The sequence below is a fragment of the Amblyomma maculatum genome, chromosome 2, assembly GCF_055883805.1.
Source record: "Amblyomma maculatum isolate TAMU_Amacu chromosome 2, ASM5588380v1, whole genome shotgun sequence".
In the NCBI taxonomy this organism is placed as follows: domain Eukaryota; kingdom Metazoa; phylum Arthropoda; class Arachnida; order Ixodida; family Ixodidae; genus Amblyomma; species Amblyomma maculatum.
The window spans coordinates 113,870,683-113,942,771 of NC_139345.1; the positions used below are offsets into that span (position 1 = coordinate 113,870,683).

Sequence of the window (72,089 nt, forward strand, 5' to 3'; positions counted from 1 at the left end):
GCCGGCGTATTCAGATGAGGAGGAGATGTGTCAAGGGCTCTGTCGCACATACAGAAAGAGCACCGAGGGCATCAAGCAAACAGTCGTTTTGTGGTGCGCACCACAGGAGGAAGCTTGATAATGGGAAGCAAAGTTGCGAATGGGAAACAAACATGCGCATATATACCGGTATCCTCTTTCTGACACAACCCTTACGTTCACTCAAAGTGGACCAGTATTACGTCACAGCGCGCACCAAAAGTGCGTGTCGCAGAGCACTCGCTGGCCAACTTATCTGGCGCCCAGAAGAGGCCCCAATTATCTTCGCGGTGCAATGCCAGGAGGGCATTCCCTTTCCTGGGACTCTCGGATCGAAGTGCCGTCGCCCATCAAGTGCCGGAGACGTCGGCGTCAAGCAGCCTTAATTGTGCTCGCATCCACACTATCGGCTGCTGCCCTCCAAGAGACGCGAAGCTCATCAGATAGATTGCGGAGATCAGCAGGCGCAGCGTTCTCTCATCGTGGACGGACCGAGAGAGCTCTCTCTCTCCCCCTCTCTTTGTTCTGTTCGCTTCCAAACGCTACTTAATATTCATGGTGGCCGCGTATCACGCGAGGGGGTTTACTGACCGCTTGAGAGTGCGCTCTATCGCGTGCAGAGAAGGATCGGTTTATTTGGGCGCCACATGTCGATGCACGTGACCCACTGCGTACCTATATACTGCGGTCCTATGTCAAAAGCGGGGCGCGAACAACTACATAGAGGGCGTTGTTTGCAGCGACACGGGCGCAATAAAAATCCGATCAGAGCGCGATGGGGCGAAAGTTTTTGGTCCCTGTGCGCGCGTGAACTGGGCGTTTCAAATTATTCGCACGCTTCATCCTGCAATCGATCTCCTCAAACCTTACCGGCGTATCTCTCCCGGTCTTTGGAAGCAAAATCTGCATTGATTATATAAAACACTCGCGTATGGCCGTGTCGAATTCAAACGCGAATACTGATGATCGTTCCCCCATTTTGCAGCTCGACTTAGTGTGTGACGTTTCGCTTCATGAAGGGGCACCACGCAAGAGCCATTGACAGTCGTGCCTCGTTAATACGACTCCCGTTAATATGGAGTACTGGAATTATGGACAGTTTTTCTGGAGACCACAAACTTTCGATGTATTTGCGCCTCGTTAATAAGGAAACTCACTGCCCGAAACATGGACAAGGGTTTGTAAAAGCATAGCGCCAACTGGGGCCTATGTATTTTTGTCGCGTTAATATGGATAGCAATGACAGCAAATCTCTACAGCGTCACTCAGATTTTTCATTTTTGCACTTTGAGTGCAGACCATTTGAGGAACGTAATTAAAAAGTATAAGTGACAAGCGATAACTAGGAGAAATCCCTTTTTTATGGTTCCATGATTTAGAGTACGAAGTTGACAATACAAAGCACCTTACCATTTTTCGCATTACCTGAATGACTGCAAAGGAAACCCTCTGCAGCTTGTGCTGAGTAGAAACCTAAATTTAGTCGCTTTCAACCCACTGATGGCTGATGTCATGTATGTGGACAGTTGCTGTAGATGTTAACTCCCCGATAGGCCATTAAGCTATCATAGACCTCTGCACACGTTTAAAAATTAACACCACATTATTTCAATCATAATATTGTCTTTAGTAATGGGCTTCCTAGATGGTGTATCTAAACATCACGGGCAGAAAAGCAGAGCTAAATCATGGCGTGTTTTTTTTTTACATTTTTTATTGGCGAATCGTTATAACAGACAACTCGCTTTATGGGCAACTTTTCTCGAGAACCAAAGTGTCTGCATTGACAAAGAATGGCTGTCAAGTTTATGAGTCACATTTTAAGCATAAGATGCTTTTAGCTCCCGCTGATGGCGACCTTGAGAGGAAGTAGAAACAACCGAGAGCCAACATCCGGGCGCCGATTCTTCTCCATCCGGGCACTGTTTCTCCGTCATCCGAGCACTGAACGAGATTTCACGAGACGAGATCCCTCGCTTAGGCTTCCGCGCCCCGCCCAAGGATGGCGCCACAGTGCCACACTCTCGCGCGTATACGTAGAACGTTGGCGGTCAGGTGGCAGTGGCTCGAAGAGCGTTCGGGTATTTGAAATCGAGTCTGTTACTGTGCTGCGTCGTTATCCCCATGGCGTTTATATCTTTAGCAGACCGTAGCATACACGCTCGGAGAGCACTCGAACGCTCTGCTTCTCCTACGTTCGTCTCAGGCTGCAGTGTATCGTCATGGCCGCGTATGCATCTGCACCATTCTTCATTTCACTGCCGCCATCAGCCTGATGAGAGGAGGGTACGGAGCGTCTTGCGGGAAACGCCATAGCAGAAGACTGCTCGGCCTCGCCGACAACGCCATGATTATCCGGCGGTTCACGAGTGTGGCAAGGCCTCCGCAGATCCCAACTTCTACGCGAGAAGAAATACCTGCGAGAACGACTGAGCGCGCTGTCCTGTTGGAAGGAAGAAAGCTCGTGGTGGGGTCCATTTTACCCCAATTTTAAGATTGAGGCTAGTGCCATCTACAACCAACGTGCTCTGATAGTAACCATTTCGTGCTTATATAAGTTTCTCGATTACGGGAGAGGCAGCATTTTTTTTTTTTACATGCTGTACCGTGTGGAGCAGCAGGGCCTGCAGGGTCACGTTGCCGCCGGCCGACCTCTCCGCATTTCGTTTCATTAAACTTTACTTTTCTATGTCTTTTTTTTTTCACAGGGCTGTCAATAAACATGTGTTTCAATCATTCAATATCTTTCTTGTCGCGCCGAAAGTGAAAAGGCTAAATAGATGAATCATGGTCTCGGAGAGTGCACAATATACACTCAGAACAACTGTATCAGTGTTTTAAACTTAGTAAAGATCAGTTAGCAAAAAATAGTATGGCGCTTTGTGGTTGTGCTGATGTCTTTCCGGACGCAAAACACGTGTCTATTGGTAAAAGAATAAGTTTTATAAATTCAATATTTTGTTCTCTGCCACAAACCTGGTCACAACCGTCAAAGGGCTCCGTCACCAGTGTTTGGAAGCTCTGGCTGCTTGTCACGACCCTTGAAATCCGCGCCAACAAATATCCCTGATGTCATCCATGCTTGCTTATGATGTCTATTCTCAAATCATTGCCTTCTTAAACTCCACAAATTTTTTTTCATCCTTCACATCATGGTTTCGAGAGAGGGTTCTCTGCGAAACTAAGCTGGCACTTTTCGTAAGAAGCACGTCGTAATTCTCCTTCTCGAGCATGATGATGGTAGTAGCGATGACAGTTACGCTGCAGTTGATAAGTAGAGATGATAATGACAACGCATTTAGTTGATAATGATAACGAGAGTAAACGCGATGCACCGTGTGCACTAGCAACGCCCAGGCTTTCGCATTTCTGCAGTGTAGATTCCACACTGCTCTCAGAATTTTTTGTCTCGTTAAAGTCTCTAAGTAACACCTGCTATTAAGACTTTGGCTGCTAAACATGGACCCTAACGTTCAAATTTGCGCTGAGGAATTTCTAACAAATCGTTCGCAAATGGTACTTGTCAATAATAACTTGTTTAAACCCCTACCAGTAACTTCTGGCCTCCCCCAAGGGTCTGTTCTTGGTTCGTATTTTTTAAAATATATATTAACGATTTACCTCACATTGTTTCTTGTAATATGAGCACGTTTGCAGATGACTGCCTTCTTTTCTGTACTATCAATAACACGTCAAACCGCTCCACACAGCGATTTTAACAGTGTTCTAGAATTGTGCAGCAATTCAATAATGACCTTAAAGGAAAACTGAAGAGATTTTAGAATTCAACTAAATTAAAGGAGTCGAATGTGTGGAGGCTAAAGTTAATTCATGCCAAGCCGTTTCGCGTTAACATATAGATTGACAACGTAATCGCTAAATAAAACTATTTCGGCATCCAGGCTTCTCCGTAGTACACGGGGGCAAGTGGGGATCACCTGTGATGACGTCATCTCTAAATATGATGAATTTCCAACGCGGAAACATTTGCTCTGAGGAAGAAGACCAATGCCAACGAAGGTAAAAGTCGCGAGGCTTCGTTTGGTGGCATCGGGTGACTCGCAGAAAGAATTGTGCGAAAAATGTTGAAACACTAAATGTCACCCATAGTAATGTCATTGTCTAGTTTCTCCACACTGTTGCAATGCTATGAGAAGAAGCCTGAAAATTGTCGAAAATTTAATAGTAGATTACGTCATAATCTTACATGGTAGCGCGAAACCATTTCGTGAGCCTAATCTACAACTATCATATGTTTTAATGCGCGCATCTCGGGGAATTGTCAAGAAGCATTTCAGCTTCCCTTTAAATTCCACTAAATGTACATGTCCTTCTCTCGCCGTAACAACCCGTTTCTCCTTCCTTACGTTATCTCTAACACACCACTAGAGCTAGTCCAATCTTTTAAGTACCTATGTGCAACCTTGTCATATGATCTGTCTTGTCGCATATATTACTAATATATCATCTCGGCATCTAATAAAACATTAAGCTTTCTGAAACGTCATCTGCGCAGCGCTTCACCACATGTAAAATTAGTTGCATGCAAAACACTTGGCAAGCCCAAGCTTGAATATTTGCTGCATATTTGGAACCCGCATCAATCTTATCTAGACTAATTAGAATTGGTTGAAAATCGCAGTCAGATTCATTCACTCTCTACACTCATATGGCGTCAGCGTTTCGTCTTAAAACTGAAATCTGGCCTGTCAACGCTCTTCAGTCGACGCCGCACCACCAGCCTGTGCTTGTGTCACAAATTATTCTTTTCTTCCCTTCGTCAAGCACCATACATAAAAGCAGCAACCCGCATATATCCCATCACACCAGCCATCCATTACAAGTTGCGCGTCCATACGCTGGAACCACAACCTGCGCTGCATCCTTTTTTCTTCCGGACCGCTGCATGCAGACTGGAACGGCCTTCACCATGGCATCACTGCTACCACGTGCCCATAGACATATGAGCACTTTTAACTGACCGTTTATTTTTTTTTTTTTCAATGGTTGTTTGCCACGGGATATTTGCATTTTGTCATAATCCCACCATTTATGTAATGCCCTCTTACATGGGACACTTAAGGTAATAAACTGAAATAAAACTGAACTCAGTTGAACTGAAAAAAGCCGCTGGTGACGACAATCAAACTTTTTTCTTTTTCTTTCAAAAGCACCATTCTAATAATTATTCTCTCTGTGTCTGCGATAACGTATTAAGTCGACGCAGGTCGACTTAATACGTTATAAATAACTTCAACTTCAATAAATAACTTCAACCAATCCTCAGCGCTACTTCAAGCAGTAAAGAACTGAACATGCGAGAGCCCACAAGATGCAGAACGTCCGCTAGTTGCCTGATTGCTACACTGCTGTAATTACTCTATGTAATGCACTTTGGTGCACTGAAAGTATTATAAATAAATAAACAAATAAATAATGACAGTAAAACGTTCTGAGATTTATCCCCGGAGATTCCATATTTAATAGTGATTCAATTGGGCTATTAGGGAGGTCATTCACGTCAAGGAGCAGTATATATACGGATGCGTATATTACCTCTAGAGATAGCGAACGCACAGAGAATCATGTTCTTCTCAGTCACTATAAAAACAAGACACAAAAAAAAATACTTCAGCACTCGATGCCTATTTCTATCACAATCGATCTATACAGGCTTCTTTTCCTGCACGAACAATAGCCGCACCCATATAGGTTATAACTTACAACAGGGGACGATCGTTTTACGCACACTGCATATATTTCTCGGAATTTACATGCACCCCCGTTTCTAGGGAGCTGTTCGAGATGAGGTAAGTGAGCAGGCTTGCTCCCGGCAACAGCTGCTCGTTTATGCTTTTTTTCTCGGCGAAGAACAGTGCTGGGCATGTCGCTATTTGCAGATAGAGCGAGCGCAGAAAGAGAAATGGCTCCGTATCGTCGGCCACCTGTGTGCGTAAGCGCTAACCCGCGGCGTTGTTCTCCCTCATCGGTATCATCGGCAGCGATTGCTTAAGTGCTGATTCCTTGTTGCCGTCGACTTTCCCCTTCCCTGCGTAAGACTCGCGCCTTTTGTTTGGACCTGCATACCGCGGCTGCACGCCACGCACAAATTGCGTTAGAAATGGACAGCCCGCGGCTTCGAACTCAAAGTATCCTGACCTTTGGAATTTAAGAGAAATCGGCGAAAGCTTCGGAGGTCAACCGCAAAAAAAGTTCCGAGAGTACTGCAGAATCTTCAGTGGAGGAATGCGAAAGACAAATCTGAATGCCCTGTTTGTGGGGCTCCGAGAGCGAACTTTGACCACATTTTATATCACTGCGGAGAATTCCAACTACCATCTCGCGGGAACCTCGCGGACAAAGAGGGTTGGGAGATCGCGGTCTCTAGCTCCGAAGCAGTCTCACAAAGCCGGCTGATAGAGTTGGCTGGACAGGTCGCCTCAGGTCATGGACTGTTCGCCACAACCCGGGATCAAGAGCTGGACCAACCCTATAGGATGTAACTCCTTTTAAGGTTCCCTGAGCGTTGCTGCTACACAAGGCACATCGTGGGCCCCTTGTCGAACACAACCAGCGTTCCGTTCAACGCATTAAATTTCACCGCCGTTCTAAAATTGGTTTAGAGGAAAGGAAACGCGGCGCAGTATCTGCCACTCGCGTAATCTCGTTGACGTATCTCGCGGAAAATCTCGCCGACGCGAGATTTTCACCATGCGTTTAAAAAGGCTTTCGCCTTATAATTGTTTCGCAGGAAGGGAATTAGGCGCAGTATCTGTTACACTTGTTTCTGTGGGCAATTGAAGTCTTTTTGGGGTGCTATCAAGTCCACACGTCGGCAACCTGATTTTTGCGCAATGGGACTAGTAAAGATTTAGCCTTAAAAAAAAAAATTACCTAAACACCGGATCAGTACGCACTTTCCATTATTCGTTTTGCCTCGACGCTTAAAGTTACGGTGGGAATTCTGAACTTTTACTAAACCTAATCGATAGTCGATGGCCGTCAAAGTAATGGAGCGTGCTCAAGAGCCACCTTAACATTTCGGAGCGCTTATAGAAAGAGCAATTGGCTTGACCATCAACTTGCTCGCGCAGCATTTCTCCTCGGTTCGCAAGTTGGCTTCTCTCCAAAGCGTCTTGCTCAACTGTAGTGAAACAGGCACCTTTCCGAGCAGCCAATATATACGTAGTTCGCTCGCTTTTGGACACGTTTATAGACCAAGTAATTTGAAGCCACAACGACATATCCTGCATTGAAAAGTGGAATGGCTGCTCTTATATATTTCTTATTGGAAAATACTTCTCCTCTACCAATTTGACATCATTTAGGGGAAAGTGTACCTGAGAACAGAGAGAAACCTCTATTTGTTTGTTTATTCTATTTATTGAGTTAGTGTTCGCTACTCACGAGCAACATGTGGCGATATACATGATTATGTATATTAGGAAGCATGCCGTATCCGCAGTCATTTCTTTCCGGTGACGCCAGCTTGATTTTGGTAGTGCAATACATTCGTGAGGCGAACCAGGCTTGCGAAAGGAAACAGCGATAAGGTCGCCCATGCATTGCGATGTTTATACAAGGCTACCGTGTACTCCATTCGCGTTCTCTTGCCAAGTAAAGACATATATAGAGCTGAAGAGACTTCGCACAGTTTGTTGCGCAGTGACGACTGTGAAGCTCAATCTTAAGGGTTCCGCCTATCGCTACCCTGCCTAACAAACTCGTGAAAGCAATTTTATTCCAAAGAGAATCAGAACATGGATCTGAGAAAAAAAAATAATTTAATTTTGATTTGCTCATTAGCTGTGGGCTGCACTCCGTTCTTAGTTTATCTGCCAAACCTCGGGATTAGAGCGAACTTTTCTCGTTCTGTATGTGTATTGTGTATATATCCTACATGTCCTCAAGCCTCAAGTCCTGCTGTTTAAGCATGTGGTGAACTTAGGTCGACTAAATGAAACTATGTATAAACCACACACACACACACACACACACACACACACACACACACACACACACACACACACACACACACACACACACACACACACACACACACACACACACACACACACACACACACACACACACACACACACACACACACACACACACACACACACACACACACACACACACACACACACACACACACACACACACACACACACACACACACACACACACACACACACACACACACACACACACACACACACGCACACACGCACGCACGCACACACACACACACACACACACACACACACACACACACACACACACACACACACACGTACGCCTTTAATGAGCGCTGAGCGCCCCGCCAGGGTGGTGCATGCAGTGGTAAGACGCCCGACTACTGTGCTGTAGTACCCGGGTTCGAACCCGAACGCAGCGGCTGCATTTCGATGGAAGCGAAACAAAGAGGCGTCCGTGTGCTGCAGTGTGATGTCAGTGCACGTTAAAGATCCCCAGGTGGTCGAAATTTCCGGAGTCCTCCACTACGGCGTCTCTCATAGCCTGAGTCGGTTTGAGACGTTAAACCCCACAAACCAAACCAAAGAGAGAAAGGTATTCTCGAACGTTCTGCTCGACGTCCAAAGAGATTTTGATCTTCACGGCTACCTTAGATGCCTCACATGCAAGCCTCAAGATCAGGTCATGTAACCTGAATACTTTTGGCCAATGCTGCACGTTCTTGGCGCTGAATAGCTTATCGTTTGTTTCCGTCACTTTTGCAGTAGCGGTAATACTGTATAACTCGGACCCACGAGTTGTGGGAGGGGCTTTCTTGGTTATTTTGTTATACTTGTTTGTTTGTTTTTTTAGAAGGAGACAGATAAGGAAGACATAAGCTACATTTATATGTATTGCAGTATAGATTTAATTGCTATGCTATTTAGCTGTAACTCTGGGGCGATAAAAAGAAATGTGAGCCGGGCAGCGCTTGCGCACTTCGCAGTTAGAATTTTTCGCGTCCCGTTTGTACCTGGGAAGTAAAGAAAATATGCTAAAGTCATTCCTGATAGAGTCGTGGGCAGCTCCAGTGTTTAGTTACCACGCAGCTACAAGTGCGACAGCAAAAAATTTTAACTGCGGACCGCCTGAGCGCCAAGCTGTTTGCATTTACGCGAGGCGTATACACAGCTGGTTTGGTCCAAAAGCGAAAAGGAACCGACGACTTATGTGCACATTATATAGATACATACCTAAATTCGGATCACATTGGGTTTACATTTTGCAAGGTAGCCGCACAGCAGAAAATTAGACAAAATTTTGACTGCACACATATATTGCAAATATCAGTTAAGCTACGTCAGCAAAGTAAGCAGTGTTTTCGCATAAATATACGCACACAAGCTAGTATGGGGAATCTGTAAATATATTTAAAAGAATGATGGAAATTCAGGGTAAAGTTGGGTTACACTTTTACGCAGAGAAAATCGTGGTAAAATGCGCTATGTTTGCTTTTCGGTACAGTCGATCCCGAAGAATGTGTAGTTCCGTTTGACGTAACAGGAATTTGACGTCATATCTTTACTGACCAGGCTTTTATCTGGAGGCATCCTTTCTACATTATATGCATTGTGTGCAGCGTGGCGCATTGTCGGCATACCGCAAATTTCTTGCTGCATACGTCCACTGCGCCGCAGAAGTTTTCTTAACTATTCCTAACTTTGAGGTGAAAATAGTAGAATACCGAATAATAATAATAATAAAAAAAGAGATAAGCGTGCTAAATATCTAAACTCTTAATATATAATTTTCGATGCGCTAGCGAGGTTGAAATACCTTAATTTGATTGGGCACCTTTCAACGGCATCTGATGTCATTTAGTTTGAATTTTCTTCATTTGTTGAATGAAGTAAATGAAACAGCAAAATCCCGCACCATTTCATACGATACGACATTGAGGGGCACTCGTCAAGATCTCGCGTTCTTTAGGTTGCATATTTGATTCATCTCAGTCTCCTCGTGAAAAAAACAACAACAAAAAAACAAAAGAAACGTTGTAAATAATACCTATAATTTTCCCATGCATTCTTCAGAGAAAAAGAAAAGATTACACTTTGTTCGTGAATTTTTACTTGTAAAATACTGACATTATTAGGTCACTGAAAAGTTTTCAAGCTTTCTCAAACACAAATTGCCATTGAAAATCTGTTTGATAGCCCGGTGTTAACCCACGCCCTCATCGCGTCAACATTATTTACCATCCCCTTACAGTCCATTTCGTAATATACGTCTCCGGGTATATATTTCTTTAATGTGTCGGCATTCAGCTCCTTAGTGGCTCAAATTGCTAAATTTTGAAATGGCAAATTGTAATGATATTGCGAAACAATAGTTTCTTTGGAATTGAGGGACACAGCAGTCTATTTCGCCATATGAATAAGTCTTTCTCTCATTGTGATGAATACAATTACTCTCAGATTTTTTGGTGTCCGTGCGCGAGTCAGCGATACACCAAGCATGCCTGTTAGCCGACTACGCAGGCCGTGGTCGCAGACTCACAGACACACACGCACGCACGCACGCAAGCACACAAACACACGCACGCACACACATGTGCGCAGGCATACACACACGCACACACACAGAGAGACTCTGCATTCCATAAAGCGACGATACGGCCACGCTAAGATGCACCAAGAGAAATTCAACCGGTCTGTGTTCCGGCTTCGATAACCTGCATGCCTTTTTCTCCCTTGCGACTTTTTTTCTTCACGCTCCACCCAACTTGTTCTTCTCAAGCGTCGCGCTGAATTTCCCTCGCCAAAAGCAGATCGTGCCTCCAAGTGCATGATTACTTCGCCCAATTCCTTCCTTGTTTCTTTCATTAAGTCTTTTTTCTCACGCTATCTCATACCGCGCACCCTCCTGTTGTCTTGTATACAGGGCGTGAGAATAAGACGTAGCCAGTGGGGGCTTCCGCTCACGAACGCCCAAAATCTGGTGTCTCGGGAATGAAAACGTGTTCTCCGCACAGCGCAGAAACAAAACAAGCCCCCCCAATTCCGTTTTCAGCTGGGACGCGTGCTTGTGCGTATATACACGTATGGGCGTTATACGGCTACTGAGCGTTCCAGATTTCTCAACGGCGCGGTATATCCACTCCATACGACACTCGACCGTTCGTCTCGTTCTCCTTCCTCGTGATCTTTCTTTTCCGCGCTGATAACCATTTATTCTCATCTTCTTCGAAGGAGGGAAGGGGGGGGGGGGGGGGGTCATAGATTAACAAAACGTGTATACGAGCACAAACGAGTCCCCGTTCCCACTGGGACGCTCTTTCCTATATAGACGCACCATGAGACTCCTCTCAATTTTCTTCGCAGTTTGTGCACCTCGTTGCATCTCTCTGCTTTTAAGTTTTACGCTCTTTTTGTTTCTTCAAATCCATATAGCGAGCTCCTCATCTGCGGCTTATTGAAACATGGTGGCGCCTTGGCGAAGAGCGTCGATGATATCATATCAATATTTCATACACACGCAGAACGCCCGAGGAAAAATCTGCTCCAGTGTGTATACGCGAGAGCTGCGATAAACAAATAAAGAAGCGGTGCCGAGATTGGGAGTATAGGAAGAGAGTATATGGGGGGGGGGGGGGGGGGGGGGGGGCATCGCTGTCTCGAGCCCGTTTTGAATGTTAATGCCGCGGAGCTCCGCGCCCGCTGCAGCCTTCAGCGCTCTGCGCGGCGCGATCCCCGACAATCGGCGGGATTGTTAAGCGACGCGTCGCCGATTCTCCCAGGGTACACAAACAGTATATATAGAGCGCGGCCCCGTTATAAATCAAACGCGAGCTGAGGAAAGGTATACGGAACATAGGCAGTGGGGGCATGCGTTAAGCATACATAAACTGCTTCCTTGGCCACGTGCACATCCACTCGCGCGCACGCACCTCTAGCCGTGCATCCGTGAAGTGGAAAGGTGACGAGTGGTGATGGTAGTGCAGAAAATAAAAAAGAACACAAGCTGACAGGGAGGTTCATCGCGTTTTCGCCTCCGACCTTAACGATATAGAAATTGAGGGTAACGAGTAGAAGGTTCCACGTGTTCGCATGCATGGGATATGTTTTCACAGCCACTGCAGCGAAGCGGGAAGAGAGGGGTCTGTCTGATTTGCTGACGCTTGTTGTGCATGCGCGGCTATATTTCGAAACTTGCAGCTGGCTGGCGGTTCGGTTTATATTGCTCGTAAACGTAGTTGCATCGATATAGACTGCTCGGATAAGAGAAAGCCACTGTTTCCACATCACATGAGGGCTGCGAGAACTTCAGTGTACGATCCCAGCAAACTCACAAGCGAAGGTAAACAAACGTGGTGAGGGCATTACACCGGGTATATATATTTCAAAATCATTCCGTCACTTGGAAAAAAATGCTCCTTTATATCCGGAAGGGACGCAGCCCTAAATGGTGAGAGTTGTTGTGAGAGGAATATCAATTGCATTTCAGTTTGGATTATTGGAAAAAAAAGAAAAAAGTGGTTGTCAACAGCAGGGCATAAATCTGCGAAAGTGTCCATAAACCCAATGCAATGAAAGGTTTAACAGCTAACCGACTGCATATGGGGTCGTTGCATGGCAGACAGCGCGATGTTGTCATGGCTCGATCACAGGTGTGGTATATAAACGATGTACGTCTTATATGTTCGAGGGCACACACTGCGAAGCACGAAAGGCGTTTCAGTTTGTAATTAGATGCGGGATGACGCTGAGATATAGTTTAATGGACGTTTAAAAAGCCCCGCCGAGGTGGTGCAGTGGTAAGACGCCCGGCTACTGTGCTGGAGCTCCCGGACTCGAACCCGACCACGGCGGCTGTGTCTCGATGGAGGCGAAACGAAGTGGCGTCCGTGTGCTGTGCGATGTCAGCGCACGTTAAAGATTTCCAGGTGGTCGAAATTACTCTGTAGCCCTCCACTATGGCTTCCCTCTCTCTCTTTCCACTTTCACTCCCACCTTCCTCCCTTCCCTTACGGCGCGGGTCAGGTGTCCACAGAACAAGCGTGACTGATACTATGCCTTTCCCTTCCTGTGAATCATTTATTATTATTATTATTATTATTATTACGTTTAAAAAACGAAAAAGAAACTGCAGGTGCAGAACGATGTATTGGCAGCCTTACCTCCTCCTTCTAGACAATAGTGTATTAAAGTGGGTGCAACGGATTTATATACAATCAGCCGCGAAGGCTTTTTTTAAACTTCGCACGTCAACTTTATACCTGTCAAAACGTGGCTTCGTGCGAAAGGAACTTTTGGGCCATGGTTAGTGGACTGTCACCTGTGTCAGCAGCCAGAAACTATAGATAATTGCTTTCTGTATTGCCGCGATGTAGTGTTTTTTGGGGACATTCTTCAACGCACTTTAAAAAAAAAGGACATTAGTATTACGCCCTATACTATAAGATCTTTGCCTACAATGGAAGCTTCTAAGGTTCCATATGTGGTCTTTTTTGTGCTCATGGGACTCTTTAGCCTGTGGAAAAGCGCTGTTTATTTATTTAATATTTATTTATTTTATTTATTCAGGTACCTGCAGCGCCTTAGTGTAGGGGGGAAACAGTGCAAAGTCGTACAGGTGGTACAATTCAGTACGAGAAGGCATAACATACGTCGTTATTAAAACAAAGACATTGCAAGCCCATTCTCACCAAACGTGGGCATACAGAAACCGGTAATAGAGAACAGTACATGAAAAAGCGGATACATATAACACCTAATTAAACAAAAACTCAGCAAGATCATCGTCAAACGAAGAGGGCAACGCGGTGACAACAATCTCCTCCGGAAGACCATTGCAATCGCAGACCTATTTGTGATTCGGCATTGGTATTCGAATCTTTAAGGTGTGATCAAATCGGGTAGACCTGTAAGTTGGATCCAGTAGATATGTTCATTTCCTTAAACCTGTTTCACCTGTACAGATTGTGTGAAATAATTTAAGGCGCATGTATTTGCGTCTTTCTTGTAAGAGGGGCCATCCGAGATTAAGTTTTATGTCAGAGGAGCTTTGGGTGAAGTTAATTTTGAGGTGGACAAATCGTGCTGTGCTTTAGGACGCGTTCTAATTCGGCAATGCATTTTTCTGTTGCGGGGTCCCAAGCGGAGAATCCATATTCTATAGGATAGTGCGCACGTTTGCAAAGTGAGGTATTTCTTTAACTTGGCAGGGGCTTGATTGAAATTACGTTTCAGGAAGTTAAGAACACCGCCGGCTTTAGCTGCTATGTAGTCTATATGGTCATTCCAAGAAAAGTCATTTCTAAATAGAACGCCTAAGTACTTATATGTTGACACTACAGACAGATTTTCTTCATTTAGAGAGTAGGTCGTATGCAGGATATGGCGTTTGTTTGTAAAGTGGACACAATTCCATTTAGAAAAATTCAGTGTCATATTCCACCTTTCGCACCAGAGTGTCAAGGTCACTTTGTAATTGGGCACCATCATTTAAATCAATAATGTCACGGTACAGACAACAATCATCGGCGTACAATCTTAGATGACTTGAGACGTGTTTACCTATATCCCTGATAAATGTCGAAAAAGAAGTAGTCCCAAGACAGATCCTTGGGGAGGGGGCACCTGACAGGACATTTTTATGCGATGACCTCCTTCCGTTAAGCACAACGCATTCTTTTCGGTCATAAAGGTATGCCTCAATCCATCGTAAAAGCACAGCAGAATTATTCAGTGAAGACAGTTTTATCATTAACTAGTTATGTGCTACAGAATCTAACGCCTTCTGGAAAGCTAAAAAAATACAATCAACCTGTTTGCCATCAATAATCGAAATAGCTATATCATGAGAACACTCAATTAATTGGGTGTCGCAAGAAGGCCCCTTTCTAAAACCATGTTGTGATAGGCAGAACAAATTGTTTTCTTGGAGGTGGGTCACCAGGTTGGAGTAAATAATGTGCTCTGGTGCCTTGCGTGAAACACTGGTGAGGGATATACGTCGGTAGTTCTTTTTCTTTTTTTTTTCTTTTTTGGCGCCGCTTTTGTAAACGGGAACTAGATTAGCAGTTTTCCAGTCATCTGGTAAGGCTCCTAGTTCAAATGATTTCCGTAAAAGAATCTTCAAGAATGGGGCAATTGACGTAGCAATATTTTTCATAATATGGTTTGAAATATGATCTGGACCGAGGGCAGAGCTTACGTTCACTTTTTGCAGTAATTTTATTATTCCTTTCTCTGAAAAGGCTATCTCACTAATTTGTGTAAAATCCCCCATAGTTTGTACGCCACAAGCCTGAGGTTTGAATACAGATTCAAAATAACTATTAAACTGTTCAGCTTTACCTGTCAAGTCTTCTGTATAATTATTGTATAATATCTGGAATAACATCCTTAGCGCCTTGTTTGCTTCTGACGTATTTCCATACTTCATTCGGGTTCTTTTTTAATTTTTCACCCAGATCACCAAGATACGTACTTTCTGCCTTGCGCATTTCATTGGCTATCTCTTTATTGAGCACTTTCATCAGGCAATGCATTTCAGGTTTAGGCAATTTGCAGTATCAGCGATACAAGCGGTGTCTTCTGTTTATCAATGATTTAATCTTTCTGCTCATATACGGCTTAGTTGCTTGAAAGAAATTGTGCAGGACGGGACAAATGATTGTGTTAGTGATAAAAGTTTGGTTTTTAGCAGCTGCCACGCAGAATTTAAATCAAGGGTAATGGCATGTTGTCTGAAATCAGGTAGGAAAACATCAATGTCGCGTGATAGCGAAGTGTAATTTGCGCGATCGTATAGCTGAATGACAGATCGCCACGCAGAGCCACCACACCACGGTCATCGATTTTAGGTGATTTTAGGTGAATAATTAGAAGACTATGAGCAGATTCTCCTCCGCAGCTCAAAGTTCGTTCCTGCAAATATTTTCGTCTATATTGAACTAATTATATTCTCCAGAATTTTTGAGAGTGCGCTGAAACACTCGGTATGTACGCACATCCTCAAAGTGCACACGCTTGATGACACAACCTGAGGGCCATTACTGCGCCTGTCGTTAGCATATGTGACGTGACGGCATTTATAGTATGCGAGTTGTGGCCCCTCACCTCATCCAATGTCTTTCTAACCTCATATAGAAATGCAAGTCCCTTCCAAAATATGACGCTACCCACTTGCGACCTTACTGTCTCCTTCTTTTTCTGCTCTTCAATGTAAACTAACAAACCCTTCAACAAAAAATGCAAAGCGGGTTCCAAGTATACGTTCAGACAACACGAAATGACTAGTAGACGTTTACAGAAGTATATTATACGTGTCCTGAATTTGAACCGCCGACCTCATGACCGTAGCGGCCGCGGTGCCTCATGCTGATACACCAAGAGAAGCACATAGGGATACAGCGCAGAAACCGACCGTGGAGTACAAGCAACCACCCCGGCGGGCATCATTTTTACAGCTGTCCTCGAATCCCTCAAGCTCCGCCAGCCCCCTGCTTGTCCTCCGCCCCTGGACGTATATGATAAGCATCGGCGGAAAACAAGACACCGGCAGCAGCTCGCGAAAACAAGTGCGACGCTCGGGTCGATGAGCAAGGGCCACGCAGAGCAGCGCGTGCACCCGCTCCTGTGGGGTGCATGCAACGTTTCATTTGGAAAAGACCCGCATCAATCTCCTTCTTGGGAGACACGGTGTAACAGCGGTTATTGTAATGGCGTCGATAGCAATCGGGCACTGTGGTGCGTATTTACGCCATGCGCAAGCCGTCGGTACCAAAGAGGGAGCTGGAGAATGTGGGAGGGGGGATGAGGAGGGTGGGGTGCCACAGGCCACACGCTGCAGCGGCCATCTCAGCCGTGGTGAGAGCGCAGCCGCGAAGAAAAGCCGCAGCAAGACAGAGAGAAAGAGAGCTGATGGGAAGGTGGGTGTGGTATGAGGGCGGCTCATAAAGGAGTGGACGTTGCCCGCTTGTCACTTCAGTGTTCGAAGCGGATCGCGTTCGGTGTCTGCGGGTTACGTGTTCGCCACCTGGCTGGCAGAAAGTGAACTATATCCCTCGATTCTGTTCTTAACACGCAGTATTTCGCACTCGCTCTTTCAGTTCACGTCTGTGCCTGTTGCTCAAATCGACATAAACAAAAAGAGGCAAAAAAAGGTAAAAGCAGAAAATTACAGTGATTACGACACAGCACACATTGTTCACGTCACAAAAAAGAAAGAGCTCCGACAAAAGGTCGAGGTCATAAAAAGTTACGTGTTATGCTTCCACGTGAAAATGTGAGGAAGCCTTTCTAACGGCTTACGTGTTGAAACGAAACGTCTGAATTTTTTTTTTTCCAGAAACTTTTGGTCGGCGCTCTTTTTCGTGTTACATAAGTTTACAGCCCCGCCAGAGAATATATTGTCGAACTTTAGATTGCAGACTCTGTTATCTCACATCACGCCTCCAGTCAAACAACTTTGCACACTGCAGAACGTATCGTTCCCTATTAAGTCGAGGCTCACCAGCATGGGCTTAGGAGAGCACATGCAGCTTCAATTTGACCATGCAGTCGAAGCTGGCTTCCCGATTAACGGTGTATATTCAATGCCGTAGAACGCGACGATGGTGACGTCAGCCACATCTGTATTTCGCTTCTTCACGAAACTTCCCGCAAGCCTATAGCAAAAAAAATAATAATAATAATAAGAAGAAGAAGAAGAAGAAGAAAGAAAAAGATATAGAAAAGGAACCACGACAGGAAAGGAAAGAAAGAAAACAAAGCACCAATCGAGTCATATCTCACAGATATCCGGACGGACGGCCGACTCGCATGTCGCCCGCACCACGACTGACGAGCAAAGGAGTGACAGGACAATTGACGGGACAACTTTCACCGTAAGCCACGTGAAGCCGCACGCCTAATCGAATCTCGACGAGACGGGGAGATCCCTTCGCGGTCTCTCCGCTTGCGGACCCGCGCTCACATCCGTGCTCGTATGGACGAGCGGAGGAATTCGGAAGGTGAGGGTATCGAGTAGTTCGGCGGGAGGGGAGACGCTGGCGTAGACGTGGCACGCGGACACCGCAGCAACAGCAGCAGCAGCCATCTCCACCGAGGAACGGAACAGGAGGAGAGGATATCTGCGTCGTCCTCGTCGTCCAGCCCTGGCAGGCTATAATTTGGGATGTGAAAAATGGCGTCTTTGTTTCCCTAAAATTGCGCCTCGCGCACGGAGAAGGAGGTGTCGGAGAGGCCAATGAAGAGAGCCATTGGCACTTGCCCCAGGACGCATGTAAGCGGCGCGCGCGTTTGCTCTCGCCCTCCTCTGGCAAGACGCCGCCGCTAGATTTCTTCTCTCAGCTCCTCTTTCTTCGCCCGCCGAACTCGGAACCGTCGTTCGCTTCTCCATTTTCTTCTCGGTCCGTCTGTCGAGGGCGAGCGGACACAATGCACGCGCCTGCGCCGAACTGCCGCCGCGGAAAGCGTTTTGAAAGAAAAATGCAGTAAACCACACATATAATGCATGGGACGAAAGAAAACCAAACTACAAGATGAAAGAGACTTGACGCCGAGCGCGGCTAATGGTTCGTCTTTTAGGGTGAAAGAATCTCGCTTGTTCCCGGAATCGGCGAGACTGAGAGCTCTGGCCTCGCTTTCTTTCACTTTTCTCTCTCTTTGAATTTACCATTTTCGTCATTTATATTGGCTCTACTGGCGCGCGCGCGGTCATTGTTCTACACAGTCGGCCACTGGTCTGTACTGTTCCACTCAGCGACCGGCGCCAGACCTGCTACGCAGAGAAGCCGATATTTGGTGTATAGTTCAACGCTTTATAAAGAAGCGGTATATAACGAAATATCCGGTACGACCGACAAAACGTATGTCGTTCCCCTCGAAACGTCACTCGTTGTAACGCAAGCAGAAACTCATTCACTTTTAACCCGGTTTACAATTCACCGTTTCACTAAAGTTCTTGCTGCTGACCACTGGCCACACTGAGGGACTTCCCATCTTACCAATAAACCCTTTAGTCCAAAAAATCTACACAAATTTTTTCAAATGTATGCATGTACGTATGTATGTATATGTATGTATGTATGTATGTATGTATGTATGTATGTATGTATGTATGTATGTATGTATGTATGTATGTATGTATGTATGTATGTATGTATGTATGTATGTATGTATGTATGTATGTATGTATGTATGTATGTATGTATGTATGTATGTATGTATGTATGCATGTATGTATGTATGTATGTATGTATGTATGTATGTATGTATGTATGTATGTATGTATGTATGTATGTATGTATGTATGTATGTATGTATGTATGTATGTATGTATGTATGTATGTATGTATGTATCAATGACTGACTCACTCCTCATACACAAAACGGCATCGGCATTCTTCAGGTGAGACACGGTACACGGTCAAATTACTGCCAATCCGCTCGCACAGCGGGCCTTTCTTCACGTAGCATATGACATGGCATGATTCCGTGCATATATCACGAGGTAACTGCAGAAATAGGCGCCGTTATTGACTGTAGCAAACTAATGGTTGCTAGTCATTATCGGCGCTATTTCTTCTTCCCGATTGTCTCCGCAATAAACCCCTCCCGTTGTAATAAAATATCACGTAATGCTCAACATATGATATCAGCTGTGTAAATGTGAATAGTTTTCATGTATGCTCCTATGAGATGTGTTCATCGTTGCGGGAACGATTTTTTACGGCATATTTCAAAATGACATTGTCCAGAGAGGCAGGAGGCCTGCTGGAAAATAACTCACCGCAGAAGTTGGCTGTGTCCTATAGATAAAGAAAGCGCAAAATGTTTAATGTTGTTATTGAAAAGCCTTGGAATGACCTTAAGTTTTTGATACTGCTTTACTGATTGCGCGTCAGTTTTTTGTAGGAAGATTTATCATGCAGTCGCTTAATGAGTGAAAAATAATTGGTAGAGGAAAGAAGAACACCATTCTGCCTTTGGGATCCGAACCTATGACCTCCGAACGTCGCGTCTAGTAACCGACCAGCTGAAATACAGTGATGGTTGCTCAATTTGGACAATCCTATGCATTTTCGTTTTACCTAAACGTGATGTTGGTTAACAGCACCACCATCGTTCACAGCGGCGGACTTAGCACGTCTTCTATCACTGTGACGTGACGCAACGGGAAGGAGGGGAACTGTGCGATAATCCTTTTGGGCTGCAAACGGCAACAAGGACTGCCAGAATCGATGCTCTCGTTGAGCTATTCAGCTCACAAATATAGGGAAATTAGTGTCTAGTTATGAGATATCCATACGAAGAGAGCTAACATCCATTGACAACAAGGAAAACAATGAAAATTTTTTGTGCGTTTTGAACTTTCGATCAATGCAGAATTGTTAATGCGATCCTTAATTCGTTCATTGAGGGAAAGATGTTTGATTATAAAAAAATAACACGCAATTATATATAAAAAGATCTAATATTTATGTAACGTTTGCAGCAAATATTAACTAAACGCCGAAAGTTAGTGGTTTTGCTGCTATTTTTTTTTTTTTTTTTACTGGTGAATGGCTTTTTTTTTTTTTTCTTGTTTACGCTCGGTATTCCCGTACAGTCAAGCGCTTCTTAGATTAAAGTTTGTCCTTTTTGTCATCACGAACAGAGGGCAGTTGGAACCACTGAGCACGCGAGATGGTCAAAAAGGAAAACAGCCTTTGCAGTATGATCAGTTGACTGGGGATGACAATGAACAGGACTATGCGATAGCAGACGATGGTAGGCGATGTATGGATTCTATAATGACGGTTTGCATGCAGAGGCTCGTGTAATGTTGCGGTGCAGCGCCTGAAAGCGCAGTCTTTTTATGCCATGAATAAAATGTAATACCGCATCCCTGGTTTCAACACCTATTATTTCATCTTTTCGCGGAGTACAGTTTGTGCTGAACGGGCAGCAACCTGTAAAATGTATGTCAGAGATGCTGGCTTTTTTGGTTAAGACCGAACTGTTCTACTGTTTTTGAAGCAATTGGATAGTACGGTAGCAGCTTTTACCCGACAAACGGAACAAGTTATAAGCTGAAAAGAAAGAAAACGAACGTTTGCTACCAACGATACTCTACGAGAGTGCTCGCACTTCCAAACATGATGGGTTTACATTCGTATACATCTAGACATTTCGCTGGCAAGTACTCCAGAAACACTTTCAGCTCTGAAAAGCGCTCGGGGCTGTTAATGACGGCAGCCGCATGACAGACTCATCGAGATGAGCTGCCTTGCTGTTTCCTCGTTCAATCTCTTCTGATTTATCCCGTTGACAAAAAAAAAAAAAAAAAAAAAAAAAAAAGAACAAACAAACAAGAGCCCTCTTCTGTTCACTGTCACTTCCCCTGTGTCGCTTTCACTGCCTCCTTCGCGTTTTCCCCACCGATGCAATGGGGATGCTGCCCGTAGGGTACATCACGCAGCATTACTGTGGGTTTGGTTACGTCACAAGCAATTTTTTTTTTAATTGCGGCTGGTGCGTTTCGTCCTCATCTTTCGCGAGTGCGGAGCGTTTAAGAGACACGCATTCGGATTCGGGTCCTGACGCCCAACGTTCCGCCACAGGGCGACACGGATTTTTTATGACAGGCCCGGTACGTGTGCCTTTAGTGGTGGGCTTGATGGCTTCATGTGCAGTCGAGATCACGCTTGAGTCGACCTTTGCGCAAATTGCACAACACTTTCCGCGCTGACGCGATGCGCATGAGTCAGATGTTAAGAAGAGAAACGTCGACTGGGCACAACTCTCCCGTATACACAGTTCAGGAGACGGTCACTGAGCTTGCGGCAGGCAAAAAAAAAAAAAAATACTGAGCTTAGAAAAGCGCGCACACGAGTCGCGCGCAGGCACGTCACGTGCGCCGGATAAAGCAGCGCCGCATATCCGGCTGCTTTGGCGGTGCGGGCCGAGCCGCATTCTTCGGCGGCGCCCTTTTCCAAAAGGGGCGCAAGGGCGAGCGTCGAGAGGCTGCTGCCGCTTTTAAAAGGGTGACCGGTCGGCGCGCAGTACGGGGTCCAGCAGCGCCGACCATCATCAGCGACGTGCCTAAGTGCACTTGTCGCGTGTTCTTCGCTCGCGTGAGCAAGAGGAGCGGCTCTTGTCCCCACGGTAACCTCCACGCGAGGCGTCCTATTAGGCGTCAAGGCGCGTATCTCGCGAACGTTGCTTACTGCGTATAAGTATAGTATAAGTAGCACGTGGTGGTCAACACACGGAGCTAGTGCGTTAGATAAACGAGCAGCTCGCGTGCGGAACTCGGCGCGCGGCTGCGAAAATCAATCGATGGTCGGCCCGACAACAGCTGGGGAGGTGGCTTATCATCCCGAGCGCCCAAGTATGTTTACTGCGCGCATATGCGGACGTCCGCGCAAGCGTGTGTGCGCGCTCGCTCCCCGCAAGCGCGTGTGGCCATAATAACTTCATTTCTTTTTCGCCCGTCTCGTCTATATCTACGAGCCAAGCTGTTATAGCCAAGTGGGTTAACTGATAGCTTGATGCCACTCATTAACACTTCCCTCTCATCATCTCTTTTTCTCTCATCCTATGTGCTTGTTGCACTAGATGCGGAAGTGCCCGCTACTTCGGCAATGAATTTCATGCACGTATTAATACACGTGCCAATACTTCGTGATGACTCGGATTGCGTGAGTACGCTCAACGTTATGCAAGCGGGCTTGTATACTGGCGTTGCTGGATCGTTGCTTGCATGAGTGAACGAACGGCATATATATACCTTGGCATACACTTAGGCGCCGTCGCCGTTTGCGGCCGGAGTCAAACGATGCGTCACACCGCTGATTAATGAGTCGTGAGTATATGTAGCTTCGATTTAAGCCAATCGTTTAAAGAATAGAGCTGAGTATCAAGCCACTAATAATTTTCTGCCTCCTTCTTGAGATCTTCTAAGAAATCTACATAAACGGTGGTTGCATATATCTAATACACTATAGCGCAGCAAAAGAAGAGGACACAAAGACGAGAGACGACCACCACCAGAGAATGGCCTCAAATGAGGGAAAACTTTTGTGAATACCGCGCTTTTTCATGCAATCGGACGTTTTCTAAAGAGCGTTGTTTGTGCACGCAGACGCTTCAGGCACTGTAGTTTCCTTCCTTTTTTAACCCGGTTATTTTTGTATGGTGCGCGGGTTTGCATCCCGCAAGACTTTTGGTTCTTCATGTACCTGATATGCTATCTTCTGTTCTGTCTAATCAAAGCAGAAAAAATTTCTCTTTAAACATAATCTATTAATTCGAGTATAGTTGTCAGTTTGGCTGACCCGTTTTCTTGAACAGACCTATCCGGACTGACGCTCGTGTACGCGTGGCATGGTGGTAGGGACAATTTGATTACGCCACTGCTCCGTTCGATTGCCGTAATGACTAGCCTGCTTTTCTATCTCCTCCTCTTCTTTAACTCGCAGGACTGTGAAGGTGTCCGAAGGAGTGAACGGCATCAGTCACTTCAACAGGCGACTCATCGACCCCAAGATGGAGGCGTACCGAGAATCCATGTGAGTTGGCGCACCTCTAATTTGGAGGCGGCTGTGGATAGCCCCCGAAGTATAGCATTGCCTTTGGAGGCTTGTACTTACACTATCGTTATTAATTGAAACAAGCGAAGCAAGCAGTATGCCTCTGAGCTTCCTTCGCGAAGCAACACAGGAGTCTATATAGTCACGGTTTTAAAGTTGGTGCACCTAACCCGTAATCAAAATGGCAGAGATTGTGCGGGAAGCGGTATAGTATCACGCCCCGTATACGGTCGTCGACTGTGCATGGCACACAATATTGAGCGCATCTGTCTACACATGTTCTTCAGTGTAGTCGTAAACTCCAGCACTGTGTGGTGAACTAACGTATGTATCATATTGCATTTGATGATCGCCCCGCGCTGGGCGAATAAGCTTATTCGATCGTATAATAGGCACTGTATAAACTTCCGAAAGAAGTCTACTCGCTTAAATACCGGGCACGCGAAAAAAGAAAAAAACCGACGTCCCCTGTGGGTACTAAATCCGGGTAAGAGTCGAAACAAACGCATATGCACATATATGACTTATTCAATACATCCTTCGGCCACTCAGTTCAGCGCACGACCACCCTCCACCCTGGCACCCAGTCCATGAAAGCCAGTGTATGAACAGCGGCAGCAAGTGTCTACGTGGGAAACGGCATGTGAGGTTCACTGAGAGGAAACAAAATTATTTGTGGTCTTCTTAATTGCGACATCAGGGGAAAACGGTTGCGCATCATTAAAGTCAATACAGCATAAGCAGCACTGCAATTGTATGGACTGTAAAGAGAGCTTTCTTCCTCTCGCCTTCCTCGCACCTTCGGTCGAAGAAGCACGGTTTCAAAGGTTTCAAAAGCAAGTGGCTTTAATGCGAGCACATATAAAGCAGAACAAAACAAATATGCGCTTTATGTGCAAAGTCCAGCGGAGGAAAAACGAGGGAGCCTTCGCTGTTCTGAACAATATCCCCCAGAACAAAACAAATATGCGCTTTATGTGCAAAGTCCAGCGGAGGAAAAACGAGGGAGCCTTCGCTGTTCTGAACAATATCCCCCAGGCAATGTCCGCCAGGGGCGCTTTCGACGGCACTGCGCCACGCCCTTCTGAAAAAGAAGGGAGGGAGGGGGGAGGGGGGGGGGGGGCACAGCGACGCGCGCTCGCACAGCACCATGGAGAAGTTATTTACAGGACAGGCCGCGTGATTCGTGAATGGATGCAGGCGGCGCAATAATAGAAGGCTCATAGACGCGCCCGGTTAATGATGTGCTCGACGTCATTTGTCTGTGGGCCCTGTCAGAGACGTGACGCCGAAGCCATATCCCCGTTTACATCAACGTCCTTCACGGCGACGTTCGACAGCAGCGTCCCGAGATCAAGGGGGGAAGGGAGAGGAGAGCTTATATGGACCCCCCCCCCCCCCCCCCCCCCTCCCTGCCTTCTTGATAACGAAGGCTGAATCCACGAGCAACTTGGTGTAGTCGGACCCTCACGGAGCGGCAGTCCAGCGACCGGCTGCGATCCGTTCATTGTCGGTCACCATAGGAGAATTAGATGGTTTTGTTCATGGCTGAATTCATGACTGATGACGCCTAGCGATTTTTATCACATTTTTATCACAAAGGCGATAAACAGCTTCGACAGAGACAAGAAATATTTCATAATATTTTTCGATCCAGACGAGCTAGTCTCGACCAAAGACGCAGCACTATAGCCCCTCTCCCTTGTACATGCTTCTTCACAAACAGACCGTGCCACGGTAAAAGTGCTTGATTACATTCAATGGCGGTGGAAGTTAATGATGGTATCCATCTGTGGAAATCAAATGATTGCTACAATATGTCATTTCTGTTTTTTGCAATGGTTTCTGGTTAGAAGTACACGCACACTGCGAGGCAACCTTGCTTATTTCCTTCATATCTGCTACGGTTTGATTGCATCTTTATGTTTGCTTTTCTCTTTTCATTCTGTGTTTGTTTATCAGTATTACAAGTTTTTTTCTTTATGCATAGTTTCATCTCCACAACCTCCACTTGTGAAGAGGGAAATACTATATACTTTGCATAATATGCAGCGTTCTTTGAATGCTCTGTACACCCCTCGGCTCGCTCTCGTAAGGTTCTCTAGTTCCAATTATAGGGCGCATATATCAGTGCCCCGCCCCACTCTTTATTGCAAATCAAAGCGCGGTGTCACCCTGTGCACTCATGTTTGTGGAGCGGGAGTGACTAGAATGTCTCCTTCCCATTTACATGACACATATACCGCACAACCCTCTCCCTCCCTCCATTTCCGAAAGAATTAATGTGTCGCAAAAGAAACGACTTGCTAATCCGCGCTATATACACCTCGGATGCCTCCAGTAGCTGCAGCACGTTCGTACTCTCAAATGGCCCATCACACATTTTCGGTGATGTCATGGTATACGCTTGTAAATGCAAGGGGTTCCTTTGTTATCCACGTGACCTCAGGCCTGTATCAGGGACGGCTCTCACTGGAGATCATGTATTAGAAACATATCCACTTCACGATACCGGGTGCCGATCTTCCTCTTGGCGGTGTGAGCACACCCACGGCCGCTCAATCAAGTGGCCGTAGCGCAACTGCAGGGAGGGGCAGATGAGGTGCACTGAATGAGCGGACGGACGAAAGTCAGCGAAGTGGAAAGCAGACACCGGAAACCGGAGACGAGGAAGTGATGCTGTCACTTTTATTTCATTCAGAGCCCGCTATGCATATCAATCCTCAGTGGTCAAAAATATTTCATTGCGCAAATGAGAGCTTATGAGCGCTAAAAAGCAGGCTTCTTAGGACTCGGCAAGAAAACAAAAATAATGAAGGCTTATAAATGCGGGGATAACAATATATAAATCTTGTTTTTCGGGACATGAATACCTTTAACCCGACCCTTGGTCAGGTTCACTCCTGTCAACGCCCTCCCATGGCTCACATATCCCAACCCATAGCCCCCAATGAACCCCCCAAGTTCACCAACAGTTATCAAGATTTCTGGGATTAAAGTACTGGTTAATGCGAAGAAAGTAAAACAAATAAAAGAAGACGTCGGCGACAAGAGTCACAGGGTGGGCACTGTCGAAACTCAAAAAAGTATCTCCCTTAACTATACCCTATAAAGAGGAGGATACTTCTGTCAGCAACCCAATGAAACCCGGCAGAAGTAAATGAGCTGGTTATGGGCCTACGTGGTGCTGGCAAAGGTCTTCGCAAGAACATTTCTGTAGCGGCTGTATTTGCAGCGCCTTGATTTGTGTACAACCGCAAAATGCCCCTTAACCATTCATCTATGAATGGGGTATACTTTCAAGGCAATGTATATATATGTGAAGTTACTTTTCCTTTGCGCCATATGGAAGGCGACAATGTGAATAGCGGTACCTATATATGAGCAAGCTGCCATGTTTGGATGTGTGTTTGAAGACTACGCGCGGTTTGTCTACTATCACTGTGCAAAATTACAGCATCATGGGCGTTTTTTTGTTTCGCTTTATAGTAAGGCGCGCAACAAACGCTTGCGTTTTGTACCCTTGTTCAGCGATCGACTCCCCAGAGACAGAAATGAAGCCTTAATCTTTATTGATTTATTAAGAAGGGCGTCATCATATATATAACAGTGTCATGTCTCAATACACTAAGAAAATAAATATTCAGATATAAAATGCAACTACCTCTATCCGTCGCCATGTCCGACGCCCTCAATATACGTTTTGTGATGGATCAGTTTCTCGCGCCGTCACATCTATAGCATTCACGAGTAGCCTTCTTTAAATCATTCAATGCACAGAGCCTTCATTTGTTCACATAAAACATCATTGCAAGGTTAGGTTCGAGCAGGGTGAAGGTGCGGTTGTGCACTCGCGTCAGACGAAACATTTCTTTCGTCCGACGTTTCTTTTTGTTTGTTTGTTTGTTTGTTTGTTTGTTTGTTTGTTTGTTTGTTTGTTTGTTTGTTTGTTTGTTTGTTTGACTGTGGCTATGTACTGTTGTTACATTACGCTGACAAGGTCACTTCAAGGCCGTTGAACACACAAACCGGAGTTTGGATTTAGCACCTGGTGAAGTATTGCTTTCGCACTGGAAACGTTCTTCCTTCACACCAGAACAGAATACATAAATATACGTTGACCGCCGCAGTGGTGTAAGAAGGTGCATCAAGCAAGCTTGTAATGCATTCACACGTTTCGGAACACGGGATCGAGATGTGCCCGAAAATTATGAACAAAATCACTTTTCAACAGAAAGTTGTTGATGAACGCAATTTCTTGTTTTCTAAAGTTCCGTCGTTAAAATGAATTTATTCTCAGATCTCCCCTAGGAGACTCTAGTTTCTTGCTGTTAACGTTCTTGTTATATTAAAAAAAAAAAAAAAAAAAACATCAGTTTTTTTACACAAGCTTGCCAATTCGCTGCGAATGAAGGAAAAACTTCAAAAGGAGGATTTTGCTGCGCATTGCATGACTAGACCATTCCCTTCAAAACTTCAATAATATAGCATCTTCCAAAACTCCTTACTTGTATCACAATTAAATTCGTGTGCAATAAAGCAGGACTTGAGTTACTGTGGTCTTATTAACCTCTATTCCAGGAGATCAGTTGATACAGGGAAACAAGGCGCGCGAGGATTCTTTTTTTTTTTTTTTGGCACTGAGTGCGTGTGTGTGGCACTAAGGTGAGTGAGTGCGTGCGTGCGTGCACTCACCTGAATGCTCGTGCTGCCACTCCGTCGCGATGATGCTGTCGAGTGTAAGCCCCCGGTCGGCCTGCACGGGCCATAACCAAGTCGACCCTGCAGCAGCGTCTTTGTGCGTGCGTACACCGAGAGAGGCAGCGGTGTCGTGTGGATGGGAACGTTATGGCCTCCTTTATGCCTCGCGGCGTAAACAGACCGGCTTGGCACGGGGCCTAGGGTTGGTCGAACCCCCAATAAAATAATAAAAGAGAAAAAGTGACAAACACAAAGCCACTCGCGCGCCCTTCATGAGTTCGGCGGCGAGGGGTTTACAGGAAAGAGACGCCAAAAGAGAGCGGCCGTGTTCGCCGCAAACGTCATCGCGTGTAAACGGTCCTCGTGCCACGCAGCTGCCCCTGTGAAAAAGCTGCCGCTCTTCAGACCCCCCACTCCACCCCCTTTTCAGTTCTTTTCTTCTGGCTTGTTGCCTCTCCTTAGTAGCAGGGGTTCGGCTAGTGCGATGGCCGCCGCAGATGTCGACCGTCGTGACCCCGATAGAACGGCGCTTTAACTCCGCTACTTGGAAGACCACGTCACAGGGGGCTTCCCTGTGGAGCCCCGGCCGCCGTGAAGCAGTTTTGAACAAAAAGTCTGTCTGGCCCGGCGCGCTGGCTCCGCGGTCATCGGCATCTTTAACGACCAATAGTGGCTTTTCCCGCGACCGTCGTATACATGTTGAGGCGCCTGGCTGGCGGATAGCCTCTGTTTTTAAAACGCACCTATATTTTAGGCAGTGCCTCGTTGTTCTTTTTATTGTTTTTTTTCTCTAACTCCCAACAGGCAGTGGCGCCTTGATGAAATAACTGGCAATATGAATCACTGCCACTTTAAATATCGTTCGCCGTAACGGTCGTTATATTAGGACGTGTCTTTCAATCTGCTTCTCTGTTTCTCTCTTTTTGCCCTCCGGAAGGACGAATTATCCATTATGTTACAAATAAAAAATACCTTCCCTTTGATAAAACTGCACCGAATGCCTGCTGACTGAACCCTCGATTGATATAAGTGTGAATATAGTCGCCTGCTCCAATCGATTCACGCATATCGAAAGTTTCGGGCTGTGTTACGAATATCAAAAAATTAAAAAAGAAATGAAAAAACTGCATTTTCCCCTCAGACGGGTGCGAGTACATGCCCGTACGTGTATTGCTTGCCGTCTGTTGCCGCTCGTATATACAGATCCGCAGACAGAGGTTAATACAACACTCCAGTGTTACAGGGAAAAATTAAAACACCAAACTAAATTTAATCAATGCCTTTACACGTGCTCAGGCTATTATATATAGTAAGCATATAACGCGAGATGAAGGAATTTCACCGTGCACCATCAATTCTCAAACGATATGCGGAAATGACGAAAAAAAAAACTAAATTTATTCGCTAAAGTCCTGATCTGTATGCAAGTATACGACGTCAGATGCATGCAATGTGATCAAAGAAGCTGTGACGTCACAGAGCTCCCTCCCCTCGCAGGGCGATGCGGTGGCAGCTCATCATGGAGCCCGCGCGAGTGTGCAAGAAGAAGCGTCTGCTGCGCGGCCGCAAAGCACGCATCTGCCGCAAGGAGCCCAAGGTGGTGCGCGAGATTGCGCGCGGCGTCGACCTGGGAATCCGAGAGTGCCAGAACCAGTTCCGCTTCCACCGCTGGAACTGCTCCACACTTCGCTCCTCCATGAAGAAGGTTCTCATGAAGGGTAAGCCCCTACATCTCAATTCTCGCTTCCCCGTCTATTGAGCACTTCCTGCTGTGTGCATATATAGTGTCAGGCTCAGAATCTCACACCGGGTTTAGAAGGATCTATACACGGTGATGTGATGTGTATGCAGGTGACAACTGTACTGCCCTGACTGCCGTGAAACATTCCTGGATCGAAACGTGAAATAAGTTGCGAATACTGAATTTGCAATCAATGGAGGTATTGCGGCAGTCCAGTAATATATAGCTCCATTGTTCTTCAGTCAGTAATTACATTTAATAGAGTGGAAGAAAGAAACGGAATCTTGGGCAAGACGTTACCTTTGTCCCCATGCGCGGGTATATTCTGTAGCGTATATAATGGAGAGAAAGAAAAAAAACTTTCATGACAAGAAAGGACGACAAAATAAAAGTGATAGAAGTCCTTTCATAGGCCGAGACTTCCTCGGAGTGAAGTTATAGCTTAAGGAACAACTAAATATCATTTCGGCAGTTCAATGCTCAAAATTAATACGGACCAGTCCATTCTACACGGACTGCCTTAGAGCCCGTTTCTATGGGCCTTTCGACCACTTTCCGGGCACGTACCTTTCAGACTGCACGGCAAGCGCATTAAATGTCCTTCCTCGTGTTTCAACTTTCTCGCTGTACGAGCACCTGCCTTCCATGGCAGTCGAAATGTTCGTGGAGGAAAACCATTTCAGAATTATTTGGCTCTTTCATTTCAGTTGTTAGTACCAGAGTGATCAGCGTCAGTACAGCTGCAACACGTTGAAATCCATTAACTATTTCACTTTTGATGTCAATGGCACCTCATAATTCAGATTTGTTTTAATCTGGACTTCCGGCGTTGTCATCATAAATATCGACTGTACAGAAAATCAATATATATATTGTGAAAGAAGGCTAGGTTGAGACGGCAAGGTCGTGACGGCAAGGCCAGCGATGCCTTGTCTAGCGTTTTAATCCTATGACAAAAACCCAGGCGCGTGCCGGAGCCTGCGCCACGGGACGATGATGATGGTATGTACAAATGAAAGAGGAAGATCATGGAATGAACAAATTAAAGAACATCCACGTAAGGCTCACAATATATATATATATATATATATATATATATATATATATATATATATATATATATATATATATATATATATATATATATATATATATATATATATATATATATATATATATATATATATATATATATATATATATATATATATATATATATATATATATATATATATATATATATATATATATATATATATATATATATATATATATATATACACTGTCGTGACGCTGGGGCTACGTCGACCCGGCCTTCACTTGGTAGCGTGCAGAGACTCGGGGTTGAAGTAGGATTGAATCTTCGAAGTTGGTGAAATATGTACAAGCAGGTTTACTGGCACTTTGAGAAAACGTATTTACAAGAATATTTACATGAAGAAGAAGGGTACATCAGCAAAATGACAAGCGTTAAGAGTTCATAGCGAGAAGCGACTGGATGAGCCGTTTACCCAGGGCCCAGAGCGACATTTCGTGCTCTGCAGCGTCCTTAAAAACCCCCTATGTCCAGCCCCTCTCTGAAGATGCTGACCAACCAAATCCAGGGCACGCCCCTCAGGTATCGGCATCCAATCGAACACATCACTGCACTGATGGTCTGAAGCACTGACTGGTCCGGCATTCATTCGTTGGGCGTGATCACTTGTTGGCGGGAAAAGCTTGGGAACGGCGAGGAGAGGAGGTACATTTCTATTCTTCAGCAAAGAAACCACAGGCTGGTTCTGGGGGTTTTACTTCTCAGAAACCCGAGTGCACGTGGCGCCGCATAGGGCTCCCAACATGGTCCCTTTTCGACAATTGCAAATCTTTCCTGCATTCCCGGGAAATCACTTAATGGCCGTATGAGTCATGCTCTTCTCTTGTCCTGCACGTCAGCGGACATGTCACTCTGTCGTCTCCTTTGGATAGGAGGCATTCATCACTGGAGGATAGCACTTCTCGACTGGAAGGGTGAACAAAAGAAAGCACTTCCTGCTATTTCCCGCAGGGGGACGTTTCTTTGTGTTTTTCCAGACGTTCTCTTGACAGGGCCAATTTGGCATTTGCAGGTTGTCCACAAAGCAAAACATGCTTACAAAACAGGATTCCTGGAAACAGGCTCACTTAGAGCCAATGGACCATCACCACATATTCACAAAACTTTTCCATGCCCACAGGCGAACAATAGAGCGCGCAAATGCGGATGCTTGGTCGTAACAGCCTCCTCCCCCGCCAGAAGAGACTCGGAGGGCAGCAGCCGCAGCTGCTGCATGAAGAGACGACTTAATGGCCTGCACGTGAACGCTTGAAGCTCGCTGTTGCATGTCGCGTTGTCTTGATTGTTGTAGGCCAAATTGCTTGAGCTATCTGAAACTCAACCACATGTCGAAGCAAGCACTCGGCTCCCGTCTGAAGAGACCAGGTCAAAAGAAAACTGCCATTGTTGTTCGAGAAAAGCCCACTCTCAAGACGTTCAGGACCCACGTATGCCTCGAAAACCAAACGTGCTGCTTTACATAGTCATCTATATTCAAGCGCACGAAAAAAAAAAAAAAAAAACCTGATTATCAATTTGGATACATGGTGAGGAACATCTCGGACCGCTTAGAAAGAGCGGCTAAGCGCGTCCGCATTCCCATTTAACTTCCCCTTTTTGTATCTTATTTCAAAATTGTACTGCTGTAAAATCAAGCTCCACCTAAGAAGGCGACTGTTCTTCGATGTCGCAGTTTGCAGCCAAGCCAGGGGACAATGGTCCGTCTCTACGGTGAATTTGGCCCCTCCAAGATAGCACTGCAATTTTTGAATGGCCCATACAATGCAAGCGCATTCCTTCTCTGACGCGCAATAAGCCCTCTCTCTAGAACTCAGTTTTCTGCTCAAGTAGAGCACGGGGTGCTCATTACCGTCGTCATCTCTCTGGCAGAGAACAGCACCTAACCCTCGATCACTGGCATCACACTGGACCGTGAATTCTCGGCCATAGTCTGGAGCTCGCAATACCGGACGGCTAATCAGCACAGCCTTCAGGTTTACGAAGGAGGCTTCCTTTTGTTCGTCCCAGACTACATTTGTCGGTTCTGTCTTGCGGAGAGCGTCGGTCAGAGGGCTAGCCAAAGCTGAATAGTTAGGGATGTAGTGATTGTAGTACCCAGTCAGACCCAGGAATGCTCGAATTTCCGTCTTCGTGCTCGGCCGCGGGTAGTCTGCTACCGCAGAAATCTTAATCTCGCTGGGTTTCCTGAAACCTTGACCTACATTGTGACCCAAGTAGTCCACGGTCGCCCTTGCCAGGCAACATTTCTCGGCCTTTACGGTTAGTCCAGCTTGACGCAAAAGGCTCAGTACAGCTCTTAGATGTACCATATGGTCCGCCCATGAGTCGGAAAAAACCGCAATGTCGTCTAAATAAGGCACCGCGAATGTTTCACACCCCTTTAAAACCCTATCCATGAGTCGGGAAAAACAAAATGGAGCATTTTTGAGCCCGAAACTCATCATTGTTGGCTGGTAGCTGCCCGTCGGAGTGACGAAAGCCGCGTATCTGCTGGCGCGTTCAGTGAGCGGTACTTGCCAGTATCCTCGAGTAAGGTCCAGCGTAGTCACATATGCCGCTCTACTGACCTGTTCTACTCTCTCCTCAATATTCGGAATAGGATACACTTGATCCCTGGTGAGAGAATTTAGCTTTCGGTAGTCTACCACAGGCCTAGGGTCTTTACCTGGAGCTTCTACTAAGATCATAGGCGAAGCATAATCGCTTTCCGAGGGTTTTATTACTCCCAATTCCAGCATGCGAGTTACTTCCCTATCCAGAATTTCTCTTTGCCTTGGAGAAAATCGGTAGCACCTTGATCGCACTGGCACGTCTGAAGTCAGCTCAATATCGTGCTCAGTCAAATCAGTTCTGCCTGGCCTGTCCACGAAGCAGGCCTCAAACTCTGTTATTATCTCGCCCAGATCGGACAGCTGGGATTTCTTTAGTTCTCCTCTCTGCTCCGTCTTTTTGAGAAGCTCCTGAGCGTTGCTTCCTTTTCCGCTGAGGCAAATCAAGTTGTCCCCCATCTCCTCGGGAAGGTTTAACGTTAGATTTACCACGGCTTCCCTCTGCACATAAGGCTTCATAAGATTGCAATGATAAATGCGCACTTCTTTACGCCTACCGGGAATTTTCACTGCGTAGTTAGTGTTAGAAAGCTTTGCAACGACTTCAGCCGGTCCTTCCCACTGTACTTCGAGCTTATTCTGCCTTGAACTTCTCAGCAACATCACCTGGTCCCCGATACAAAACGTCCTTTGACGGGCTGACTTATCATAGTACACCTTGGAACGAGCCTGGGCTGACTTCATGCTGGCCTCAACGAGTTCCTTAGTGTTATGTAAGCGATTCAAGAGGTTCAGAATGAATTCTACTACTGTTGGGTCTTCTCCGCGCCCCTCCCAGGCTTCGCGCACCATTCGCAAAGGTGAGCGCAGTGACCTTCCGTACACCAACTCGGCTGGGCTAAATCCAGTGGATTCGTGCGGCACTGACCGCAAAGCGAAAAGCGCTGCAGGCAGGCAGGTATCCCATTCGCGCTTGTTTTCATAGCACAGTCCCCTCAGGACTCGTTTGAGAACAGAGTGCCATCTTTCTACGCTGTTGCTCTGCGGATGATGGATCGAGCTATGCACTACCTTAATGCCGCATCGCTCGAGAAATGAGGTGGTGAGGACACTCGTGAAAACGCTACCCTGATCACTTTGTACCTCGGAAGGGAATCCAACTCGTGCAAACACTGACAGCAGCGAATCCACTACACTCTCGGACGTCACCTCGCGCAGCGGAACAGCCTCTGGAAACTTTGTGGCTGGGCATAACATAGTGAGGATATAACGGTACCCTGACTCGGTCACAGGAAGTGGCCCAACTATATCTATTACTAACCGGTGAAACGGCTCGGTAATGATTGTTACTAACACCATCGGAGCTTTCCACTTATCTTGCGCCTTTCCAACCCGCTGGCACGTGTCGCATGACCGTACAAAATTTTCCGTGTCCTTAAAACATCCAGGCCAATAGTATTCTTGCAACAGCCTCTGCTTTGTTTTCTTTATTCCAAGGTGACATGACCACGAGCTGCCATGGGAAAGTCGCAGTAAGTCTCCGCGGTACTTTTGGGGAACGACTAATTGGTCCCGCTCTACTCCGCGCTTATCCTTGAATAAGCGATACAGCACTCCCTTTCTCATCTCGAAAGAAATATTGTTTGCTGTCTTAGTGGCGCGGTGGCGCTCCCTTATCTCCTGTATATTGGGATCATTGGCTTGCTCTATAGCTAAGTCCTCTCGGGTTCCACTTAAAAGTCTCGTGAGATTACTAGACACTGGCGGCAAGAGGTTACTCTCAAGAACGTCCTCATTCCGCGTCTCATCAAGCTCACTTTCAAGTTGACTTATCTGAGATGCCTCGCTCTCAAAGTTTTCTGACCTGCTATCTTCCGCATTTACCATTGTTTTAACTGCCGTTTCCTCCGCTGTGGATTTTTCTGGAATGAGCAGTGTAGCTAGTTCTCGCGCCTTTGAACGTGTTAAGGCTTGCACAACTCTGTCTCCGAAAAGGATGCCCCTCTTTCGCAGCAGCATGTCCGATTTGTTGGAGAACAAATACGGATAGCACTTAGGAAGCTTTCCTGAAACGGCAGCCTCGGTTGTTAATTCGCCGAAAGGGCCCTCGATGACCACGTTCGCGATCGGCAAGCACACACTCTGTTCCTCAACTACCTGTCGGATCCATGCACACTGTCCTGTATAGTCGGAAGGCGACACATACGCCGGATGGACAACATCCATCGTTGCGGCCGAATCGCGCAGTACCTTGCAAGGCTTCCCGTTGACTACTAGGTCATGCAGGTAGGGTTCTAAAAGCTGCATATTTTCATCGCAGTCACTGACATACGAGAAAGCAAACTTTTCTTTCCGGCAGTTGACGGCAATGTGACCCTGCTCATTACACCTAAAGCATGTGAGCGGCTTCCTAGCCCCAAGCTTGTTCTTTGTGTTCTGCGCGTTGGTCACTTCCCCACTTTTCTCACTGCCGTCCTTTCTAGGGCGTTTGCCTGAAGAAGCCTTCCTTTCTTCGTTTGCAAATCTAGCAAAGTGCCTTTTCTGACGGTTATTTACACTCAACTTGGGATTGCGGAGCCTATCCACTGCTGGGTTGCTGAATTGTCGGCGCGAAGCGTACTCCTCAATGACTTCGGCAGCTTCAGTTGCCGACTTAATGTCGCCTCGGTCCTGTAACCAATTTCTTTCTTTTTCTGGGAGGCAGCTATAAAACTGCTCCAAAAGAATTCGCTCGATTACAGCGTCCCTATCACTGTAGGAATCAGTGCTCTTTAGCCACTCGCCCAAATTTACTCTTAAATTGTACAGGAATTCAGGGTAACTCTCGTCCCTGGACTTAGTAGCGTTCCGAAAACGTTGTCTGAACGCCTCGGCGCTAAGCCTATACTTTCTCAGAAGGCAAGCTTTGACCTTCTCGTAGTTGTCCGCGTCCTCCTTGCTTAGCCGCGCGACAACCTCCGCTGCCTCGCAGGGCAGAACCGTCAATAATCTCTGAGACCAAGTGTCTCGCTGGAAGGACAGTTTTTCGCAGGTTCGCTCAAAGTTAGCCAGATACAGACCGATATCCCCTGATATCACATATGGCTGCATGTACTTTGACATCTTGAAATCTGCCTCCTTGTTGAGAAGAGGTACCGCTAGCTGGGGACAATTGCCCGACCTCTTGCTCAACTCTAGTTCTAATTTCCGGAGCTCAATTTCTTGGTCCAGCTTTTTTGCTTCTCTTTCACGCTTCTTTTCCTCTTTTTCCCACTCACGTTCGCGCTCCCTTTCCTCTTTTTCCCTCTCAAGTTCACGCTCACGCCTCTTTTCCTCTTTTTCCCGCTCTTTCTGCTCTTTTTCCCGCTCCTTCTGCTGTCTGAGCTGTTCCTTTTTTTGACCGATGAGGTTCCATGCTTCACTGAGCTCCTCATCATCGGCTCCCAAATCTGTGATTGCCTTTATAATCAAAGGTTTTCGTGCCAAACCACTTGTATCAATTCCCAATTCCTCACACAATTGCAACAGTTCCGGTTTCTGCAGCTTTTGTAGGTCCATGATCGCTCCGAGTGTCGGCTACTTCCAAAACAACAGTGCAAACTACCAAACCTAAAGGCGTTTCCACACTCTCTTTACCAGTTCTAAAATCTAACCCTGTTCTAGAACCTGGTCCACATCAGAAGAAAAGCCAAGCACTCACCCACACATGCGATCGATGTTCCGAGCTGCCCTCTTGTTGGCCGATTGTTGCTCCTGCTTGTTGCTTGAGATGCCACCTCCGATCACAAGGTGTTGTGGCTTGTAGCTTCAGATCCACCTCCAATCACCAGATGTTGTGGCTTGTAGATTCAGATCCCACCTCCAATCACCAGATGTTGTGGCTTGTAGATTCAGATCCCACCGCTGGTCACCAGTTGTTGTAGCTTGTAGATGCAGATCCCAACGCTGGTCACCAGTGTTGGGGCTTGTAGATTCAGATCCTACCGCTGATCACCAGTTGACGTGACGCTGGGGCTACGTCGACCCGGCCTTCACTTGGTAGCGTGCAGAGACTCGGGGTTGAAGTAGGATTGAATCTTCGAAGTTGGTGAAATATGTACAAGCAGGTTTACTGGCACTTTGAGAAAACGTATTTACAAGAATATTTACATGAAGAAGAAGGGTACATCAGCAAAATGACAAGCGTTAAGAGTTCATAGCGAGAAGCGACTGGATGAGCCGTTTACCCAGGGCCCAGAGCGACATTTCGTGCTCTGCAGCGTCCTTAAAAACCCCCTATGTCCAGCCCCTCTCTGAAGATGCTGACCAACCAAATCCAGGGCACGCCCCTCAGGTATCGGCATCCAATCGAACACATCACTGCACTGATGGTCTGAAGCACTGACTGGTCCGGCATTCATTCGTTGGGCGTGATCACTTGTTGGCGGGAAAAGCTTGGGAACGGCGAGGAGAGGAGGTACATTTCTATTCTTCAGCAAAGAAACCACAGGCTGGTTCTGGGGGTTTTACTTCTCAGAAACCCGAGTGCACGTGGCGCCGCATAGGGCTCCCAACATGGTCCCTTTTCGACAATTGCAAATCTTTCCTGCATTCCCGGGAAATCACTTAATGGCCGTATGAGTCATGCTCTTCTCTTGTCCTGCACGTCAGCGGACATGTCACTCTGTCGTCTCCTTTGGATAGGAGGCATTCATCACTGGAGGATAGCACTTCTCGACTGGAAGGGTGAACAAAAGAAAGCACTTCCTGCTATTTCCCGCAGGGGGACGTTTCTTTGTGTTTTTCCAGACGTTCTCTTGACAGGGCCAATTTGGCATTTGCAGGTTGTCCACAAAGCAAAACATGCTTACAAAACAGGATTCCTGGAAACAGGCTCACTTAGAGCCAATGGACCATCACCACATATTCACAAAACTTTTCCATGCCCACAGGCGAACAATAGAGCGCGCAAATGCGGATGCTTGGTCGTAACAACACACACACTTACCCCTCCGATCATGTCAAACTTTATTCAGTTGGTACCATAATGTTGGATGTCACGCGAGATACGAAATCGATAACGAGAGTCTTCTGACGGCGGCTTCATGCAGACACGCGAGAGGCGGCGTTCGTGGACGCCATCGTGGCGGCCGGCGTAGTGTACGCGCTGACCGAGGCGTGCGCCCAGGGCCGGCTGCTGGACTGTCAGTGCCGGCGGCGCCACAACGCCGCCAACCACCTTCAGGGGAGAACCGGGTGCGACCACTACGTGGACTTCGGATACCACAAGTCGAGGGACTTTATGAACCGCAAGCGCGTCGGGGACTTGCGCGCCACCATCCTATCTCACAACTACGAGGCCGGACGCCAGGTGAGTGGTATGCGCGCAGTCTTTGATATGAACACTATGTGTCATATCTATCAGGATTTTTTTTTTTTAACACATAAGTGACACTATACGATGGAGCAATTGCCGACAGAATAAGCAAGGTTAATCCCACCTTTAGCATACAACAATCCAACTCAACTCAACTTATCGCTGTCGACAAGTCAGTGGTGGAGTCCTGTATATAGTACATGCATTATGTGGACAGATATTCTCGATCGATTGAGGTTTGCACTGTGCATTAAAGTTCTTTCTGTTGATGTATTCATGGTGTGTGTGTTTACGTATTCGACGTAGACTGTCATGATTCACGCGTCGTCTGAAAGTTGTAATCGCCGAAGCCTCGATTTTAAGGCATACATTTGGAGGTGCATGTCTTCGGTTAGTCCCTGCGAGCTATATGCCTGCAGCTTAACTGGAGGGATGCCATGCGCAACGAGAAATGCTGTGGCTATACCCCGGCAGAATGCTTTATACAACGAGCAGCTGTATCACATTATTGATTAAAATATTGGGAAAACTGAGGCCATATGGAGGTGGCCGATATGGAAAAACCACGCGTGCAGGTATATATTATTATCTGAAGTGGTGACGGCCACGGTCGTGGATCCATCTAAATGTATCCATGCCTGCAGTGATGCGCACGTTGCTGTGCGCGCCATACGGCATTTCTTGCCTTATTTTTTATGCTAGGACTGGCGTTTTATGACCATCTCGCGAACATGATGAACGAGTCATGAACGCCGCCGGCGTTTCTGGTATTGGGAAAATAGCTGATTTCTCATTAAAATTGACCACCTGCCTTGAGCAGGAGCGACGGATACCTGCAAATAAAATACTCGATACTGCTCCTTTTCTACAGTGCATGTATAGATATATTCTGTAATGTATACTCGTTCAAAATAACAGTGGTGTCCAGAGGTGGGCATTTGACCTCAAAAACCTCGACCTCACCTCAAACTCAAAAAATATTTGGCGACCTCACTCAACCTCAACCTCATCAATTGAGGTTGAGGTCCCCCAGGCGACCTCACCTCACTTTTCAGGTGACCATTGGCGACCTCACTCAACCTCACCTCAAACTCAAAATGTGAGGTTGAGGTCAGGCGCTCGACCTCAAAAAAAAAAAAAGAATCATTAAATTAAACCGTAACTTAAAGCAAATATACATTTCTCGGTAATCCTGGGGTATATATAGGCTAGCCAGAATTTTGTCGTATGAAGGCTGTATTTTACTCCTAATTTTATACTACAAATAATATCCTGGATAAAAGCAGAGAAACTCTGGACACTACATGTCCAACTCTGGACTAAAGTGGCAATCCTCTCCCCCTCCTCGCCTACCCTTTTGTGGTCGGTTTCAATCTAAGGCCTACATGGGTACCACGTTACTACGCATAGGCCCATAATGCAATACAAAGAGTTTCTCCCATCTGACCCACGTGAATAAGATTCGTATTAGAAATAAAACAAGCCAGTTCTTACTATAAACTGAAAAGACAAATGGTGTTCACCCTAGTGACGACGACAACAATGCCGATATGCTCTTTTTCTTTTCTCGCCACATAGCGCTAAACAGACAAGGACACAGCGAGACACACGATACGGGCACTTTTTTTATCCCCATCCCGTATGTCTGGCAGTGTCCCTGTTTGTTTAGCGCTATGAGGCAAGAAAACCGACACCAACGCGCCCAAGCTTTCATCCTTGCTTTTTTTCTTCATTCAAAAAAAAAAAATTGATGATTGCCGAGCTTTTTTTTAATACACTGTACATTGTTTTGCGACAGAATACATTAAATTAAGAAAAAATAGGAATACAGTCGTGCCTCGTTAGTATGAACGCTTTGGTTTCCGACCAAAACTGTCCATAAAGCGAGTCATCCATAATAACGAGTCATGAATAAAAACGAAAAGTATATAATTGAGAAAAAATTATAATTAATGGCTGCTGTTTTAATTAATTTGGGTATAAAACACAGCCGAGATGTCGATGCTAGCCTCTTCTCCATAAATCCGTCGACCCGAAACGTCATGTTCGTTCTTAAACCTTGTCAACCATCCTCTTGAGTAGCTGAAGTGAGTTACGCCTAGACAGAGTGTAGAATATTTCTGAGTAAACATCTCCCTGTTTTACTGAACAAAAATTCCCTAAGTCATCACAGGTAAAACCTATCAAGTCGGAGGAAAAGAAGCACCCATAATGTTGCCGAGGCAGCGAGCCTTCTCTTGAAGCATTTCGTCGCTCACGACAGCACCATTCGCGAGCACATTCCCGAACCACATTAACAAGGCTGACTCCATTTCTTCGAACTGTGCTGGGCGCTGTCGGACTGTGGCTCACGCTGTGATGCCGACGTTGAGCCATTTATCGGAGTCCGGTAGTATATATAGATGGTATACCGTCGACACGACGAGGCTGAGGCCTAGTTGAACTTGGGTCCAGTCTTTCACGGCTTGGATTGACTGAGATTGTTTTTGCCGCTTGTATTCACAGATGTCCCGCTTCGCGCCTAAGTTCAGCTCCATTCTTTTGCGTTTAACTCCCACCATGCCAAAAGTCAGACTAAAGTTGAGAGTTACAGGCTCCAGCTTCTTTGCACTCTTTTTCCCAAGTTAACCTCCCTGACTTTCCGTTCTTCTGATTCTCTTTCTTGCCTTGTACTGTTTTTGTAAGGAAGCGAGGGAGTCAAGTTGGCAGGCTACTATACAGAGGGCTATCAAACAGCCCTTTCCTGTGCCGTTTGTATGTGTTCCTATGAAACAAACACTGCAAGCTGAAGTACAGTTTAGAACGACGGCTAGCCGACTACGAAGAGCTCAGACCTTGTCAAGGCCGCATCGTTGACTCAAGGCGAAGCCGACATGCGGATCGCTGTGGTGCAAAATGTGGTAGTTCGGCAGCGCAACAGTGACGAAAACCAGGAGCATGAGAAGGACGGGCGTCCAGACCGGGACGCCCGGTCCTGGTTGCGTGGTCGTCGCGTTTCTTTTGTCGCTCTACTTCGTGAGTGTGTCTTAACCCTGACCGAAAAGCGTTAACTGCTTCATGGAACACACTTTGTGTTCTGGGATAGAAAAACTTCAGTTCCCACCCCCAATTTTGGCGCTTGTCTTTCTTCTTATTGTTTCTTTCTTACGCTTTTACCGACCTCTCTTCTGTTCTGCGACCACATGTTGCTGTTTTCCCGACTGCGGCCTCTAGTTGCGGCGCTGCCGCTGCACCCAGAAATTTCCCGGTTCCCTCCTTTTGGGGTCTTTCTTAGTTAGCTGACCCTCGGTTTGCTGTGTACGATCCCTGTCATCCACCCTCCTTTTCTCCTTTTCCTCCCTTCCTTCCCACTCTTGCGCCCCCCCCCCCCCCCCCCCCTCCCTTCCCTCCTAGAACGACGACACGCCCGCTTTGGTTCTTTCCAACTCCACAGGACTCGTTCAGGCATCCGACCGTATCGGCTGTCGCATAGGTTCCCGGCTTGTGCACCCTTCTTTAACTTGCGTTCGGACTCTTCTGCTTTTTTTAAACGATGTCCATATTAACGAGACACAAATACATGGGCCGAATAGGCTGTGTGCATTCATCCCATCTCCATTGTTCAGAGAGCGAGTTTCTATATTAACGAGACATAAATACACTGAAAAATCTTCACCCCTCGAAAAACTGTCCATAATTCGGGTCTTCCATATTAAAGGATGTCATATTAACGGGGCACAAATTTTCCGTAAAAGCCACTCATGAAACGACCTGTGAAGACTAAATCCCCAACAAAACAAACAAAAGAGGAAAAGACAGCAAAACACCAATTAATCATAAAACTCGGCCAACGCCACATAAACCTTCAGAAAATTTCGAAGAGGAATGCTGTTTATCTTATGAGGTCCCAACCGGCCAATCCTGGGCATTAGTTTATAATTCTGTGATCCCGTGGAGTATTGCAAGAATTGGCGAAATTGCTTCTTCGAACACCACGCTTACATTAAAAAATTACAAGGGTCGGAACTGCTAGGAAAAAGGGTAAACGTGAACCACTTTGCTGTCGCGAACATCGGCTCGCCCGTCAAATTTCGCCGGAGCAAAATGTCCTACTCCCACCCGCCTAAACACACACACACACACACACACACACACACACACACACACACACACACACACACACACACACACACACACACACACACACACACACACACACACACACACACACACACACACACACACACACACACACACACACACACAGACACACAGACACACACACACACAGACACAGACACACACACACACACACACACACACACGATATAAATACTTGTACGTCCGAACCGAATACTGGATGCCATTTCGCCAACAATTCTGAGACGAGCTTCTTTGTGGTATTCACTTGTTTTCCTTTGAAGAATGAACTAATAAATTGCACGGTGGTGTCTCCGAAGCTGCTTCGCCGCATGCACCGTAGGTGAATCTAGAGAAACCGTTTCCCCGTTACTGTCGTATAGTTACAGCACATAAACGTAAAATAAAGGCAAGAACAACAGAAAGGAGGTGAGCAAGCAGCCCGGAGGGACCGCGCCCCCCGCTGTGCACGCGCTCCTCCCTTCGCCGTCCGTCTGTAGCAGACATGGCAATAATTTAATTACAGTAATTCAATTATTTTGTCGGTAATTTGTAATGTAATTAATTCCTTTTTCGGGTTGGTAATAGTCAACGAAGTAGAGTGCCGCGAAAGCAAGAACGACGTGCGGCAAGCGAAGCCAGCGTAACGGATCGGCAAAGGGGGGCAGATTAAGCATAACAGTGCGTCTGAGACCTCGTGTGTAGCAGGGGCAACCATTCTCCAAGTAGCAGGATACAAGGCGTCAAGGGAATCCCGAAGGGAGAAATGGTGCAAAAAGGCTGGAGCTGAAAACTGGTTGCGAGCGTGGTGCAGCGGCACTCCCTGCTGCGTCGGCTAGTGAGTGCACAGTGGTGCCTGGTTACACTCAACACCACGGTGCGAGGGAGGATTGGGGCTGGGGGAGATAAGCGGAAGGGTCCATGACGTGAGGCACCGTGGCTTGAGCATTACTGAGCAGTGAGAACAAATGTGCCGACGTCGATTCTTGGGACTGCGGAAGCAATAAATAACCTAGCTTCTTCGGGCCCTTCAAATGGCGGAGACAGCTCCGTGCCAGCAAGACGCTGGGTTCGCCGGTAATTTCACGACTGTTCGACCACGTGGTTTTTTTATTTTTTTTTAATTTTTTTTAATGGCCCGTGCTGTAGGAGAGAGGGAAGGAATAGCTCTCTGGGACAGAATTTGGCGAGAAGACGAAAGAATGTGTGTCCTTCGCGTCCAAAGAACAAGCTTTTGTTTTGTTTATTAGCTTTGATTAGTTTTTGCATGGATGGAAACTAGAAAGTAATTTAAAAGTAATTTAATTTCTGAGTAGAAGTAATCGTAATGTAATTTCATTACTTTTTAGGAGCAGTAATAAGTAATGTAATTTAATTCCTTTTCAAAAGTAATTTTGCCATGCATGGTGTGTAGGCATCTGGTTTTGCTCATGCGGTGAATGCCCAACTGTCACCAATACACACCAAACGGCAATGGCGTATGTGTGCCAGCTCCGCTTTCAGAGACTAGATCGCTCTTTCCAATACTTGCAAAAGAAAAAGAAAAAAAAAAACTAAATGACCGCGCGGGTAAGTGGAAAGGAGGGTTGGGCTATGGGCCTCTGAAAAAGAGCCTAATGTGAGGGCAGAAGCCTGTTCTCTTTTCGGAAGTGTACGAACTTAATTGACATACAAGAAAATATATATAAATAAATACCATGTTGACGAAAGTAATAACAAATATCGCGCACTAAAAACAGAAGAGAACTGCGCTTCCCAGAGCTTATAGAAGGTTTGAGACATCGATTATTACGGCATTCCTCAGTGCTAGCATGTAATTGGCTTCACATCACGTACATTAAAATTGATCTTTAAAGAAAAAAAAAACAAATATCTGAAAAAATTATTCCGACATCTGGCCACAAAAATTTTCATCCGATTGATTCGTCCGTCTCGAGCAGACGGGAGCACAAAACAGACACGTTCAGTTCGCCACACCAATTCGTCCGTCTAGACACCAAAATGTCCAGCCGGAAACCATCTCAATACTTTCTAGCTCATAAAAACATGTGGGAGAACGCTGTTCTCTTTTTTTTTCTGCGCCTGAATAAGAGATTTCAAGAAAAACCTGATATTATGAAGTTAAGAATCCCTTACTCTCCTCCTTCCTCCTGCATTGCTTGATTTCAATAGAATTTGAGAGAGAAATAAAGGGCCTTAGCGGAGCGAAATCATTTTTTTTTTTTTCATTGCGCTTGACTGCATACAAGCCCCATATATTTTTTTGTCTGTTCTATCTCGGCAAATGGTTAACATGCGCATGCGTTTTCCTGTATACCAGTTGCGTCTTATAAGATGTGCCGTCCATTTCGTCCCATTGCAGTTGTTCGGGGCCACCTGTGAATCTGTATAAGAAACAAGCAGCAAAGACCAAAGAGAGGTTCTTCTGGAAAATACAAGAATATAAATTTACAGGGCCGAAATATAGAACGATGACGTACAATTCGAAAGGGAGGACTTCGATAAAATGCCCAGATGGTATTGTGCCGGTTTTTCTGGTTTGTTCATGTTTTTTTTTTTATCTGTCAGTATCACGTCCCCTAACAATTTCGCTGCACCATTTTCTGTTAAGTTTCCGTGTAATGTACAGCAGGGTCCTTTATCGAATGTAAGGCAGCAGCCTGGAAACGGGCATGCACAAGACACAGTTCTGCTCCGCGCCGTCTGCGCAAAGACAATTTGCTTCGCTTTTTAGTTTGCTGCTTTCTTTGCGGCCTCCGACACAAGCACCGCGGGTCAACGTGAGTTATGTGCTTTGCGCGCTCCTGGGCGTTTGAGCCTGCCGCAAGCATCGGCACAAACAAGTCAGAGGAGACGGGGGTGGCTGACGGGGGGCATGAGGAGTTCGTGAAGTAAAAAAAAAAATATCTCCTACCAAGTAGACCAGAGGGAAGCGGTCTCGGGCTGCGGACATTACGGTGGAATGCCGAAAGCTGGGCAGGGGCTGCCGCATCCGGTCGTCCGATTGGGGGGTAACCAAACACCGAGAGTCGGCGGGCACACCGCGGCAGTACGCTCGAGCTCCGCGTCAAAAGGGGCGCTCTTCGAAGAAAGCCGCGGCAACAGCAAAAAGCCTGGACCTCACAATTTCGACCTCACACAATGACGACCTCACTCAACCTCAAACTCACGCGTGAGGTTGAGGTCCAATTTCGTGACCTCACTCAAAAAATTTCGAGCTGTCACCGACCTCACCTCAACCTCACCTCACTCCGTGAGGTTGAGGTCATTTTGAGGTTGAGGTCGACCTCATGAGGTCGAAACCTCATGAGGTTGCCCACCTCTGGTGGTGTCACCTGATACGAAAGGTCGTCCTCGTCTTTCGTGCGATGACCGCCAAGAGTAACCTATTTTGGTGAAGGAAACTGCGCATGGTTAGGACGGGATTCCCTATTTCTAGCCATTTGTACATTGTTCGCTTTTTGTCCGCGCTCTTTGTATGTTTTCGATCCTGTCAATCTCAGGCATCCGTATACCGTCACCGCAAGGCCACAAGCTGTGTCGATCATGCCGCTGAAACTTGGCAAATTCTGTACGGAGCACATTTTTGGTGAATACAGTGGTAATCACTGGTGTTGACATTATTTTTGGCCGTGGCTGACAAAAAAGAAAGTATTATAAGACTCTCCTGAAAAAGAGGGCCGGTGTCCTTTTTAGTCGTGTATCCATGCATGCATGAAGCAACTGCCAGCACCTACGTCACTTGCGTTATACGTGTTCAAAGATTCGACACCCTCGTCCTCTGCTTTGCACTAAAATGGCACGAACCGTACACCAAAGTGTCAAGACGCATCGTGATGAACACGTATTTGATGTAAAATTGTCCGGGTGTTCTATGAACTGTCTTCCTTACTTTTCGCTCGCTTCATCGCAGGCCGTTCGGCTGCACCTGGAGCGAGTGTGCCGCTGCCACGGCATGTCCGGCACCTGCTCGCTCAAGACGTGCTGGCGCAAGCTGCCCACCTTCAGCAAGGTCGGCCTGCGGCTCAAGCAGCGATTCCAGGGCGCCTTGCGCGTTACGGCCGGTAACTCGGGCAAGGGCTTCGTTCCGGAGTCGGCGCGGCCTCCGGGACGCGAAGACATCGTCTTCTCCGAGGAGTCGCCAGATTACTGCGAGCCTGACCGGCGCACCGGTTCGCTGGGCACGCGCGGTCGCCACTGCAAGCTAGGCTCGCAGGGCCCCGACAACTGCCGCACCCTGTGCTGCGGACGCAAGGTGCGCAGCCGCCAGACGGTGGTCAGCGTGGCATGCAACTGCACCTTCCAGTACTGCTGCAACGTCACGTGCCAGACGTGCCTCGAGACCCTGCAGGAGACCACGTGTCTATAGTGACAGTGTTCGTTGTGGTGCGACTCTGCTTAGCCCATTCTCTTTCATTTCCCTCTTAGCCACGGCGAAGACTCGCAACGCTGTTGTCGTTAGGCTTAGTGAGAAGCGAGTGGTGAGACTGTGACTTCTCCTCCTTGAACGACAGGAGAAGAGCGCTTATCCGAAACGTCGTCGTATGCGAATGACAGAAACTGCTTGTTCCTCGTTCGACCGCTATAGTTGTTTAGAACAGAACTTTTCTTCCATTTATCACCTCCGTGGCTTCGCCGCGCCTCTGCAATGCTGGCAAGAGAAGTTTGAGAGCTGACACATTTTTTTTTTTTTCTCCACCTCTCTTTGCTGCGGCTGAACAGCTTTCGCGCAAGGATCCACCAGGCCACTGGGGCTCGTCCACAGCGCAGGCTCGCCAGGCATAAACTGCGTTTTCGTTTTCGACAAGGTCTGTGATATAGTGAACATTGGGCTCCGTGAGCTCATGCTGCGATTAACGCTCGGCAGTGTGTGTATGTGTGTGTACATAAGTGGACTGGAAGCCAGCCTCTATTGCGGGGCCGTGTCTGTGCATCGCCTCCTCTGCGGCCTCCAAAAATCACTAAAAGGGCCGCGGACGCTGCATTGTGTGAGCTCTGAACAGGGCTGCGGACAAAATTGCAGACTTGTGTGCATCGGGCTAGCAGGAAATCGAGTGTAGGTGGTTTCTTTTTTTTTTTTTAATTTCTTTCACGTTGTTGTTGCCTCGGTGGTTTGTGAAGTGGACAGTGTTCGTGGCTTCTTGCCTCCCCGGCTGATGGCATTTAAGACCTGGTCAAATTTCTGCGCTTTGGTGTTCTTACTGTGCTTTTTTTTTTAATTACCATTCAGTCAGGAGTGGAAGTTTAAAGGTGGCTTATATTGTGAAGCACGCATGCGCCGCTGGTTACCATGAAACTTTGTTGATGTGTATAGTAACGCGGCCATTCAACTCGTAGTTCAAGGCATTTCATTAACGACCGTATGTCCTCGGTACATGTCGTAGGCTTTGTTTGTCGTGATGTTGCGGTGTTGTGACGTTAGTAGCGACATGTTTTTCGGTGGCTTCTCCGCGGCAGACATGGTGTTGATTGCGCTTGTCTATCGTATACTCAAAGACTTCCTATCAGTTGTTTTTGTAGATGAAACACGAGATGGGGCAGGAAGAGTGGGATAGCTTTTTTTTTTTTTTTTTTTTTTTTTTTGCATTTTTGTACAAGAGGTGGGGAATAGACTGTTCACAGTTTAGTTAACTAAATACATCACGTGGGGCTCTAACGCGGCATTTATAGAGTTTCTGCCCATTAAAATAACTTACATGCAAAAGAAAAACCAGGCCTAGATAAGAGCAGCTGACACCATGAGTTCTGCTTATAACGATGGGCGTTCGCCTACAGGCATTTTATGCCATTGTCCGTTTCGATGACTCATTTTTCTGCAACGCATGGCTGAGTACAGATTTTGTTTTTGTTTTTTTCTGCAGAAATGCTCGATAGCCCAGCTTCGGCAGCTGGGAAGAGTGCGCCATTCTTATGAAGACCGTCCCGCATGAAACTATGCACAGAGCACTTCATAACGTTTTGCCAAAGACGAAAAGTCAATGCATGCCCAGCTGTTTCTTACTGCAAGGAGACATTTAAAGACGTTCATTTGTTGGTCACAAAAGAAAAAAAAAAGAATAACACGAGCGTGTCATCTCGAGAGCTTGATGGACGACACACGAGCTTCCTTTTTTTTTATCGTGATCCAAATTGTCTATAGAGAACATTGTTTACAGTTTGGAAGGTTTGATATAATGAACTGCGTCATGATAATGGTTGCAAGACCGTTGAGGAGATACCACGAGAGCAGCCAAAGAGCGCGTTTTCCTCCTGCGTAATTTTTCTTTGTTATTTATTGTTCTGAGAAAGCATTTATGACCGTAATGGCTTGTATACTGCGACGATCGACTGACTGCACAAAAGGCTGAAGCTTAAAAATGCGTGCTAACTTCTGTTGGAAGTCACTGATCATGCCAGTGTTTTGCACGACTTATTTATGATAAGTTTTCATAAAAGGTTGGAAGCTAACGAAAGCCTGCTTCGGATCAGTATAAAAAGTGAACCATTACAAAGTGGCTGTTATGAGTACGACTGCAAAAATAATGAGGTTCCATATAATTGTTTCTTTTATGTAGAGAAACTTCGTTTTTCTGTGCCCGTTGATTTCAAAAAGCATACGGAAATGCATTATAGAGCATTGGTGCGTTTGATTGGCAGTATTCAATCGTAAGTTAAGTGGAGAAATATCGGAGAGGCCTTCGCCCTGCAGTGGGTATAGTCAGGCTGACGATGATGATGATTCAATCGTAAATGTTTTCGGTCGTATTGCGATAACTTATAAGTGCATGCAGCTATTATTGTTCATTAAAGCAAAAAAAAAAAAACGCCGTATACTGCACCCGTGCTTACCACAAGAGAAGCGTAAACGGGAGGTATATAGTGAACGTCACATTTTCTTCATGACGTCATAACGTCGTAGCTGCGATCACCGCAGTCCTCCATGCATTCGCATGTTGTCTGGTTCGCCGCCTTATTTGTCATAAAGGGGCAAGGACCGAGCCGTGTTTGGGAACGCGCACGTTCTTGACCGGGCGAGAGCTGGCGGCAACATTTTTAGAAGCTTATTTGCAGACTTAACTTATTTTGTTCCACAACATTAGCATTTCTTTCTTCTTTTTTTTTCTTTCTACCATGCGCACAATGCGATTGTTTGTTTACCACCAGCGTGCCTTCAGTGCCATCGAAAACAATGTTTTTTAACCTTATGTGTATTATAAAGATGTTGTTTTGTAATGTGTTGTGCGTGGTGTGTCCTCGATTTCGACAAAAAGAAATTTGTCTTCTTACCAACCATGCTCTCACGGCACCATTCTGCAAAGGTATTGAGATATTTTGTGCAAGAATATATGTGACACTACTTGCTGTCATATGTGTGCTGGAGGATGATCGTGGTCTTGGGCACCGCCTGGTCGACAAGGTTTTGCATGCAGAACGTCCTTTGCATATGCTCCGGCAGCCCAGCACTATATGTTGCGTGCGCGGTGATTTCATGGCTTGCTTGTGTAAACTAATCAAGAGGAGCGATGGCCTCTGCACGATTTTCGTTGCTGTGTCTGTTAACCTCCGATGACGTCAGGAGAATACATTGATGGTACTGGAGTGGAGTGCGGAAGCTGGAGCTCCATTTACAAGCATGAATTAAAGGTTAAAGGAATCTTCGTCGAAGTATGAGTAACACAGTGCTTCTTGCGTTATTTTGTCATAAAGGAATTAAGCGTTTTAAATACAAGCACGAAGAGGTATAGTGAATGACAAAATGTTTAGCCAGGGTCAATTATGTTGGCTTGAAGCGGCCATTCTAATGGATGTCAGCGTTCTATGGCAGCGACGATGGTTTCATACATCTCGAACAAGAGAATCTCGAACTCTGGCGAGACTCCCCGCTGCGCTTCAATCCGAAACGGTGCCCCCTTCCCGAAGTTAGGGCCACCGTCGGCTCATCAATCAATCAATCAATCAGAACAGCAAGAGACTGCGGGGCGAACTTATAAGGCGAAAGCTTAGTCCATATTTCCCTATGCGGCTGCGGACTGCGCAATCGAATGCGGGTCGTAAAGACCGAGGAACGGAGGGAGAATATCGCGCAGCAGCTGCTCACAGACGCGCAGACGGCGAACAGCGCGCTCGAATAGAGACGACAACAACAACAAGACGGGAGACGAGATGAGGAGAGAGAGACGCTTGTCGGGCGAGCAAGCAAGGAAGCGCTGGTAGAGGAATTGGACGCACAGGGGGCAAGCAGAGGGGCGCGCGATCGTCCGGCCGGGGAAAGAGTCATCGGCACCTAAGAAGGAAACAAAACGAGAACCTAATCAGCCAATTCATTCTCTCCTTCCTTTCATTCTTCTTATTATGCCCTCCGGAATCTGCTTGGTAAGGCGCGCGCGTGCGTGTGTGGTCCGCCGGGGCACTTGGAAACAAGTCGGCGCGCGTTAGGCCGGGATTAGCGGGCGACGCCGCCGCGTTCCCTCCCGGCAAGAAGCCGTGCTTCGTGCAGGCCGGGGGTAATCGCCGCTGCAGTGCCGCTCACTCCTCCTCAATCGAGATGAGAGGGAGAATATTGTACGCAGGAAAGAGAGTCGCCATGGGGGAGAGGGTCATTAATTTGCGAAGGGCGTTAGCGGTGGCGGCGGGGAAGGGAGGATAGGGGGGGGGGGGGGGGGTGCACCTGATTACAAGGGCGGTCCACCTCCTCTCTCTTATGAGGCGACCCCACCCCGCAAGGGGGCACGGAGCCATCTGTTATACCTGCCAGAGGCCTTGCCTTTGGGAACGCCCACTTGGCACCATCGGCGCCAGCGGTCGCCTATGAAGCTGTCTCGGTCGCCGGCTGCGTCCATGGACGCCCTCCTCGAAGCAGCGCTTCTGCTCATCCTTTCCCCCCCGCGGGTTGCCCTTCTTCACTCGGGAGCTTTCTTTTCTCTTTGTTCTTGGCACCTCGGCCCCTTTCCCACCTTCAGAAGGCGAGAGATTCTTCGCGCCTCGCAGACAGATAAATGGCCTGGCCGTGGGGTCCGGGCGCGGGATGTGTCCGATCACCTCTACGGCCCTCATTAAAGAGTGAAATGTCCGCGCGCGTAGTAAACGTGCGTGCGCACGCTCAGCCGGAAAAAGGGACGACCGCCGTTCGCGCCCCGCGGTGAGAATGGTTTCTCTTGCAGCAGCCGTCAGAGGAAAAAGACGGGATCTCCCTGGCTGCCCGCGTCACACAGGACCGCTTCATGTGCATCAGCGATGTTGTGATGCGTCTTCTAAGTTTATTACGTGCTCTTAGTGACGAGAGTGGGACGCTTTTTTTTTTGTCATTGCAGTATCGCTCATTTTTACGCGATCTTAAGGCTCTTGCGAGTCGCGAAGGGCGTGCGACCAGACAGCCTCTCAGCTTGACCGATGTTCACACTCGCGAATTCACGAATTGGTCTCGCTTGGAATGAGACTTGTCGATCTTGGCTATTCGCCAGTAAGGAGAAGCCAGACGTAAAACTAACTTCCGTTCATTTCAGCGGCGCCGCTGATTGGTTGCCGGTTTGCGACTACCAGTCTCTAGTATACATGGCAAAATTACTCTTGAAAATGAATTAAATTACCTTGGTTATTACTTTGCTGAAGACCGCAGAAATGTAATTAAATTACATTACTTATTACTGCTTTCAAAAAGTAAGGAAATTACACTACAATTGCTTCTGCTCAGTAATTCACTTACATTTAAATTATCTTCTAGATTTTATCTATCCAAAACTAAGTCAAGAAAACAACTTCTCTCTAGAAGTGATGCACATATTGTTTCATCTTTCCGCTAAATTCCGTCCAAACCATTCCCTCCCTCTAGCTACAGCATGTACCATTACAAAAATGAGACAACGGCAATAATACAACAAAAGCAGAAGCATCTCCTAAAGTTCGTGAAATAAGCGGCAAACCTGTGGCATCTTGCTGGCCTAGCTGTCTCCGCCGTTTGAAGACCCCGAAGACTGTTTCCGTGGTCCCAAGAATCGACCTCGGCGCTTTGCGCTCAGTAATGCTCACGCCATGGATCCTTTCCTCCCTACATACCTTTGCTACTGTCCCACTTGCTTCGGTGACCTCTTCGGAGGCAGCCGAGGAAGATAGCCCTCGCCTACACACTTGCACATATATACAGAAGCACGCTATATAATTTCTGATTCTAAAACCGCGGTACTAATTTCGCACGCGGTCGAGTTCACGTTTTTGCGTTCAGCATACTGGGAAAAGCATGGGCAAAACATCATCTCGCCCAGGCGTCGTAAAGAAGGTCGCACTGGTCAACACCACCTTCGTAAAGAAGGTGGTGTTGACTGGGCGCACCTCAACGCGCCGTTCCGTAGGCGCGAGCGCGCTGTTCACACTTTACATGTCGCGCCGCTTCACAAGCAGTCTAATCATCACCGATTCTAAAACTGCAATCAAAGCCTATGACAACGGTAAGGTGTCCAGAGGCCGACAAAATTCTGCAAGCAGGCAAGGAGAACATACCCAATGACCTAATTAAAATAATATGGGCACCCGCCCATAGTGGACTCCCAGGGAACGAGATCGCCAACGAGGTCGCTCGAGGACTCACACACCGGGCCCCAGCGCGAGCAGACTACTTCCTGTCCAAAAAGCGATACTTGACCACATACAGGGAAAATCTGGAACACTACAGAATGGCCAGGAGACCCCCCCCCCCCCGAAGATTTATCAGAAAGAAGGAAGAAGCAATCTGGCGAAAACTGCAGACGGGTACCTTCCCAAACCCGTATATTCTACACAAATGGCATCCTGAGGGGCACTCTTCCAAATGCAAAAACTGAGCAGGCATAGCGACCCTAAATCACATGATCTGAGATTGCCCAGCGCTAAACGGGATGGATGGAAATAAAGAGTCATGGGAATCCTTCCTCCACAGCCAGGAAGAACAAGCCCAAAAACAAGTCAGCGGTCAAGCCCAGGCCGCCGCCAGAAGCCCACTGATTCCGGACGACGTCTAGGGGGGAAAGAGACGGTGAAAAGGGGAGCTGCGTCTCACCCGGTCACCCATACTTTGAGGGGTGAAAATAAAGGGCTTTCTCTCTGTCTCTCTCATAAACCCCGTTGTGATTGGGTTGACATCTAAGCTGCTGTGTATGGTGCTTTATGAAAAGCCGCCGGTGACGATAAGAAGTCTAATTTTGTTACCGGTACACTATGAACGCCGTTATGCTGTGGAAATAGGGCGAACATTTCTTCGTCTCATTCAGCAACCCACCAACACGAGGCACACGTGCACGCTTCACTGCACAACTGATGAATGCACCGAACTTTGGCTTCGCCGCATTACAGAAATGTGGAATTGAAAACAAACTGCCAGGTAGAAGGGCACTTTCAATCGAACTTGTTCACCTCGCCGAGCGGTTTTACAGCGTTAGCTTTTGCCAACAGGTGCTCAAGGTTATGCAGCAGGCCCGGTTCCACACCCGGAAAGGGATCATTAGGCTACACTAGAACAAGCACTGCTGCGGGGATATTCGGAGAGCTGAATGTAACCAATAATTTTATATATCCGGGATCGATTGCATCGCCGAAAAGATAGAGATATTTGCACTAAGGAATACGCGCCCCTCTAAAAAGATACCGTCGAAAAAATAAGACCCGGGAAGTCCAACATTATCTACAATCAAGGTTTTAAAGACAAGAGAGAAAAAGAGAAACAGAAGAACGGAAAGGCAGTGAGGTTAACAAGGCGATTATCAGTAGGCTACCCTACATGAGGGGAGATGAACAAAGGGAGGAAAAGGAAAGAGCGAAAACGAAATGATTATTGCCAGACATAATAACCGCCAAAGTTGCCCTGTATGGCCCAGTCAGGCTGAATATTTAATTGGTACGTACGCGTACCATGTACGCAAATAATTCGCTCCCATGCATGTCGACGCATGCACGCGATTGAAAGGGGCTCTTTCAGAATTAACTACCGAAGGTTACTGCCGCGGAATGTCACCCTTCGCTTGTAGGTTGCGTGCAACGGCAACGTGGCAGTTAGAAAGCTTCAGCCAGCGCTTCCCTCATTCCAAAGCCATTTAATATCGCTCACTCTGCAATGGAGCCATTTTGGACGCCTTTGTTTACTCAACTAGGTGAGCAATATACTAATAGGGACGGTGCCGTTCTGCGTGAGCTGCTGGCATGGCTGGGGGCTAGATAGGGATATAGATTACATATATAGAGATTCAATGGATGGAAGTACGTGCATACGCACGCGCACACACACAGAGATAGATAGATAGATAGATAGATAGATAGATAGATAGATAGATAGATAGATAGATAGATAGATAGATAGATAGATAGATAGATAGATAGATAGATAGATAGATAGATAGATAGATAGATAGATAGATAGATAGATAGATAGATAGATAGATAGATAGATAGATAGATAGATAGATAGATAGATAGATAGATAGATAGATAGATAGATAGATAGATAGATAGATAGATAGATAGATAGATAGATAGATAGATAGATAGATAGATAGATAGATAGATAGATAGATAGATAGATAGATAGATAGATAGATAGATAGATAGATAGATAGATAGATAGATAGATAGATAGATAGATAGATAGATAGATAGATAGATAGATAGATAGATAGATAGATAGATAGATAGATAGATAGATAGATAGATAGATAGATAGATAGATAGACAGACAGACAGACAGACAGACAGACAGACAGACAGACAGACAGACAGACAGACAGACAGACAGACAGACAGACAGACAGACAGACAGACAGACAGACAGACAGACAGACAGACAGACAGACAGACAGACAGACAGACAGACAGACAGATAGATAGATAGATAGATAGATAGATAGATAGATAGATAGATAGATAGATAGATAGATAGATAGATAGATAGATAGATAGATAGATAGATAGATAGATAGATAGATAGATAGATAGACAGACAGACAGACAGACAGACAGACAGACAGACAGACAGACAGATAGATAGATATATAGATTAGATAGATAGATAGATAGATAGATAGATAGATAGATAGATAGATAGATAGATAGATAGATAGATAGATAGATAGATAGATAGATAGATAGATAGATAGATAGATAGATAGATAGATAGATAGATAGATAGATAGATAGATAGATAGATAGATAGATAGATAGATAGATAGATAGATAGATAGATAGATAGATAGATAGATAGATAGATAGATAGATAGATAGATAGATAGATAGATAGATAGATAGATAGATAGATAGATAGATAGATAGATAGATAGATAGATAGATAGATAGATAGATAGATAGATAGATAGATAGATAGATAGATAGATAGATAGATAGATAGATAGATAGATAGATAGATAGATAGATAGATAGATAGATAGATAGATAGATAGATAGATAGATAGATAGATAGATAGATAGATAGATAGATAGATAGGCAGGCAGGCAGGCAGGCATGAGCCTTAGTTTTCCAAAAAAACTGAGCTTTAGTTTTCCATATTACGCAAGAGCTTTGTCCGAAAAAATCATATGTGGAAAACCCGGTTTTGGCCATCTCAAAAAGTTTCAAGTTTTGGAAGCCTGCTGCTCGCGCATGAAGAAATGTTCATGCATTATTTTTACTCAACAATTCTATGCAACTTTTCTTTTTAGGAGAATTATAAAATTTATTGGCGCAGTTGGTTTAGAAAAAAAATCGCAAACTCTGCTCCAGGAGCGACGGGCTGCAAAAAAGTCAAATTTCAATCCTACATTCTGGCACAAAGGATTAATTTGCTAAAACTTTTTGTCTTTATTATGGAGGTTATGTCGTTCAGGTCGGGCAAAGTTTCAGGCTGTGGTTCGCTGTGTATATTCTCCACAACACATTAAAATAAGCCAAATTTGGAAACATCAATAAAGGCGCAACTTTGATTCCAGTTTGAAAAAAAGAAAAGAACATCATCTTTCTCAGGGACCCTCGGCACCTCAGATATATTAGGGACTAAAAAGGTATTTCATTATATAGCTTAAAACTATAAAATGTAATATATGTATATAACTCAGAGCGTGTACTGATAATTGTAAATATTTACTCCTGCATTTTGGCGCGACTCAATAACTTGTTGCCATTAAATCTTTTTCCCAGCATTACCCAAGCCTTGTTCTTCATTCTAGCAAATAATTGTAGCTCCAGAGCTTTCCGGTGTTTCTCCGCTTTACTTTCAATTTGGCCAAAATTATAAAAAAATGTCACAAAATGGACAATGTTGATTAAAATTTAAAGACTCTGTCTTAGATTTTCAATTAAATATCCTAAAACCAATCCTCCGTTCTTCTTTAATATCAGGCACTGAAAATGTACTACATTATGCAGAATAAAAATATAAAAACAAATATAAAGCTGAACGCATGTTTTTATTCTATAGAATTGCACAGGCCTTCCTCTCTAGGCGTGAGAAATTCAATCTATTATTTACTGAATCTAGTTAAAATTTTCTTAAAGTATTCAAATCCTTCTCAGTGCTTATAAAATCATTTTCTGCTTGTTGGAAATCTTGAAAATAGCTTAAAAGGGAATGAATTCGCTTTATCTTGCCATTTCATGGGAAAATGCAAGTGACGGTTTAGCTTTTACTCCATCTTCTACTTTTATTTTATTTATCTTTTTTAGGGGGGGGGGGGGGGGTCCGCAGTGCCATTCAATCAAACTCTTAATTATACTCAATTGAGATAAAAATTAACATGTTTTGAAGATGATTTTTCTTAAGTGCTCTGAAGTACTATGATAGGCAGAATATGATAGTTTTGGCGAAACTGTTTATGCCTTTATGCCTGCGGCACGAATCAGCCAAGATGGCGATTAGTCTTGCCGTCAGAGCTGTCTAGGCTAGGAGAGGCGAGAAAACGCAAAGCGAATCCGTCATTCATCTAACCTGCAAAGGCTCTGGTCACGTGTTTTGCTTGAGACTTTGCAGGTTGGAGGGAAACGTGTTTGTTGTCTTTGTGTTCACTTGCCTTTTCTCTGAACTCAATATCTCCGTCGACAAGAGCACTCGCTATCTCGGTTCAATAATGCCGCCGGAATAAAGAGATATATAATTCCACCAAAGCTATCATGCTCTAGAGTGTTTTGCTTATATGATAGTACGTAAGTCCAGTTGAGGAAAATCGTCTTCAAAACGATATTATTGTTAACCTTTACTACAAACGAGGTATGAAATAATATAATTAAGAGCTAAATTGAATATGTCTGCACCGCACTATATAAAAAAAAAAATGACAGGATAGAGTGAAAGCTAAACCGTCACTTGCGATTTCCCATGAAATGGCAAGAAATAGCGAATTTATAACATTTTAAGTTATCATCAACACTGCCAACAAGCAGACCACGACATTATAAGCACCGAGAAAGCTCTGAATATTGCATTAGATAAAATTTAACGAAATATAGCAAATAATAACGAATTTCCGACACCTACTCCTTAATGTGAAGCAATTCTATTGAATAAAGAGCATGCGGTAAGTTTCATGTTTATTTTTATATTTGTATCCAACTAATGCAATACGTTTTTGGTGTCTGATAGTTACAAGGAACGGAGGATTGTTTTTAGAGACTGAAAAAAAAATCGAAGGTGGTGGTGTGGCTTTTTAAAATTCGAATCAAAGTTGTCCATTTTTTATATTTTGAATTTTGGCCATATTCCATGAAATGTGGAAAAAAACAACAACTTCAAAGCTACACTTTTTTGTTGGCATAAAAAACAAAGCCTCTGTAATGCCTAGAAAAAATTTCAACAGAGACAGTTTAAAGGATCGTGCAAGAATGTAGAACCAAATATTGACAATTTTCAGTATAGGCTCCGTGGTTTATAGTAATATTTATACTTTTCAACAATATAATGCGAAACCTTTTTAGTTCCTAAAGCTACTGAGGTAGGAAGTGTTCTTGAGGGTGATTGTAATAAAAATCGAAGATGATTCTTCTTTTTTAATTGGAAATAAAATCCTCCATTTTGCTGTTCTTGAAATTTGGCTTTGAAAGTGCCAGAGTATAGGATTAAAAATTGATGTTTTCGCAGCGCGTCGCTATATGAGCAAGCTTTGCGATTTTTTACTAAAACAACTGCGGCAAGAAAAAAATGTTCTTGACAAAGCTACTAAAATTAAAAATTACATAGATTCATTAAGTAAAAGTAATGCACGGCGAAATTCAGTGCGCTAAAAGCAGGGCTCCAAACTTGCAACTTTTTGCAATGGCAATAACGTCGTTTTCTACTTGTAGTAATATACGATTTTTTTTTTTTTAGAGGAGACTACTACATATCTTGCAAACCTAAGGTCCATTCCATTGTCGAGACATTTGCCCGCTCCATATAAATATTTTATTGAAAATCAGAAATGTTCATGGGACCTCGGTTACAGTTTTTATTTAGGCACACCCATCTATGCTAAGTTACCACAGCCTTATAGCTGATTTTTGGAAACGCTTGCCTATAACATAGTATGCAGATAAAACTTAAATATATCATGAATTCTTGAGCAACTCAGAGTGTATTAAGCAAAGAACGTATGTCCATGCAGGATGCGCATCGAATGTGACTATTATAAATATTCACTCCATAACATTGTCGTCTATCTGTAAGAACCTGAATCCGCCGACGAAGCCATAACATGCAGCAAACTTCCCATGCCAGGTGATCAGACCTCAAGGTTCACCATAGTCCATCATATTTCACGCTAACTGCCTCATTTGTCACGCGTTGCTCACTTATAGCTGGATTTGCATTATCTTTCGTGTATTTTAAAGCAGCATCGTTTACTTTCGAAATTAACAGTGCTGTTTTGTGTTTCGCCCACATGGCCGCCGTCTCATGCTTTGAACTGCTTTTGAAAGAGAAAAGGCGGCGCTTGTTAAGGTGAAGGGGTTTCTTAACACACGTAGCCTGCGCTGCTTTTTAGTTTTCAATCACTTTGAACTGTAATCAAATGAATAATGAAATATACATACACGCAACTTCAATGCATTGCGGCTGAAAGAGAGAGAAGATAAACAAACGCATTCTTTATTGTAAATCCCCTTTCATACAACTTATCTTTATTGTCTCAGACAGAACTAAGGTTTCAAAACCTTGAAAGTGTTTAAATATAAATTCACTCATTCATTTACAATCGACTAGCTGGAGTGCACATTAAACAAAGGTGACTCCGTTGCATTTTCCACGTCTTGCGTTAACTTTTCCTTGGAAGGATAGCTTACCTGAACAGCACAGCGCAACGACACAGCATATTAAAATAATGACAAATTTTCGGGGAATTAAGTGACGGTCAGGAATTGAATCCAAAGAAACAAGATTCGATACCGTATACTGTTTAACGGTGCGCAACAAATCAAAAGTATCCCCTGTAGGCTTAATTTATTCCTCAGCACTTGGTACTGCTTATTAATTATGATGTATAATTGATAACAAGCATTACGTGACACAAAATTCGGGTACTGTACGCTATGAGCAACATAAAAAAAAAAGACGATAAAATGCGCACCATGTTTACGAGTTTTTGCTCTGCCAGGCAGTCTAATGTCAGCATAGTGACGCTGTATAAGAGAGTTGTGCGACAACTCAACTTTCGAACATTTCGTTTCACAAGTACGATAAGATATATTAACATCATTCATTATTTATCCGCAAAATCAAAGCGGAAAGCCGTCTTTTTGTTTTTTGCTCAGAAGCTCACATTTGAGCAAATGAATTCGTATTTAAAGCCGGAGTGGTCGAACTCTTGACGTAGTGTCACGAAACAGACAACCACATACACCACGCAATAAAAACTGCTTCATGCTACATACTCTATGTAGTTCCATATACCGAATGTTTTTAAACTCCTTTACAGATCGTTCAACCCTGCGGGCGAAACGTGTGTGCAGTCCGTGAAAGTGAACTGTACAGCAAGGTGGACATTATGCACGTGATAGAGCTCAGTGATTAAAAGATGAAGTAAACAAAATTACCTAATCAGCATTTTTACTTTTTACTTAGGGTCATGATTATAACGAGACATTAAAGACCGAAACATAAAAGCTGAAACCAGTTTTTAAATTTCCTTTGCCAACAATGCAATCAGAAATACTAAACGTCAAAAATAAGCTTTTTTTTATAATCCGTAAAGTTGACTTTCCTCAATGCACATATTGAAAATGGCGTCACTCGCATCTCTAATAGAGCAAACAGGAAAGCCGTTTGTCTAACTAATGCCGCGAAGCAGTCAACGGGATTTGCGTGACAATACTACGCGCAGCAGTGTCACATAAAAAAAAGGAATATATTAAGAATTAACGGAGAGAAATTAAAGGAGGCTCATCATGCAGCCATGATCACGATACACACACAGGCCATTAAGTTTGACTAACCACCAGTTCGTCACATAGTTCGTCACATAGGCCAAGAATACGTAAAAAAAAAAAGTGTGAAATATGAAAATGTATTGCTCATGGGCCCGCAAATGTTGAGTTGGTCCACCTATAGTTCGCATCGGCTATCTCCTAAACACTGCACCGCTCCCGAAACCTGCATCCAGGGCCGGATCATCCACGTTTGAAAGGGTTCAAATGAACCGGGCCCTCAGTTCTCAAGGGTCCCTGACTGCTGAAAAATAAATGACGGATTTCGAGGTTTGGTCTGCAAAATATTCAAAGCTCTTCTTGATTCTCCACGATTAAAATTAGACCTTAGGGATAGCAATGTCGATCGCTTCAAACATTGTATACGCTCCATCCCAAAGCCAGCCTCACATACCTGCAGTCAAAGTAGAAAACTTTGTACTCATTCAAATGGCTAAAAAAAAACGATGAAAAAATTTAACGTCCTGCATAATAACAGCGTCTGAGGAAATGAACATTATTTGCCGTACTTTTAGTGAATATACAGAACATAAAATTGCAGTTTCTCTAGAGACACTGCCTTAGGCAAGCTTCAGTTCGTCTTGCTGAATTAATTCACAAAACTATTATATGACTAGTAGCGTATTCCCAGTAACAATTTGCGAACAGCCCAATCAATAACCATCTCGACTTCGTCTGTTCTCATGCACACTAAGTCAGTCATCTTACGCTATTCAATTAGCCAAGAAAAAGAAGAAAACACTCAGGAAATTTATTTTTCAGGAATGCGCGTTCTGATACCTGGAGGACGATGTTATGTGTCCTGTGATTTCCTATAAAATAGCTCAGTCTAGATGCCAGTCTGTTCTTGTGCTCCGCGGGAAAGTGTATGCTCAGGCGATGTTCATAAACAGTCCGCAGATTCTTCGAGTAAATATCACGTGTGCATGGTCTCTATAGGCAATTCTAAAACGGGTAAAGTCTCGAGCATGATAACATGGAGCGGATGGGAGGGATATAGAGGTTGTTTTAATTGCTTTTTGAACCGGGCCCTGGTAACTATTAATCCGCCCCTGCCTGCGTCCTGTGCTGGAAGAGGAGAGATATATGCGCTAGAAAACAATTCCAACAGCAACTTATTCCAGCTCGAGCGCTGCTTATATAAATCATATAACACTCAATAAAAGAGAGAGAGAGAGAGAACACACGATTTTCAAGGGTTGCTTCCTAGGCGTTGGCAACATTTCTGATCTTACTAGGCCTTTAGACGCTGTGCTAGCTGCTTATCGCTTCCTTACAGTGGAACAATTCGTGTTTCTAAAGGTCCAGTGGAGCGTTGGTTCAACACGTCGAATAGACGAGAGTCTTAAATATTGCATTTTTTTTTCTTCCTGTAGGGCCAAGCACTGCGCAAAAACCACATTTAACAAGACCTCAACTGATCGCTACTTCGATTTATATTCCGCAGACAGTAGCTGATCTAGCTAGAGAGATAGCAAGGACGTAAGCAATGGTCTTATGCAACAAATTCAACAACAAAAAATGCAAGAAATGCAACAAAGTTCAGCCCGCACTTCCTGTCCGGTAACACGGCGCTTACATTGTCGCCAAAGGTGCCTCCCAAGAAAGCGGTATACACAGTGGGGCTAGGCATTCCAGAGCGGAGGCAGCAGCGGCGCAGATGTTCCATAATTACGTATCGTGTTTCGAAGCATTCGTTATCACCGAAACACGCTGGAACAAAAAGAAACGAAATCGCAAGCGCCCACGTAACTTCTAATTGCTCTATCAGACGCGTCAGCAATGGACAGTGCATCGTGCGGCCCCGATTGGTCGGTTATGTATACGTATTTTCATGCGCTGCTATTGCGAGCAAATATATGCTGGGACAACGTAGTTTCATTGACGAGCATGTCAGAGGACAGACGCTCATATCAAGCGGCGGTTATTTGAAAACAGCTCATTTAACGATGCAGTCAGACACCACCGCAAAAGTCCAGAGGTAGATGCATGTTGTGGTAAACACCTGAAAGTTAGCACATGCTTCCCGAGGCTTTTGATCCATGCAAAAAAAAAAAAAAATAATAATAAAATAAAATAAACAGCATGGTTCACACAATATCACGTCTCCATTCACCACAGGCTTGGCTTTACCATTCATATCACCACCAAATTTCAGTTCCCGACTGTTCTGTGGCGAAACCAATTAAGCGACTGCTCGTGGCGAGTCAACACGAGTATAGGTCTGACTTCACAGGCAAGAGTACGCGGTCGTGACGTTTTCGCAGATATTGCACTCCAGCGTGCAACACCACACCATGCGACACTGGCACCTCTCGTAGACGACCAGGGTAAAATTGCGATGTCCGCGGTCGCAGCAGACCTCGCCGCAGTGTCGCTGGTCCCGGCAGCGGCGGCCTTCCATGCCCGGCGTCAGCAGGTTCGGCTCGCAAAAGGAAGGAGACTCTTGGAGGAAGACCAGCCTGTCTCTCCCGAGTCTGCGCAACTCGGCCGTGACTGCCGCCAGCCACTTGGGTCTCTGCGTCGTCCCAGTCGTGCCGAGCAGAACCTTGCGAGGCTTAACCAGGACGTCCGTGGCGGCGAATCCTGGCTTGTTCTCGATCTCCGCCTTGACGGCATTGGCGTACTTGCGCTTCAGCCTGACAGCCACCTCGGGGAAGGGCGCCAGCTCCCGCCAGCAGGTCTTCGCCGAGCAGGAACCGGAAACTCCGTGGCACTTGCAGACGGGCCGGATACCTCGCCTCAATGCCTGCGGCGATACGTGCGCGCTGCATACTGACCACGGGTGTGAGCAGGCTAAAGACCTAAAAACGTTGACAAAAAGCTGTTAGACCATGTTTAATTTGTGACAAAAACGGGTTGTGCGGATAGAGTCACATTGCGGCGTTATGCATAAAGGAATAAATTAGAGATAACTTCCATCTCAAGTTTACATCGCTAAGCCGCGCTAGAAAACGCCCACTACGTACACACACGGACGCGCAAAACCTAATTTCTCTAGGCGAAGGTATTCCAAAACTGCGAAGGAGTGTACGGCTGGATTCCTCGGCTTCGACATTCGCCTTCTGCTTTAGTATTATCACTTTACACGCGATTGTTCACAACAACGTTAATGCAAAACTAATTAGTTTTCTAACAGAATGCCGCAAAACAGGTTTACCTTCTGCTCAGTGCGGTCACAATTTTTCGGGTGTGTTGTTGCTGCCTGTCCCTCGGCAACCATCCATTCCGTCTCTACTCATCTTCTTTAAATATTTTCCGTTTTTTACGCGCGTTCCGTGGGGCGCTCCTTCTCCTAATCCCCTATCTCTCTTTGTGCTGAAAAGATATATGGCCGTACTAAACTCTCGATATCCCAAACTATCGATGAGGGGATCGGGTTGCTGCCGCGCGCGGTGGACCCACCCTGATTCCCACGACGATGTTGTGCGTGTCAACGGGTGTCCGCAGCGTACGCGGCCTCTTCTTCCGGGAGTCCCGGGACAGGAGCCGCCGGGCGAACTTGGCCGCGAACGGGTAGTTGTCGCCGCAGCCGCCCCAGTACCAACCCTGCTGTTGCTGCTGCTGCCCCGACGCCTCGGCGCACGAACAACGCTGGCTCAGCCGGCCCGTCCGGCAGCCTTGGGCCACGCTGTGAGCCAAGCTGGCCGCCGTCAAGGCGTACACGAATGCTGTCTCGCGGTACGCTGTGCCAAAGAACCAGACGTATGAACGAGCACTTGCAGAATAACGCTCTCAGCTCAGCACACGTGTCGCAGTATTACGGCAGAATGCGGGAAACGGAGGGGAAGGGGTGTCATACATAAATAAAACAACAAAATTACACGGGTGCACTTAGGCCTGCTTATATGCAGAAAAGCGAAAACATTACTACTTATGTGCTTAGCCACTTTATGATTTCTACATTTCTTTGCTTAGTACCGTTACTTAGTTGCCGCTTTTATTGGTCAAATTCGGACAAACTCAACATTTTGGTGCCAAAGTAAGGATTCTTGGAGCCGGCTCTCCAAAATATGGAAGCCACCATTGAATTGGTCACACTCAAATTGGGTTAGACACCAAGTTTGGTCAAAATCGGAAAAGAACAAATTTCGGGAGTCCAGGAGGACGAATTTTGGGGGTCGCCCACTTAAACTTGCAAACCAATACTGAGTTGGTCATACTCAAACTAGGTGAGACATCAATTTCAGTGAAATCCTGAATTGGGTATATAAAGCATTTAATTAATTAACTCAAAAATATATTAACCAATCAATTAGACTTTTCGCTTCCTAATTATTCATACCATTTGCATATTTCCTTAATCAACTGTTAAATTAATTACCCATGCAATGGATTATTCAGAGCTCTTGTGGACACACTCTGTTCACAGGCTCTGTCCATGCGAAGTTCGTGAGCCAAGAAATGCTTTCGCATTACCGGGACAAAGACGACAAGACAAGCGTACACCACGACGACTGGACTAGCAACTGTGTGTCTGGTCCTCTTCTTCATCGCGTTCCAACTGGCCCAGAGTTCCACTTTTCTGGGGTGGTAGAGCTATCAGTGCCACATCCCTGTCCTTGGAAGCGACAGCTGCATGGGGGCTCTCTCTCCACGTGAAAAATTGAAAATGGCGTCGCCTTTGCCACACATATGATATCACGGAGCAAAAAATGACGATAGAGATCAGCTCTGTTGATAAGAACACACGATGAGATCTTCATTGTAATTTTCATCACATACCGCATCTGATAAACGGCGTCGCGACTTATTTGAGCGCATATTTTAGAGTAGGGCGCCAACATGTTTGCCCCGCTTATGCCTCGATGCAGCGCCGCCCTGATGACATCGAGGCACCCTAGACCCGCTGCAGAGGCTCACGGTCGTAGAGAGCGCTACCGCCTCTTAAGCCTTCACCTTCAGGTGGCCGATACATTTCTTCTTGCAGCAATGTGGCGGCCGACGTTATCGCACCTATAGTGTTCCAGTATATGACTGCTGAAGTATGTGCAGGAACACTATTCATGTTTGGAAGCATAGGTTGGTGAAAGGGAGAAAGCGTCCGCAAAAGCGCATCAGCTCTATAGAAGAGAAATCACAGAGAAATCTTGGGCGCGGAATGTCAGCGCGGTATTGTATGTGTTTGCTGAATGCATCATCGCGTGCTCGAGTCAGCGCTTATTTTACACCGCAAGCGTCACCAAAAACTCGCCCTTTTATGTGATGACCAACGAGGATGAGGTAATCACTCGGAACGAGATGCAAAAGCCTCTCGAGTATGTGCATCCGTGGGAACGGGATCCAGGTGAACCTGAGCAGTTGGGGTGTTATGGAGCCGGAGTGGATTGTGTGGTCAAAACCACTCGTGTGACACGCTTCTGAGTGTGCTCTCTTTTTAAATCGCAATCTAATCCGCTGACAGCCCTGTTGTGAACAATGCACCACAAGCGTAAATGAACCTTTGAAGAGCGCCAACATTATCTTAATCCATAAGAAAGGGAAGATCAAGGATTTGAAAAGACTACTAACAGATCAGCTTACTTTCCTGCCTACAATGCACTTATTAAGGTAAGCGCTAACAGAATCAAAACAGAATTGGACTTCAAGTAAACAAAGCACCCGGCAGGTATTTTTAAATTATACACGAGAAAAGGCCATATTCACACTGTAAATTTGGGGATAGAAAGAATGCGCAGAAGATACCCAACTCTTCTTTGCGGCCTTCAGAGATCACGAAAAAGCATTTGACTCAGTTGAAACTTCAGCAGTCATCCAGAAATTACGGAACTGAAATTTAGAACAATCACGTAAAAACAAACAAACTACAGTAATATACACCTATATCGATCCAAATCTACGACAGTTCTCTTTATAGAAAAAAAAATTAAATCATTATATTGAAAGGAACATACAAAGGAACTGTGTCAAGCATAGAGACGTAATCTCTCCAGTGCTATCAGCGCACATTTACAGGAAGCATTCAGAGACGTGGTGATGCCTTGGGATGAGGCAATGACTTATAGGGGTAGAAAACTCGCTTCCCGTGCAACTTCGCAAGACGTGCAAGAGGACCAAGGTTGTAATGCCAGCGCCACGCAACTGACCACGAAAAACAAAAACGAAAAAAAAAAAAAAAGCCCCGCATGTTAATGCCTTTGCATAACCAAGACTGTGGTGCGGCCTGATCTCGATATCCGACAACGCACTCCCTCATTGGAGCCGGATTCGGCCATCCTTGTGTAGTACTTTGCCACAGACTCCTGTATGAGTACACAAATTAACCATCGGCCCTCTGCCCCCCGTGGAAGCGGAGCAGTTGACCAAAGCAGCAGTCAGACCTATGGCACAGCGGAGAGCGCTAAGGACATCTGCCTCTGCACAGGCCGCCACTGGAAACTAAACACGGCAAATGTCAACGCTGCAGTCCTGTCTATTGATGATAAAGGACGGCCTCTGGAACTAGCGGACATTAAGTGAGGTGTCATATAGGGTCTAGTGAGGTTAGGAGGACAGTTAAGGTGTATATAGTTCTAAGGATGGACACGTACACTGTGCTATCGTAACTTAGCAGACATACGAAGACTAGGCGTGGGATTTTTGGTCAGTAAGGAGAGCTGAGGAGTTTCTCGTAATTCAGCGGTTCCACGAAAAATATTGAACTTAAGCGCTTTCACAAAGTGATGCATTACCATCCATATTCTCAATTTGGCATTGTTAGTAAAGAAATAAATGGGAATAACTGTACGATGAAAACGTTTTTACCTTTTTGCACGAATTTCACACCAGGAAGAACTAGAGAACTTCGGAGAAATCTATAAGAAATATTATGGAGACTATAATTCAATCTGAACTATTTTCAGTGCCATCTCTTTGTCAACAACTCGAATCTGTAGGCATTCTAATCTGTAGACACCTACACATCTGCATTAGCGCACAGCCCGCTTTGATCCAATGTCATTAAAAAGTTGGCTTCTTCTACTGACTCTTTGGTGAAGGTTGCTTCAACTATTAACTACTTCGAAAACCTCGAAAAAAAAAAATCAACCTATCAGCTCACATTAAAAGCGCGGTGAATTCTGAAGCACTATTTAATGTCTCCCGCAGAATTGATACTTTCCGCCGCAGAAGTTTAGGTGCCTTAAGCATAGTTCACAGCGTAGACGACAGCTGTTGCTTTAGCGAGAGGCTAGCAGTTATTGTAATTATATTTAATGAAAGGTACAAGGCTGAAGGGAGGGGGGAGGGGAGGGGGAGCCCACGTTTACGCACCTACAACTAGCCATTATGACTAGATAGTCGAACGCTTCTATGTGGTACCGGTAAATAGTAACGCAAACACTCAGTAGAATGTACAGAGTGCCACTTCAATGTTGAGATAACGCAAAAGCAGGCTATAGACCAGGAAGTGAAGACTATATCACAATGTCGAAAGGAAGAGCAGGAAGACAGAGAGAGAAAGTTATCAGGAGTTCGCAAGAAGCAACAATTTACAAATAATAAATATCTACTTCCAAAAATGAGGGAACAGTGTTTATTCAAAGCTATAATTACGCAGTGTGTAAAAGAAGTGGGCGGAAGGATAGTTGCACAGGATAAGCTCTCTCAGAGGACGAAAGATCTGATTAAAAAATTTCAAAGCACGAGTGTCTCTAATCCAGAAAGAGAACACAACTAGTCGATATATCAAGGCTAATCAATAAGCTCAAGACAAGATATACACAAATGCACAAAATATGGGTACCGTATAGGAGGTACCTTAGATCTAAGGCGGCTAAAAGGAAAGCAAGCGAAGGGAAAAGTCAGATGTATGCACTAACCGAAAAGGAGATCAATGTCCTTAGCAATATGTACAAAATACTTGAATTAGTCGAAGAGGTAAACAAAAATCTATAAAACAGTTGACGAAACCAGGACGGCCGAGAGGCAGTGTCGCAGAGGCATTGGGCATAGCATCGGTAACGAAAAAGCAAGTAAAGAAAGCCTTAAGAAGCAATGGAAACAGTGAAATCACAAGAGAGGAAGATGTAAACAAATACCGATCGATCAGCTTACCAAAGTTATCATTAATACAATCAATACGATCAACTTTATAGTTAACAAAGAGACGAAGGCAACTTTCGCCAAGAGGCTATCAAAAAATAGGCCAAATTCACACTATCAAAATGCGCACAGTATATAGCCATCCCCTGTGCAGCCGTTCATATATGCGATAAATCATTTGGCTAAGACGTAACATCAGCAGTCATGCCATTACAGAGCCAGTGTGTAAAGAGCAGTATGCAAAAATATTCGAAGATAGTGGTTGATAGCCAGCATAGAGCTTCATAAAGAAATTATTTAGATCCCAATAAGCAAGAGTGCCAGGCAGGGAGACACGATCTCCTCCCGCGTGTTTACAGGATGTGTTCAGATACCTGGATTGGGAACAGTCAAGGAGAATGGTATTGGAGAATACATTACTAACCCGCGATTGGATGACGGAATCGCCTTGCTAAGTAACTCAGTAGTGTTGTGCCTTCGCTTTGGTCGCGTAGCTCTCGTCACTCGCTTCATAAATGAGAGCTGCCAGCTCCCTTGGCGGTATCGACGACTCCGAGTCAGGCTCGGTGAGATGAACAAGAGGTGTTCTTATACACATTTTGCAGGGCATTATACGGAACAAGACGATCACAGGGGCCGAAGGGCTCTATCAATACACCACTGTTCTCGCAAGGCGACGGTCAGCGGGGCTCCTCGCGCCCCTTTCTTGCGAGTATAGCACTGCACTCGACGGACGCTCGTAATTGTCTTTTTCACTGTAAGTGGCAGTGCTATAGCTCATACGGCCCGGAAAGCCGTTGCCACTCAAAATGTCCACATTCGGAAGCGCACTTGTCGGAGAGGCACAACCAACGGGCGCATTGGTCACCTACTTCCCATGTGCTACGGTGCGAGAGGGTTCTGCCGCTAGGGGACTATCGCAACGATGCCTGGGAGCAAAACACGTCGATGCTTCTTTTCAGTGCGTCGCCGTCTTGAGGTGCAGCACCGGAGCTTGCCAAGGGGCGTCAAGTAGTAGGAATTTGGCGCCCGGCTCAGTTGGAATCCGGGCTGCTTGCCCGGGCACGAAAGTGGATGAATTTAAAGCATAATCGACGCCATTGATAAGCAGAGCAGAACGGTGCATTGGTGAAGAAATTAGTAATGTTCAAATACCTAGAAAGAAAAGAACAGTTCACAATTGATAGCAAAGCTCCAGAAGCGCGAAAAAAATACGTGTATACTTAGAACAGTCAGTGCCCGCGGGTCCTTATTACGCTATTAAAATAGCTAGAATATTAATAAAAGAGTGGAGTGCATGTGGCAATTATCCTCTGAGGTCATGAACGGAGGTTTATCGGTATCCCCGAAGCGAAAAGCATATAACAGCTGTACATTATGGTGCTCTCATATATGGGCAGAGACGCGGAGGCCAACGAAGAGTGTTGAGCTTAAAATGAGGACAACGTGTAGCGAACTACAGAAAGAAAAATAATAGGTGCAACATTGAGATAGCAAGACAGCATGGTGGTCAGGAATCAAACGCGAGATAATGATTTTCTAGCCGAAATAAAAGATCAGTTGACATGGATAGGGCGTGCACTTATTTGGAACGCAAGATAAACTATGGTTAATAAAGGCACCAAACTAGACCCCTCTTATGAGTCTCGGGCGCTAATATGGTAACGCCACTGATTTTGAAAACAACTAGCCTCACCGCACCATTGTATGCTGCTGTGGTTGCCTTGAGGCATATATATAGCGGCGCGCCACAAACAGCTCGTGTTGTTTTGTGGGTTTCGGTGAATTAAAAACGTTGAGCGATATTTAAAAAAAAATTGTATAGCATCATGCGCGGCAACAACCTTTTGTGCCGGGAATCACGTAAACGGCATGAGATTATTTTCATGCGCAGCAATGGCCTCCGAAATGAATGCAATGACGGCCTGCGACGTGTAAATATCAAGTCCGTGCAAGACTCGTGTCTTGGGTTGTTAACAAACACCTCCAATGCTTCAGCGTGTTTGCACCAATAGTGATTAATCGTGAGTTTCTGGACAATATATAACAAAATAGAATTACATATGCGGTGAAGAAACGCGCAATCGAGCCGAAAGTGAACAAAACTCACCTCCGGCCTTTATTCGTACACGAAACTTCTAATCGTCGGCAACATATTTTCCGACTTCTTCGCGCACTTCGTACACCTGTCTGGCCTCATAAAATTTCTGACTGCGCTCCAAGCATATGTTATATTTAAAATAAGCCGCAACATTATCGATGTTCGATTGAAGGCCAAAGGACAGCACGCACCGAGGGGCTTGCTGAACTATGCCTGATTTTATCTCGCTCATTGCGCTGTCATAGGCCTCATGCAGCCCCGTTTCAACCCCCGAGCGGAAAATAAAAACAACGGCAGAGCTGCCGAGCGCCGATGAAGCACGCCTGGCCCGACGCCTCAAGCCACATCTCCAGATACAATATGTGCTCTTCCTGTCCCAGTGAAAAGCCTTTCTTTTTGTTGCGAAAGCAACACTACGACAGCCGGAACGAGGCCTTGGGTGGCTGCAGCTACGTCGTGTAGAGGTGTAGCTACGAGAAGAAA

At 45.6% G+C, this 72,089-nt stretch overlaps 2 protein-coding genes across 2 annotated transcripts in view; one reads left to right on the plus strand and one right to left on the minus strand.

Annotated features, from left to right (window-relative positions):
* The first annotated feature begins 23,459 nt into the window (after positions 1–23,459).
* On the plus strand, positions 23,460–48,649 carry LOC146199599 (protein Wnt-6-like). Its single transcript, XM_084592789.1, has 4 exons — positions 23,460–23,542; positions 29,762–29,982; positions 38,720–38,979; positions 47,018–48,649. The coding sequence occupies exons 1-4, from the start codon at positions 23,520–23,522 to the stop codon at positions 47,471–47,473; spliced, it is 960 nt and encodes a 319-aa protein (XP_084448915.1). The 5' UTR covers positions 23,460–23,519; the 3' UTR covers positions 47,474–48,649.
* Positions 48,650–60,146: 11,497 nt separating this feature from the next.
* The window catches only part of LOC146199600 (protein Wnt-9a-like), a 20,376-nt gene continuing 8,433 nt past the window's right edge, over positions 60,147–72,089 (minus strand). The window contains exons 3-4 of the mRNA XM_084595117.1: positions 64,889–65,169; positions 60,147–64,232 (exon numbers count right to left, since the gene is read on the minus strand). Coding sequence (XP_084451243.1) covers positions 63,714–64,232; positions 64,889–65,169 — 800 coding nt within the window. The 3' untranslated portion in view covers positions 60,147–63,713. The remainder of the gene's footprint in view (positions 64,233–64,888; positions 65,170–72,089) is intronic.

Bases quoted from the DNA above. Each gene is read 5' to 3' on its own strand.
- LOC146199599 (XM_084592789.1), top strand. From the start codon at position 23,520: ATGGAGGCGTACCGAGAATCCAT. The intron at 23,543-29,761 runs GTGAGTTGGCGC...CTCCCCTCGCAG, and splicing joins GAGGCGTACCGAGAATCCAT to GGCGATGCGGTGGCAGCTCA. The intron at 29,983-38,719 runs GTAAGCCCCTAC...GGCTTCATGCAG, and splicing joins GAAGAAGGTTCTCATGAAGG to ACACGCGAGAGGCGGCGTTC.